The sequence below is a fragment of the Pseudorca crassidens genome, chromosome 13 (assembly GCF_039906515.1).
Source record: "Pseudorca crassidens isolate mPseCra1 chromosome 13, mPseCra1.hap1, whole genome shotgun sequence".
Taxonomy (NCBI): Eukaryota; Metazoa; Chordata; class Mammalia; order Artiodactyla; family Delphinidae; genus Pseudorca; species Pseudorca crassidens.
In genome coordinates this window covers 30,715,157-30,787,245 of record NC_090308.1, presented here as the reverse complement: position 1 = coordinate 30,787,245, position 72,089 = coordinate 30,715,157, and the positions used below count along the sequence as shown (strand labels likewise).

The 72,089-nt window shown below is 38.1% G+C and overlaps 2 protein-coding genes and 1 long non-coding RNA gene across 6 annotated transcripts; 1 reads left to right on the top strand and 2 right to left on the bottom strand.

Annotated features, from left to right (window-relative positions):
- Nucleotides 1-2,328: 2,328 nt before the first annotated feature.
- Nucleotides 2,329-5,740, bottom strand: LOC137204972 (uncharacterized). The gene is made up of 2 exons (XR_010933933.1): nucleotides 5,611-5,740; nucleotides 2,329-2,841 (listed from the first exon to the last, which is right to left on the bottom strand). It is a non-coding gene; the product is annotated as an uncharacterized lncRNA (long non-coding RNA).
- A 10,919-nt stretch (nucleotides 5,741-16,659) lies between these two features.
- Nucleotides 16,660-28,827, top strand: ARG1 (arginase 1). The gene is made up of 8 exons (XM_067702079.1): nucleotides 16,660-16,802; nucleotides 21,343-21,415; nucleotides 23,795-23,969; nucleotides 25,818-25,977; nucleotides 27,204-27,298; nucleotides 27,637-27,741; nucleotides 27,964-28,100; nucleotides 28,346-28,827. Exons 1-8 carry the CDS (start codon nucleotides 16,746-16,748, stop codon nucleotides 28,510-28,512), a joined length of 969 nt encoding a protein of 322 aa, XP_067558180.1. The 5' UTR covers nucleotides 16,660-16,745; the 3' UTR covers nucleotides 28,513-28,827.
- A 184-nt stretch (nucleotides 28,828-29,011) lies between these two features.
- On the bottom strand, nucleotides 29,012-71,854 carry MED23 (mediator complex subunit 23). Of its 4 annotated transcripts, none has more exons than XM_067702075.1 (30): nucleotides 71,598-71,854; nucleotides 71,213-71,244; nucleotides 70,967-71,054; nucleotides 68,077-68,201; nucleotides 65,849-65,960; nucleotides 64,306-64,404; nucleotides 63,635-63,736; nucleotides 63,098-63,167; nucleotides 61,709-61,821; nucleotides 60,300-60,395; nucleotides 59,737-59,754; nucleotides 54,474-54,674; nucleotides 51,516-51,659; nucleotides 49,724-49,869; nucleotides 48,520-48,765; nucleotides 46,745-46,887; nucleotides 45,426-45,600; nucleotides 44,611-44,774; nucleotides 41,985-42,109; nucleotides 40,736-40,941; nucleotides 40,467-40,647; nucleotides 39,341-39,511; nucleotides 38,685-38,901; nucleotides 36,357-36,593; nucleotides 35,213-35,378; nucleotides 34,581-34,653; nucleotides 33,548-33,762; nucleotides 32,765-32,885; nucleotides 31,886-32,017; nucleotides 29,012-30,238 (listed from the first exon to the last, which is right to left on the bottom strand). In XM_067702075.1, exons 1-30 carry the CDS (start codon nucleotides 71,643-71,645, stop codon nucleotides 30,071-30,073), a joined length of 4,134 nt encoding a protein of 1,377 aa, XP_067558176.1. In that variant the 5' UTR covers nucleotides 71,646-71,854; the 3' UTR covers nucleotides 29,012-30,070. The 4 variants fall into 4 exon arrangements, 3 of the variants coding, with proteins under 3 accessions (XP_067558176.1, XP_067558177.1, XP_067558178.1); XR_010933684.1 differs by having other exon boundaries at nucleotides 30,099-30,238; nucleotides 32,776-32,885; XM_067702076.1 differs by lacking the exon at nucleotides 59,737-59,754 and having other exon boundaries at nucleotides 71,598-71,853.
- Between the last annotated feature and the right edge of the window lie 235 nt (nucleotides 71,855-72,089).

Here is a 72,089-nt window from a genome sequence, read left to right as displayed (position 1 = left end):
AGCAAAGGCTCCGGACGCGCAGGCGCAGCGGCCATGGCTCACGGGCCCAGCCGCTCCGCGGCACGTGGGATCTTCCCGGACCGCGGCACGAACCCGTGTCCCCTGCATCGGAAGGCGGACTCTCAACCACTGCGCCACCAGGGAAGACCCAGCCTAGTTTTCTATTTCCACATGGACATTTTGCACAGCCCACATTCAGCGTGACTGGTAGCATCATGGCAGGTAATTTTTTATTCAGCCGGATCTAGACATCCACACAAGCCTAAATCTTGAAAAGAAAGCTGAAGCCCCTCTTGGGAAATTGCTTTGCAGGAAACGTACTGCCTTGTTTGGGTAGTGTGTCCACTCAGATGGATCTCTAAGGACCCTATGACGGGATTCAAGTCAGTAAAATGTGCAGGGGACGTTTTCCTTTTTTTTTTTTTTTTTTTTTTTGCGGTAGGCGGGCCTCTCACTGTTGTGGCCTCTCCTGTTGCGGAGCACAGGCTCCGGACGCGCAGGCTCAGCGGCCATGGCTCACGGGCTCAGCCGCTCCGCGGCATGTCGCATCTTCCCGGACCGGGGCACGAACCCGTATCGCCTGCATCGGCAGGCGGACTCTCAACCACTGCGCCACCAGCGAAGCCCCATTTTCCTGTTTTGAACTTGCTTCTCCTCCACCCAAGGAGGTAAGTTACCTTTGCCTACTATGGAGATTTCAATGAGGACTGGGAATGCCAATGTCAGCTTAGTTCAGTGGTTCTCAAATTTTCATCTGCTTCAAAATCATTTGAGAAGTTTGAGAAAAGTCAGAATCCAGGTCCTATTCACTCACTTCCCCCCTCCACACAGATTCTAATTTGCTAGACCAGGGAGGGGGTCCTAGGAATCTGCTTTTTTAACTCATCCACTGGGTGACTCATTGGCAGGTGGTACACAGACCACAATCTGAGAAACACTGGGAAGGCCCATTTACAGTCTCCCACTTAACAAGCATTTACTGGGTGCACAGGGTAAAACTGGGCATCAGGAGTAAAACTAGGCATGCAGTGTATTCCAAGAGAATACAAAGCACTGATGAAATAGACAGTTTTCAAAGCATGTTCACATCTTTTGTTTCCTCTCCACGTCAACCATGTGAGAGAGGCAGAGTACAGATTGGCTCTTAGATTGAGAGGCTAGTGTCTTTAGTGGCTAATTGATTACTTTTAACAAGATGAAATGCTTTTTGTGCTAGTCAATACTGAAGTTAGTTTTTTTTAAAAACAAAAGACTACTTTTTTTCTTCACTCTACTCATGAAGATATAACATTTAATTCCTATAACAGTGCCTTGTAACATTTCTAGATCACGGAACCCCACCCCCTCTTAAGAATCTGATGAAACTGAGGAACTGGCCTCTGAGTGTACAGAGGCACATGCCCATGAAACACTGCAGAAAATTCCATCCATGGACACCAGTCAATCTACCTTGTCCTAGAAGTTTGCTCTTTTCAAATGGAAATCTAACACTGTTTATTCAGCAAATATTTTTAGGGCACTTACACTAGGCGAAAGCACTGTGTTAGATGTGGGGTAGCAATTTGTGTTTTAACAAGCCCTCCAGGTGATTCCGATGTATGCTAAAGTTTGATATCCATTGGCCTAAACCAAAATGCTCCCCATAGGTTCAGATTTATTTGTGGGGGGCCATCACTGGTGTTTTTAAAACCTCTTCAGGAAATTTTCATACACAGGCAGAGTTGAGACTCACTGGTTTAAACGTTGGAAATGTGGTTTCTGGTCCCTGATAAACGCTCACCGTCTCCAAAGGAAGAAAATCCGATGTCCACACCTATGTATCTATGGCTCCCAGCATGCACGGTGACAGTAGGCTTGGAGTTTTAAAGCCGTCCATTACGACCAGGCAGCCCTTTTGCAGTCATAAGGTCACTTTGGAGGTGATGTTCCAATGCTCCTCCTCCTTCCAACTAATTTATTGTTTAAGAGCAGAAGCCCCAGGTCCTGCTTTCTAGTTAATTACTAAATATTAATTTATCTTTTAGAGTTGTTTTAATGGAAAAGACAAAACACAATCTCTGAGTGGTTTGTATGATACTAGAGGATAGAAAATCCATTCCTGGGGTGGAGGCTTTTAACTTCCAATTGCTGTCCTTAGTGACAAATCAATTTTTGTTACTGATCAGTTGCTCTGCTAACAGTTTCTGTTAAGACATCTATTTCACAACTAATGGAGAAATTGTTTTGGAGAGCTTGTAGGCTTTTGATTCACACGAGAAGAAATTTTTGCAAGTCACTGTCCTCTGGAATATCTGCGTAGGGTCACTAAAGTCGGTAAAAGACATTGCCTTGCCCAATAGAATGATTTTTATTAAATAAGAAAATAAACATATACATGTACATATAATTTTAAAATAATAGCCATTATTATTCATTATAATTAATCTACAATAAATTGAGCATTTATTATAGCTGGACACTGTATTAGACACATTACATACATTAGTTAGTATATTCTTCACCAGAATCATTCAAAGTTATTATTATCCCCATTTTGTAGATGTTGTTCAAGGTCAAATACTCCGGATTCAAAGCCAGACATTTCTGATTCCAAATCTATGAACTTTTCACAATATTGCACTCTCCTATTATGACACATAGAGTCCTAATATTCATATCATGCTTCATCAATTACCATGAGGAAGACTATTACGACAGAATTCCAAACTCCTCGTGTAACTGAACACTTAAAATGTTTGAGGGGAATTCCTTGGCGGTCCGGTGGTTAAGACTCAGTGCTTCCACTGTAGGGAACATGGGTTCAATCCCTGGTCGGGGCACTGAGATCCTGCAAGCGGTGCACTGTGGCCAAAAAAAAAAAAAAAAAAAAAAAAAATTTGAGGAACTAACTGCGCAACGCTCATCGTCACCCTTTCTAGTTCCTATGACAGCTGCCTCTGTTTTAAGCTGGTAAAATACTCTTATTCAGTATTGGGTTTATCTTGGCTGTTGTATGAGAGCCCGTAGAATGGATAACTTTGGAATTTTAACAGTAATTTCAATAGTAGTGAAGAGTGAAAAACAATCTAAATATTCATCATTCAAGTTAATTATGGCAAGATCATTTGATAGAATATTGATATCTCTTTAAAGCATTCTTCAAAAAATTATTCATAACATAGGAACTGTTCAGAAAATAATTCTAAGAGAATAAAACGAGATATAAAATTGTTCCCAATGAACAAAGTTGTTTGCAATGAACAACACATGTAAATACATAAGATATTAGAAAGTAACATAGCAGAATATTAGCAGTATTTATATATGAGAGGTAGGGTTGTGGGTAAACCTACATTTTCTTATTTTTTCAATATTTTACAATGGGCACATATCCATTTTTAATAATAAAAATATTATTTTGGTCTATCATCAGGAAGAAAAATAAAAATTATGAGGAACCTGACAGATTATTCAGTGAATAATTGAGTTGTCTAATTGAAATGATAAATGTCTCCAATCAGTCTCCTTAGAGATATTCATGTTTGGATATAAAACTTTCCTGAAACTGTGTCTGTTTTATAGAAAACCACACGTTACTAACACTTTGCTTGTGAGTTTGGCATTATAAAATATTGGTTTATATATATTCATTGTTTTCATGCTAGAAATAGCGTAGAAGGTGCCTGGTACAAAGTATGTTGTCAATAAGTATTTGCTGAATGAATGAATGAGTAGGAGACAATTTCTCAGGTTGTAATGCACAGAGAGGTCACCTTCTGTCTACTTTCTTTTACCGTTGCAATCTTGGATTCTTTTTTTTTTTAAATCAATCAGCTGGTATGTTTATGAGCATTGTCCTATAAATATTTTAATCATAATTTTCTCTAAGCCTTCTCTTGGAGAATTAGTGTAAATATGCTTAAAACAGAAATATGAATTCAACTAATACTAAAACTACATGTGTCTTAATGAGGGTGTAACTTCTTTTTGTCAATGTAGGAAAGAAAGCATCAAATCTTAAACTTGCATACAATTGTCTGAAATCCTTGAAAACAGTAAAAGCTCTTCCCAATAGCACAAATCTTCCTGGAAGTTCACTTGTAATAGAGTTTGGCAACAAAGTCCATGGACATTACACTGTAAATACCACTTATATCCCTGCTTTCAACAGCCTTGTTGGTAAAAATTTTGAAACTTTGGAAGTACTGTACCAGAAGGTAGACCTCAGTGGGAATGGAAAACAATGGATATTCCTAAATCTGAGAAAAGAGCAGTGACTGGATCCACCCAATTGAGAAACCACTTATCCCTAACTAAAGTTGTATTTTTATACTCTAAGGGCTTTCTGGCTGTTCTCCCAGTCTCTATTTGCCACTGACTCTCACAAACAATTTAGGACCACTTTTTTGAACAGATACAAATAAATCAGCCTATGGCATTTCAAGAAAAAAATTGTGTATCAAAACATTTTAAATTTACTATTTAGTTGCTTATTTATTTTTCCCATGCTTTGAGACTATGAAGAATTGGAGGGTGCTTTTAGGCAACACACATAATCTAATAATCAAAAATATACTAAAAATCAGGATCAGATAAAATGAAAGCGAACACACACACACACACACACACACACACACACACACACAAAATCAGCTTTGAGCTTCCTGGAAAACAGAGCCCCAAAGAAAAGTTCAAAAGAAGAAAACTTAACTTTCTCAGGCCAAGCAACACTTTATAGCATTCAGTTCTGAAAGAAATTACTCAGGGGACTTCGTGTAGGGAACACTTAAAGATATAGCACACAATAACTTCAATAATAACTCCACTGCAAATATAGATATAAGGCTGCTTATATCTAAGACTTATAATATATAAGGCTTCTTCTTATTGTGTCCTTCCAAAAAGATCAATTTCATGATACTAAAAAGCAACCCTGGGAGATCAGTCTGCAGTGAATCAAAACAGTGCACAAGGATATTACTTTCTTAGATTGTGGTTCAAACCCTGAATAAAACCTACATTAAAAAAAATCAGAATGGATGAATTGCTTCACTTGAGAACACTCATCTATTAATAGATGTAGGTATAAAGTGTCATTGATTGAAGGATGTTCCAGCCAAATACTGTAAAATCAACTAAAAGGGGAGTGGCCAAGTTGGCAGCGTAGGAAGACCCTGAGCTCATCTCCTCCATGGGCACACCAAAATTACAACTATTTATAGAGCAACTCTTGATGAGAAGAACTGGAAGACTAGCAGAAAAGATCTTCTACAATTAAAGACATAAAGAAGTAACCATGAGATGGGTAGGAGGGGCAGAGATATGGTATAGTCAAGATCTATACCTCCAGGTAGGCAATTTACAAATGGGAGGATAATTACAATGGCAGAGGTTCTCCTCAAGAAGTGAGTAGTCTGAGTCCTACATTAGGCTCCCAAGCCTGGGGATCCTGCACCGGGAATGTGAGCTTCCAGAATGTTTGGCTTTGAAGGTCAGCATGGCTTACTTTCAGGAGAGCCAGAGGGCTGTGGGAAATAGAGACTCCACTCTTAAAGGGCCTACACACAATCTCACATGCTCTGGAATCCAGAGCAAAAGCAGTAATTTGAAAGGAGCCTGGGTCAGACCTACCTGCAAATCTTGGAGTACCTCCCGAAGAGGCAGGAGGCAATCTGGGGGCATAGACACTGGCAGCAGAGCTCCTCGGTTGCATAGGACATCTCCTACCAAAGGCCACTTCTCCAAGGCCAGGAAACATAACCTACCAACAAGATACATAGAAATAAAATCAGCAAATTAGGCAAAGTAAGGCAACAGAGGAATATGTCCAAAATGAAGGAACAGGATAAAATCTCAGAAGAACTAAGTGAAGCGGAGATAGGCAATCTCCTCTACAGAATTCAAGATAATGATTATAAAGGTGTTCCAAGAACTCAGGAGAAGATTGGATGAACAGAGGGAGAAGTTAGCAGTTTTTAACAAAGGGTTAGGAAATATAAAGAAGAACCAAACAGAGATGAAAAATACATTATAAGGAATCAATAGTAAATTAGATGATACAGAGAAATGGATCAGCAAACTGGAAGACAGAGTAGTAGAAAACACTGAAGCTGAACAGGAAAAAGAAAAAAAAAAAAGAAGTGAGGACAGTTTAAGAGACAACATCAAGCACAGCATTTGCATTATAGGAGTCCCAGAATTAGACGAGGGAGAGAAAGGGGCAGAGAACTTATGTGAAGACATAATAGCTGAAAACTTCTCTAACCTGGGAAAGGAAACAGACATCCAGGTCCAGTAAGCACACAGAGTCCCAAATAGGATCAACTCAAAGAGGACCACAGCAAGACACATGGTAGTTAAAATGGCAAAAATTAAAGATAAAGAGAATATTAAAAGCAGCAAGGGAAAAGCAACAAGTTATACACACAAGGGAACTCCCATAGCACTATCAGCTGACTATTCAGCAGGAAGTCTGCAGGCCAGAGGGGAGTGGCAGCGTATATTTAAAGTGATGAAATGGAAAAATCTACAACTAAGAATATTCTACCCAGCAAGGCTTTTCATTCAGATTTGATGGAGAGATCAAAAGATTTAGAGACAAACAAAAGCTAAAAGAGTTCAGCACCACCAAACCAGCTTTACAAGAAATGTTAAGGCAACTTACCTAAGCAAAAGTGGAAAGGCCACAACTAGAAACATGACAATTATGAAAGGACAATCTCATTGGTAAAGGCAAATATACAATAAAGATAGTAAATCAGCCATGTATAAAGCTAGCAGGAAAGTTAAAATACAAAAGTAGTAAAATCATCTATATCCACAATATGTAGTTAAGAGATACACAAAACAAAAAGATGTAAAATATAATTTCAAAAACAGTAAACATTGGTGGGGGGGTTAGTAAAAATGCAGGGTTTTAAAAATGTATCTACTTAAGAGATCAGCAACTTTAAATAATCACATATATAATAATCATATATATAATATATATAATAATATATATATACTGCTATGTACAGTGTGGGGAACATAGTCAATAACTATGTAGTATGGTGACATATTGTAACTAGACGTATCATGGTGATCATTTTGAAACATATATAAATACCAAATCACTATGTTGTGTAACAGGAACTAACATAGTGTTGTAGGTCAATTATACTTCAAAAACAAACTCATAGAAAAAGAGATCAGATTTGTGGTTACCAGAGGTAGGGGGTAAGGGAAGGGGGAATGGCATGAAGGTGGTCAAAAGGTAGACTTCCAGTTATAAGATAAATAAGTACTAGGGATGCAATATACAACATGATAAGTATAATTAATAGTGCTGTATGTTATATATGAAAATTGTTAAGAGAGTAGATCTTAATAGCTCTCATCACAAGAAAAATATTTTTTTCTATTTCTTTAATTTTATATCTATATGAGATGATGGATATTCACTAAACTTATTGTGAGAATCATTTCATGATATTTGTAAGTCAAATCATCATGCTGTACACCTTAACCTTATATAGTGCTGTATGTCAATTACATCTCAATCAAACTGGAAAAAAACACCAACAGTGGACTGGGACCAATGAGCTCAAAAGCCTGCTAGCACCAAATTCAAGTTTTTACACATCTAGTGACTTCCCTGGTGGCGCAGTGGTTAAGAATCTGCCTGCCAATGCAGGGGACACGGGTTCGAAGGTCTGGGGTCTGGGAAGATCCCACATGCCACAGAGCAACTAAGACCATGCGCCACAACTACTGAGTCTGTGCTCTAGAGCCTGAGCCACAACTACTGAGCCTATATGCCACAACTACTGAAGCCTATGCACCTAGAACCTGTGCTCGACGACAAGAGAAGCCACCGCAATGAGAAGCCCACACACAGCAACAAAGAGTAACTCCCGCTCTCCACAACTAGAGAAAGCCTGCACACAGCAATGACGGCCCAACGCAGCCAAAAAAAATTAATAAATAAATAAATTAATTAAAAAAATTTTTTTACACATCTAGTTGTTTTAAGCATTGCCCAAATAAACAAAATTTTAGCCATTTAGAGCTGCCTGTCTGCTTTGCATACTTCACCAAATAGCGCCCAACATCTGCTGGTCATAGATAAGATAAACCCTGTGATTATATAGGTGCCAAGCTGCTGCTGCCCTTCAGAGCTTTCTGCCCCAGAGGCTTCCTGGGAGACTGCTGAGAAACAGCACATAAACATTTAAGTACCCTCTTTTCTGGGAATTTCCTTGCCCTTCTCTCCTTCTGGATGTCCCCCTCCCCCAAATAATCTCTGGATTGTTTGGTTCTGGTTCTGTTATAGGAATAGAGGTGTGTGTGTGTGTGTGTGTGTGTGTGTGTGTGTGTGTGTGTGTGTGTGTGTGTGTGTGTGTGTGTGTGTGTGTATTTCCTAGCTCTGCCTGCTGAAAGAGCACAGAGGCAATGATTTCCCAGGAGCGATGGGCATTCCTGGCACCCGGATCTTAGTTTCCACATACCGTTCTCAAATGAAAGGAACTGGGGCTCCTTGGACAAATGGCTAGCCCCAGGGCTGTCATAGGGAAAGAACAAGATGAAAGTACAAGACGAGCCTGGAATATCTCGTGGTTCCAGAAAGTAAGGAAGTGCTCAATAAAGATGGTGTCATTAAAACAAGATATACAAGTCAGCTTGAAACATTGGCCAAATCTGGGGTAATCTGAGAACAAAATAATAAACGGTAATGTTTTACGTCAGGCAGCTATAACAAAATACTATAGACTGTGGCTTAAACAATAGAAATTTCTCACAGTTCTAGAGTTCAAAATCAAGATGCCAGTAAGGTAGGTTTCTTTCTTTTGGCTTGTAGGCAGCCGTCATCTCTCTGTGTGCTCACAGGACCTCTTCTTTGTGCAATCATGGAGAGAGAGAGCAAATTTTTGGTGTACCTTCTTATAAGGGCAATAATCCCGTCATGAGGGCCCCACCTTCATGACCTCATCTAACCCTAGTTACCTCCCAAAGCCTCCTATTTTCAAATACCATTGAGGGTGCAGGGTTCAGCCTATCCACTGGATGTGGGGGACACCAACATTTGTAATAGAATATGATGGATCAATACCCATAGAGTAGAAACCACGAACACATGGTGATATGAATAACTGAATAAATAAATAAATGGGGAAGGAATAAAAGCTCTTTGTTAGAGTAGAATTCCAACTAACAAATGTAAAAAGTGATGGAAATAAATGATCACCATTTGGCAAATGTCACAGTAATAACTCTTTTAGTCAAGAATCATCAATGAAGGCTAAACTTAGTGGGTTGAAGTATAATGAGAAACAGGATAATTACATAAAACTGATTAACCTCACAAGATATGTATTAATCACAAGAGAAAAATAGTAACTCTACAGTGGAGAAACCTGGCAAATCCTACTTTAACTGAGAGATCAAAGTCAACCTCAACAGTAATGGGAGAAATCAACATCACATGCCCTCTAACGTGATACACTGAGAGTATACAGTATTACTTTTGTGGTATTCTTGCAAAAATGTAAAACCTGAATTTAATCAGAGGAAACCTCAGACAAACCTAAGTTGAGCGACTCTTTAAAAGTCTGAAGTTTATGAAAGACAAAGAAAAACTGAGGAACTGTGGTTAAAGGAGATTAAAGGTGATTAAAGGAGTCTAAGGGGACATAACAAGTTCATGCAATCTGTGATCCTAGCTTCATCCTGAGTTAAGGGCTCTGTCTATATATTATACCTCTGGTCCCACATAACGAAAAGTACAGAAGCAAGCAGTAAATGAAATGGTTTTTAGTAAAAACTTATTGATTGATTACTTACCAAGGAATCTAGGTAGGTAGAGCCCTCTGCTTTCATCAGCCTCCCTCTCTTTGAGTAGCAATGTGTTTTGAACCACCCACAGAATGTAAGTGTGCACGTACACAGGTCAGAGGAGCTCTGTCCTTCACCAGAGAATTGATAGCATATAAGCTAAAAAACTGAGTGGCTGCCTTCAAAGTGCTGGACTCTGCCAGGTAAAGCTGTTTCATGATCTCAGAGGTGACTCTCATTCGTCCTTAACTCTGGAAAGCCAGAGAGCCAAGCCTCCTTGCTGATGTGTCCTGAGGACACATCTTCAAACGGTTTACCCAAAGAGTGGATATCTTGTCGATTCCCCCTTTTGGGAAATGTCACTGGAAAGACCATAAGTTCAACTTTCTACTGTATTTTGCCAGAATGCTCTCAAAAATTCACCTGTAAACTTCCAGTTTCCAAGAAAGTAGGCTAGGTTATTGAGATCATCTCTCTTGATGACAACAACTAAAAATAATGGGCAAAACTCACTTAAAAGCAGTGATGACCTAACATGACAGTAAAGAATTGTGAGGTTAAAATTAAAAGGGAAAATGGGAGCCTCAGGAAGTAAGCTAGAACAGAAGCTGCTTTTGCTCTGGGGCATTTGAAAATTCAGGTAAATTTTAACTTTTATTTTGACAGCCTTGTGGAGTGAAATGGACATAAATCAAAGCTCAGGGCATATAAAAAGTTCAGAATTAAAGAAGAAACCTTAAAAAAAAAAAGCTGTGACCCTTTAGAGGGACTATCCTCAGAGTAAGGTGGACAAGAAGTTAACCAGTTTTTACAAAGATTTGCATCCAAGTTGCAATTCACCTGGGTGGCACTGAGACCCTGGGCCCTGAATTGGATTTAAGGTAGTTTTAGACTTGTTGTGCCCCAGGTACCTGGAAACTACACAGATTTTATCGGAGGAAGATACTTTTATCATCTCCTCACATTATTCCTGAAAGTATTTTCATTAACAATGACCAGCACAAAGGTGACCTAGCGTTAAAAAACAAATCACCATAAGAAAGAAACAATAAGAATAGAAGCAGGCCTAAAAAGATTTCAAACACTAATTACCAGCTACAGACTACAAGCTGACTCTATTTACTATGTTTAAAGAAATGAAAGACAAACTTGGAAATAGCTACAGGGAGAAGAAACCCATATCAAAAAAATGGATAATAATTGAGAATTCATTAAAGAGATTTAGCTGATGGACAAATTATTGAACCAGGGAATAGATCAGAAGATGTTCCCTAAAATGCAACATGGAAAGATAAAAAGACAAAAAGAGCAAGAGATAAGAGAATAGACTTAGAAGGCCTAACATACTTTTCACTTTAATCCCAGAAGGAGCGGAGAAAGAAGGTGAGGTGGAGAATATGACACTTGCACATATAAAAATGGCTGGGAATTAAAAACAACCTGATAAACAATATTTATCCACAGATTCAAGAAGCCAAAAAAATCCAAGAAAGATATATAGAAATGCACAGCTAGACCCAGCACACCAAAACTACAGAAAGCCAAAGGCAAAGAGAAAAATCTTGAAAACAACTAGACAAAACCCCACTTTCCTCCAGAAATGCCTCATTGGAAGCTTAGATAATGTAATTCCCAGAGCATGAACCAAGATAACCTTAAAACAAAATCCTGCCATCTCTTAAATTAACACACTTCTGGTTTCCATGAATAATTACAAGAAATTGATATCCAGTGCTGATTAATACACAGACACACTAAAACTCCTCAGCAAAAAAGGAAATTTTGTTTTTAATTTTAGTTTAATTTTCCAGAGAAGTCAGACTTTGAGGGCATCCACCATTTAGTAGGACAAATCAAAAGAAAGTAACCACTGAAACATAATATATAATGATTTGACTCTCAGGGTCTAGGTAGAGAACCTGATGAATTTTCTACAGATTCTTTGTCAACTTTTTCAGAGTATATGGTTCACTACTCACCAGGTTTCATTTCTGAAAGATTCCGAAAATCCTTTTAATTTTTTAAAAGCTAAAGTTTGACTGTCTCATTTATAAGAATGAAGAAGTCTTGCAGGTGAAGAGAGGTGGCATGAGAAGTGGGAGTGGCATTAGAGCGATCCAAGAAACGTGGATCCCGTTCTCAGCTCTAGACTCAATTCGTTGTGTGAGTTGAACAAGCTGCTCTACCTCGGGGGACACGGTTTTTCCATATGCCTGACTTCTTACATTCCCAGCCACATTACCTTGGAGTAAATCTAGATCGCAATAACAGGCATACACAGTAGTTCTCTGGCTCCAATCTTTGCCTGTTAGTGCAGGACCTTAAGTCCCTACACTATTTCTAGGGTACTCTCAGCTGACTCACATGTGCTCATGAAACCAGAGATGATCATTTTCTGTGATTTATACCTTCTTCCTTCTCTCTTAGATTCTGTCTGGGAGTCTGCCACTGCAGCTTCCGAAATGAAACTTAAATACCTTCCCCATCCCAAGGCTGCAGTTCAGGGTCCCCTTGGGAACTGAGGGATAGCCCTGGAGACTTCGGGGCACCAGGTGGGTGGGTCTTCCACTTTGGGGTTACTCACTGTCTCCTGGTGCAGTGCTGCCCCGAGCTCCTATGCTCATAGAGAGATCAGTGACATCCCGACATTTTGTTTCCTATAGCCCCCACACCCTCAGGAGGACTGCCTCAAGTCTGACTGGGTAAAGAGAGGAAGGCAAAGAAAGAGGAGGAGGCTATAAATACATCGTCATGAAGTGACATGAGCCAGATGCTCAGAGTGAGGCTTCTTTCATGGCCGCCCACTCTGCTTAAGCTTCTAGCATGCCTCAAAGGGTTAGAAGAGTTCCTTCCTAGAGACATGACTAGGTAACGTACCAGCGATCATTAGTTTGAACATTTCTATAAAATCAAAGTGTTCCAGGAGCGGGCCCCTTCTTATTGTATTGGGTTTAAAGAGTTCGGGCAAAAAAGAGTGGATATATGTATATGTATAGCTGAATCAGTTTGCTGTACAGCAGAAACTAACACAACATTATAAATCAACTATACTCTAATAAAAATTAAAAAAGAAAAAAGAACACTCAGTAATTCAAGAAAACTTAAGAACCACCTGGAAACACTGGTGCTGACCGCGAACGTCCCATCTGTAGCACATACATCGTAGACCCACTCCCCTGCTGTCGTACCCACACCCCTGACACCCACCCTGACCCAGACCGAGATAAAACAGGCTCCAATGCCAGCCTTTCAGGTCACTTCCTGAGTAAGAGATGGCTTAAAGAAAAAGAAAATCTTTAATGGAATCTCTTCTCAAATAATATGTTACAACAAAATATAAAGAATGTACACAATACAAAAATATTTAGAAGAAAAAAAAAGTTTGGGCAATGCATCAGACAAAAGGGTTCCCTGAAATCACTTCATTAGAGATTTAGTCCTTTGGATTTTTTGTACTTTCTAGTTCTTTATAAAAGTGCTAAGACTCCTGGGCTTCATTGGAAGACAGTCTTGTTTGTTAGTTGGCTGATGAAAGGACAATGCAGAGATGGGCCACAGTTTGAAGCCTTAGAAAGAGAAAGAGGTAGAGAGTAAGAGCTCTATGATTTTTTGGTTTCTCTCATCATGTAACTTATTTATTCATCCTTTCTTTTTATTGCAAAACCATTAGCGGAGGGCTCTTAAGGGTTGCACTGTGTTCCCCTAAAGATATGGTGAAGTCCTTATCTCCAGTTCCTCAGAATGTGGTCGTATTTGGAAATAGCGTCATTGCATACATATATAACTAGTCAAATGAGGTCATACTGAAGTAGGGTGGGCCCTAATCCAATATGACCTGTGACCTTATAAGAAGATGGCCATGGGAAAACACAGAGACACAGGGAGAAGACCATGTGAAGATGGAGGATTAGAGTGATGTATCTACAAGCCAAGGAATGCCAAAGGTCGCTGGAGAACCACCAGAAGCTAGGAAGAGGCGAGAAATGATTCTCCTATCGGTTTCAGGAGGAGCATCGCTCTGTGACACCTTGATTTCAAACTTCCAGCCTCCAGAATTATGACATAACAGATTTCTGCTCTTTTAAGTCATCCAGTTTGTGATATTTTGTTATGGTAGCTCTAGGCAACTAATACAAGGGCCTATGTGTCAAACCTCATTCTAGTGGCTTTGGATCAAAGTCAAATAAGATGTGGTCCCATCTTCAGGAAAGTGCTAGATAGGATTTCAGAGAGAGAGAGAGACAGAGACAGAGACAGAGAGACAGAGAGAGAGAGTGAAAGACGGAGGGAGAGAAGGAGAGATATTAGATAAGAGGTTTGTACTACTAGAAGGGCTTTAAAAACTTAATATATACACTCTAAAATAAAGGAAAGGATTGAGCTGGAAAAACTGGAGCTCTGATAGGATGATATAGGTAAGATGCCCTCTGTCCTCTTCCTTTTGAAGTCCTGAGATGACAGCTTTGGAGATCAAAAAGATGGTTTATGTTCACAACAAAAAGGAAACAGTGATCACTAGAAGTCAGCATGGGTTTACCAAGAAGAGAGTGTCTCTCAGGGTCAGTTCATCACCTTTGACAGGGAAGTCAGACTGGTAAGTGACAAAATGTAGCAGGCAAAGTGTAGCAAGAATTTATTGACATACCTGGAAGTTTTCCTTATGATATCCTCACAGCCAAGATAGAGTGGTTGAGCTGGGAATTGAGGGAACAGCTGTACCTATGGATCCATGACTAATGAATGGAACTATGACAATCTGGGCTGAGGTTTCCATCGGAATGCCAAGGAGCTCTTTCATAGGTGCTGCCCTGTTCAGTATTTTTATCAGTGAATTGGAAAGTCAAGCATTACCAAATTTGTCTTTGATGGGCTAGATGCCTCCATCTACACCTGGATGTGTGCACTTGGTTCTGGATAGGATCACATAGTTAAGGAGGCCATAGGGAAGCCAGAAGATGTTTTGAAGGGAATGACCAAGTTGATGACCTGAAGGAGAGTAGCCATCATGTAATATAAGAAACTGGTGAGGTATTTGGGGATATACAGGCTAAACAATAGAGAATGCAAGAAGTACATGAAGCCGAGGGATAGTGTGTTTTACTTGGATTGAAGGGTTGTAATCACCGGGTCAAGTAATAGGAAGGCAAACTCAGCTTGATATAGAAGGAACTTTCAGACGTTAGAGTAAAAATAATACACCCACAATGAAACCTGAAAGATATCAAATCTCTATGGACTCATCTACAAATTTAGTAAAAATCCTAGCAGGATTCTTTTTAAGGAACCCATCAACTTATTCTGAATATGTAGATGAACAGAGGCTCATGAATAGCTACATCAGTTTTGAAAAAGAAGAGCAAAATGTTACTATTAACCGAAGAATGGTAAGATATACCGTGAAGCCAGGATAATCAAAGAGTGTGGACCTGGTACAGCCACAGGTAAATAAGCCAATGGATCAGAAGAGCCCATGTGTCTAGGGGAACTTGGTACACGAGGGAAATAACACTCGAATCCATGAGGCAAAATGGAAGGACGGCTCAGTGGGTGTTGTTGAGGAAACGGATGGACTCTACAAGGGAAAATAGAGTTGGAAAACTTACACAATGTACAAAGATGGGTATAGATGGATTAAAGAACTAAATGTGAAACATAAACTCTAAAGCAAATAGGAGAAAATACAGACATATATATTTGTGATCTTGGAGTAGAAAGGACTTAATGAAACTTCCAAAGTGCAAAGCATAAGGAAAAAATTATTCAACTGTCCATTTCAAAAAATAAGAATCTTGAGTGATGACATATAAAGTTATCAGGTTACTGACAGATTAGAAAAAAGTTATTTGCAATGTGAAACCATAAGAGGTTAATACTTAGCTATACAAAATACCCCAAGTAAATATCTAGGATATATTGGGTTGGCCAAAAAGTTCGTTTGGGTTTTTCTATAAGATCTTACACACTGGTCTGCCAGGCACACATGGCTGACACTTCCTCTGCGTTTAGAATGTAAAGTCCAGTGGTTAGGTGGATCTAGAATGCCCACGACTGTGTCATGGCTCTTCCTCTTTGTGACATTTGGCAACCCCTCTGAACTTTAGTTGCTTCATCAGTACAATAACACAAATAATGAGGCTGGTCATAAAATTCACATAAGGATTAAATGAGATAATATAAAACAGAACAGCATCTGGCACATGATAAAAACTCAGTCGTGGCTGTTTTTGCATCTCTATTTCATTTTGATATTATGAGTCCAATAACTGTTACTTTCCCGCATATCATATTTCAAAATTAGTATGGTAACGCTTCTGGGTTATTAATCAGGCAATTAATTTTTTCTTTAATTAATAATCAGAAAAGGAAGTCATATGCCTTCCCTGAGACTGTGCTCTGGTGATGTATGAGGTGTGCCTCGTGGATTAACTATTAATCCCAGAGTGAAAACTGAATTCAGCGTTGTAGAGCTGGAAAGGATGTGGGAGACCATCTTGCTAGTCCCAGCCCTTTCGACACAGGAGGATGCAAAGACCTGGAGGAGGTAAGTACCATGCCCTGAGTTTGCACCGCAAGAACCATAGCACTTCTTCTGTGGTTTTGATTAATTAATTATGACTAGAAAAGATAATTAGGAAATCAAAGTGGTGATTAGGAAAGATTAATGTCACCAGCTGGCTTTGTCAAATGGGTGTGAACTGTCTACATGAATGATCTCACTTAATTAGAGACCTAGACCCAGAGGACTCATAGTTATTCCAAGTATGAACTTGCTGGACTTCCACTTGACTGTTGCTTTGTTTCAGTAGGTGGAGCCACTCTCCCTCATTAGAATAAAGTAAACAGATTTAACTCAATTATAAATAGAAAAAAAATATGTGCTCTCCGTCACTGAGAGTTGCACAGAGTGACGACTGCCTCGAAACCCTGGGTGCAGCGGTGAGCAGTGCTGGAGCATGAGTTCCAAGCCAAAATCCATAGGGATCATCGGAGCTCCTTTCTCAAAGGGCCAGGTGAGTAAAAACCCTGGCTTTGAAGAACCAGAATTTATGACAAAGTTTCGAGCTTCAAAATTACTAAGGTGTTAATGTCTAGTTAGTTAAATTCCCTGATACAACCTGACCTGAAATCTATTAAAGTCCTCTCACCATTTTGCATCATTGTATAATTATGGTCACAAATCCATTTATTCTTATGGCTCCTAATCTCAGCCACAGCTAATTTTATTTAAATCTGCTGAATTTTTCCTCATAATTTTTTAAGAGAAAATATTTTTATTTGTATGGAAATAGACTATTTCTGCATTGTAGATACTCATTTAGATTTCTGTGCTCTCGATGCTTTTGGTGTTACTGTGTATGTAGAAGGAGATAGAATTTTAAGAAAACACATTTGTTTAGTTATGTAATTAACACCTAGAAAAATTTCATAGACGGGCAGCAACCTTTAGAATTTAAAAATGTGGATAACCTAAACATTATTGATTTATCAACTTTGTGAGTGATTTATATTATTTTAGGGCTTTCATGATTCTATAAAATACTGATTTCATGGACTCGGTAGAGTCCCTTGTACACCTCTCTTTGAGGGAGGAAGAAAGAAAAACAAAAAAGGAAACCCACCTGCAAGTTGACCACATTGAAAGGACAAATGAATTTATCAAACTCCCAGATTCCAAAACATGCCAGCCACACGTAAATGTAGAGTCTTTTTTTTTTCTGCCCAGGCACACTCATTCTGGTAAATCTAATGAGATTACAGATATCTTCGATTCCTGTAAGTGTCTGTGCTAAAAGAGGGGGGATGGGGAAGTACAAAAACAAAAACAAACAGGATAGAGTGTGAATTGACACCTTCCCAGGCTGATTTTTTGTGGTTGTGGTTGTTTTAAATGGGGTTTCTCAGGTGTCTTAGAACTTTTTCTTTGCCCGTCTGAGCAATGTATTTCTTCTCTTAGTTTTGAACTCTTGCTTTGCTCTCTGGCTTTTTTATTACAAAACAAATTGGGACAGGTCGGAGGTTAGAGATGCAAACTGCATTTGGACTGTCAGTCAATACTGCTTCACTTTCCCTGGAAATCTTCCAAAGGTCTCTCCTGAAACACAGGGACATTTTGCTGACAAAGAAGTGTTTCTTTTAATGCTGGGGGTAATTGCAAAATCCACAATGTGCTCACCTATTCTTGGGACAGGTTCTAACAAAGATAGCCCTGAAATAACTGATAAAAAAAGAAGGAAGGAAAGAAGAGAGGAGGGAGGAAGGAAGGAAGGAAGGAAGGAAGGGAGGAAACGGCTTGAATATGCTCTGACCCCTGGACCTCAGCAGAAGGCCAAATACTGATAATAACAGCCACTCCAGGGGATAATATTTTGAAATATAGCCAGATGCATTTTCCATTCTCCATAATTTTTCCTTCCTGACTTCTACAGCTCTTCCTTATTAAAACATGGCCCGGGGCTTCCCTGGTGGCGCAGTGGTTGAGAGTCCGCCTGCCGATGCAGGGGACACGGGTTCGTGCCCCGGTCCGGGAAGATCCCACATGCCGCGGAGCGGCTGGGCCCGTGAGCCATGGCCGCTGAGCCTGAGCGTCCGGAGCCTGTGCTCCGCAACGGGAGAGGCCACAACAGTGAGAGGCCCGCGTACCGCAAAAAAAACAACGACGACAAAAAAAAAAAAACATGGCCCCATGAGAATGAAGCTTATTGTCTCGTGATAGTAAGGACTCAGAGAGAGATATTTTTCTACACTAAGCCATAGCATTGAAGGGAAAAAAATGGCCAACATATAAATTTCTGTCCTCACTTAAAGGAGGTAAAATTGGATAAATAGGCAAAAGAGAGGATTAAAGGGCTAGAAGGTTGAGTCTGAAAAAGGACTCCATTCCCTTGCAGGGCAGTGGTTAAGGGGAGGGGGTGGTGGCAAAGAATGAAGTAGGTATTGTATTGATTTTACTGTTGAGTTAACTAAGGCTCAGAGAGATTTGAGAACTTGCTCAAGGTCACACAGCTTCGACTGTGTAATTCCAGACAGGACTGTCTGATACCAGAGCCTGTGCTCCCGACCTGCACTGGTGCATCTTTAGATCTATAGCGGATCTTAGAGTTGCAGTCAGTTAGGGAATGGAGCCCAGCTTCAAAGTCAGTAGAGCTAACAAAGAACAATGAGAAAAGACCAATCATTAGAAGCAGTTTGAATCAGACAAAAAAAAAAAAAAAAAAAAGCTAAAAAGTGTCCCTCTGTGAAATTGATCGACTGTGATATTGTAATAAATATACAGCTGGGCCTCCATATCTGCGGGTTCTGTATCTGGAATATCTTTATGTCATTTTATGTAAGGGACTTGAGCATCCGTGCAGGGGGCAGGGGGTAGGGGGAGTAGGGGTGGGGGGATGGGGAGGTGGTGGGGTAGGGTGGGTGTCCTGGAACCAATCCTCTACAGATACTGAGGGAGGACTTTTGTATCAACTAAGGGGTGTATAAGATTTGTTGTGGTTTTTTTTTTTTTATAAATCTTAAAGTTCAGAATGGTGTTATTTTTATTTTTATTTTTATTTTTTTGGCGGTAGGCAGGCCTCTCACTGTTGTGACCTCTCCCGTTGCGGAGCACAGTCGCTGGACGTGCAGGCTCAGCGGCCATGGCTCACGGGCCCAGCCGCTCCACGGCACGTGGGATCTTCCCGGACCGGGGCATGAACCCGTGTCCCCTGCATCGGCAGGCGGACTCTCAACCATTCGCCACCAGGGAAGCCCCAGAATGGTGTTATTTTTAAAATTTTTATTGAAATATAGTTGATTTATAATGTTGTGTTAGTTTTGAGTGTACAGCAAAGTGATTCAGTTTTATATATGAACGTAAATTTTAAATTCTTTTCCATTATAGGTTATTACAAGATGTTGAGTATAGTTTTCTATGCTATACAGTAGGTGCTTGTTGGTTATCTATTTTATATATAGTAGTGTGTATATTTTAATCCCGAACTCCTAATTTATCCCCTCCTCCGTCTCCCCTTTGGTAATCATAAGTTTGTTTTGTATGTCTGTGAGTCTATTTCTGTTTTGTAAATAAGTTCACTTGTAAGGGGTGTATGAGATTTGTTCTAAAGTTTGAAAGGGAGAGGGAAAAAGGGCAGGGAGTTTTATCAAATTGACAATTTTTGAGCATCTACTAAGTGTCAGCTCCGTACTACAAAATACAGTGCTGGAAGTGTAGAAAAAATTGGACTGAAATCTAATAATGGAGAAAAGACAAAACAAACACAAAACCAAGGCAAAATCTGAGCCAAGCAGCACGCTGTTGGAGTTTAAAGAAGGAGAAATTGTATCTACTTGAGAGGGGGTGGGAGTCATACAAAAAAGGAGTGGAGTGAAGGAGCAAATGTGTCCATCTGAGCGTGGGGCGTCCCTGGCTGCCAGGGACAGGAATTTGACATGGAGGATTTGCCCAGCAGCCAGGGCAAGTCATCCGGTAATTTGAGTTGGGAAGAAATATCTACTTAGTTTGGTGCCGCAGCACAATCCTGGGGATAGATCCACCTGTCTTTTGGCACACCTTCTCCCCTGGGAACACAAAGTAACCTCCTGTATTGAAAAGGCTTGTTGGAAATTAGAATCAGAGAGACACATGCAAGAACCGGTTCTTTAGATGGCTAATCTGCCAGGAAGCTGGAGAAGATTTACAGCCAGGAGGAAGCGTGTTAGCTTCCCTGATGTAAAATGAGCAAAGGTAGAATTGTGCCAACTGTGCTTAACCAGGTCAAAATACCTGAAATACCGGGTTAGTTTTGTGGTTTCGGCTCCCGGGTGATGATTTTCCCTGCTGCCTGCTTTCTCCCCAAGAGCCCTAACTTACCACCGTGAGGACCTGCAAGTAGGTCTTTCTCATGCCACGCTCTTTTTTTTTTTCTTCCTTATGTTTTTACTCAAGCTGTTCCCCTGGTTTGCAAAGTTTCTCTATCACCCTATCTGTTTTCCTGAACACCTACTCACGTTGCAGAACTCAGCAGAAATATCAGCCTACTCCACGCAGACTTCTCTGACACACTCTGCTCCTGGCAGAGTTAGGATCATCCTGTTTTTGTGGTTATGAATCTTGTATCCGCGTTGAAGCAAGTCTCTAAGCACTGTAATTGGGATTAAATATCCAAATCCCCTATTAGCTTGTTAGTTACTCAAAGACAGAAGCCTTCTCCTTTTAATCACTGTATCTCCATCTCTCAGAGTGCTTTTGCACAAAATATGTGTTCACTGTGCTGGTAACGCGGTGCGATGGAGAAGAGGAGATGCAAGTTTTGGAATCTAAAGAATGCGGATGTGAACTAAGGCTCTCCCACTTGTTAGGAAAGTTAGGAAACCTTTCTGATTCTGGATCTTCATATTTGACATAGGGGTAATTCAATCTACCTTGCTGTGATGATTAAATGAGATCATGTAAATTCCTGACTCTGTAGGTATTCAAAAATTGATACTCTTCAATTGATTAATGAAAAGGGTTCCTATTGTGGGCATCAGATGGTCATGATAATGTCTGAATTACTCTATTTTTTAATTGTTCAGCCACGAGGTGGGGTGGAAGAAGGCCCTACAGTATTGAGGAAGGCTGGTCTGCTTGAGAAACTTAAAGAACTAGGTAATTTGAAAAAATTAATTACTTTTTATTGAAGTATAGTTAATGTACAATATTATATGTTACATATATGTACAATATAATACTTCACATTTTTAAAGGTTATACTCCATTTACAGTTATTATAAAATGTTGGCTTATATTTCCTGTGTTGTACAATATATCCTTGTAGCTTATTTTGTACATAGTAGTTTGTACCTCTTAATCCCTTACCCCTATATTGCCCCTCCCCACTGGTAACCACTAGTTTGAGCAGGGTAATTTTTAACTTGAAAGATCAGCCTGATTTTCTTCTCACTCTGAAGGAAGGACCGGGCTCCTGCTAAAAGAGAGTGTGTCTGGAGTGACATTTATACTACAGAATTGCAGCATTGGCTATAACCTTAGAAGTACAGCCCATAAAAAAAGCAGTGATGGGGAGCATGCTCAGTCAATACTGTTGGATGAATATCCTCACTCAGATCTTTTGTCTTTCCAGCCAGACTCTTGCATAAGAGAATGTGTGTGTGCAAGAACTGGGGGTGGGTGGTAGGCGAGTCAGAGGAATTGAAAATGAAAAGCCAGGGGCAGCAAGAAGTACACTACTAGCAAGAGGACCCCTATTTGTGAAAGGAAAGAAAATAAAACAGTAATATAATAACAATAATAGTACCTAGTGTTTGCATGGTGTGTATATGTGTACACATATACATACATGTATACGAGCATGCAAATGCAGAGTGATATAATTTTAAAAGTATGGGCTAAAGTCAAGGTCATCTTTATATTTAGAACTCTGATGAAGTGTTGGGGAGGATATGGAGCAGCTCGAACCCTCGTGTATTTCTGGCGGGAATGCATAATGATACAGCCACTTTGGAAAGCACTTCAGCAGTTTCTTAAATAAACATACATTTACCTCTCGACCCAGCAAATCTTCTCCTAGATAGTTACCCAAGAGATGTCAAAACATATACTATAAACACTACTACCCGAATGTTTGTAGCAGTATTATTTATAAAAGCCAAGAAATGGAAACGAAATGCCTATTAACCGGTGAATGGATAAACAAAAAGTGGTACATCCATACTACGGGATAGTACTCAACAGTAAAAAGGAACAGACTGCTGACATAGGCAAGAACATGGATGAATGGCAAAGATGTCATGCTGAGTGAAAGAAGCCAGACACAAAAGACTACCAACTGTGTGAAATTTTAGAAAAGACCAAAGCATAACAGGACAAAGATCAGTAGTTGCCTGAGGGTGGGGCAGGGATTGACCATAAAGGGGCACTAGGGAATTTAGGGGGTGATGAAAATATTCTAAATCTTGATTATGGTGATGGTTGCAAGACTGTAGATATTTCTAAGACTGGTTGACCTGTACGTTTAAAGTGAGTGAATTTTAGTGAATAACAATTATACCTCATAAAGCAAAAAAAAAAAAAAAAAAAAAAAAAAAAAAAAGACCCCAAGAGAGAACAGAAGGCTTGGGGAAATGGACTAGACTAGTCCCTCTGTTAACAAGCATAATTTGGTCATATTTTATATCAGGTTGAATCTCTTGAAGGTGTTAGTGAATCATGGATACACATGGACATTTAATGACTACAGCGTACAATGACTGGTTAGTTCAGAACACTGTACTTATATCACATGAAGTTCTGTACATTGAAGCCTAAACAGGGCCTTTTAGGGAGTGACCTAGGTCCTTAGAAACTTTGGGCTAGCTGCAATTTCTTTTTTAAAGAAGTATAATAATAGAGCTTTTATTTCCTGACCTCACAAAAGCTTTAAGGCTCGTTGCTAATCATACGTTCTTATTTAATTCAGACCGTCCCACTATGAGGCAGGTACAATGGACAGAGCAGGGAGCTGAGCTGCTTCAGCTGGTGACAGATTGGACTGAAACCATGGGCTGTTAATATAGTGTGAGAAAATTTAGAAAATATTGGTGTATTTTCTTCTGGGCATAAATATATATGTATACATATTCTTTTAAAAACAATTTCTTCATTACATATACAAAACACGCTTATTGTAGTAAAGTAGACGGCACAAAAACCGAGACAGAGACCAAGACAGTGATGCCACCCATTAAGAGCAAACCAGCTTATCACTGTTACCCTTTCGTGTCTAGCCTAACTGGCTCGATTCAAGCATTATCGATATTTGCAGAGAATCCAGTATACAGCAGGCACAGGTGTACAGCAAGGGTGGGATGATGCTGTCAGGCAACAGTGGACAAGGTTTTTTACCTTCACAAGTTTTTACAGCCATTCCAGACTTTTTTTTTTTTTTTTTGCAAATACACCTATTTGGTAAAATTGGAATCATCCTACAGGCTGTTTTGTAATCTCTTTTTTTACTTAGTAACCTGAAACTTTTAATTTTAATTATAGAGTGTGATGTGAAAGATTATGGGGCCCTGACCTTTGCTGATGTCCCTAATGACAGTCCCTTTCAAATCGTGAAGAATCCAAGGTCTGTGGGAAAAGCAAGTGAACAGCTGGCTGATGTGGTGGCAGAAATCAAGAGGAACGGAAGGACCAGTCTTGTACTGGGCGGAGACCACAGGTCTTTTTTAATGATTTTCTCTATGGAAGTCTGGCACAAATACTGTAAAGGAAGTATCACCAAAACCATGAGAAGAGAGAAAATAAGGGAGAGCATTGATCAATATTTTATACCAAATTATCTGTCTTTTTTCTTTTAATTTTATTGGTTACTACTTTATTTTGGAAATATAAATTTAGCTCTGTTTGAAGGCTTGCATTATCTGTGTAACAGCAGAAAATACATGACATGTGAATGGATTTAGGCAAAATATTCAGGCTTACATTTCTAAATAAATGAGCACTGAGGAAATTCATAGTCAGTTTACTGTGCTTGATTACTGATAATAGAAACAACTCATTTAGGTCAACAACTAAAGCATGCGTTTTCCCATTATAAAAGTTAATAATTGTAAAAATTTTGAAATACACACACATATATAAAAGGGAAAAAACAATGGCAGTTGTAATTCTCTAACAACCGTTTCTACTGGAATTTTGAAAATCTGGCATACTTCCTTCCTGCCATAATTTTTTCCTTGTGTCTGATTTTAACAATTGTGTATTATCCTGTTTTGTTCTTAATCTACACTACAAATTTCCTTAGGGTACTTCATGATATATACAAGCATAATTGTTTATTGTTGCTTAATTTTTCATCAAGGTATGATATCACTATATATATCCATATTTTCAGATATTCAGATTATTTTCAAATTTTCACCACTATAAATAATGTGGCAAAGATAATTTTTGCGTGCAAGTCTTTCCATGTTTACTCTCAAGGTCCCACAATATGTCATCAGAAGAAGTATAATTAGATAAAGAGTACAAACATTACAATAGCTCTTGATGCAAGAGTCAGTTACCTCATCCCCCTCCGTTTTCTCCCCTAAAGCCAAAGAGTTACCAGGGCTTCTGTGACAAAACTGCCATTGAGAAACTGGAGCTCACTTTCTTTTCTAAGTGGAAAAATTTGTAAGTGGAAATTTTAAGAGTGGCAAATGGCCAAAGGAAAAGACACCTGTAGGGAAAGACAAACATCAAGCTGAATCAATACCTGAACATCAAGAAACGACTGCTTCCACTTTGAGAATCTGAAAGTTCACGATTCTCTGGAGGATTCCTGAACATTCACAAGTGGGAGAATGCAAGCACCACATGGCAAATCCTGATCTTTTAACTTTTGTGTAAGATATTACTTAGCGTTTTCATTCCGGCAAGTTTTCTGGAGCTTGGAATGTTTGAGATGAACTTTGAGGGTTCTGGATCTGGCTAAGAGCGGGTCCTTAAATACGTAGCAGGAGACTAGAAAGTTCCAGCAGAGGATCTGAGTGAGTGAGCTCCCAGGATACACTGGCTGAAGTGGCTGTAAGGACTTCCGAGTGATGCTCCCCAATTGTAAAAGAATTGGATTTTAAGAAAAATGGAAGGACTCTGTCATAATTCACTTGGGAGAATTAGTATTTACCAAGAGAGATAAGAGTACAGAAAACGAGCCTGATTTAACCCTGAGAGTTGAGTGGTGTCTCATGCTAAAAAATTTCTTGTGTGGCTACTGTCTTTTCACAGTTAATTTTTAGTTAAACTATAATTTGCAATTTTATTAGAAGGTGGTTTTGAAAAAAATTACAAATTTATTAGTAATGCCATTGAAGTGAATAAATATAACTTGTTAGTAAATATTAAGTATAAGCTATACTTTCTCTATTGTTATCATTGTTTAATTGGCATCTCCAGTTTAAAACCTCTCAGAAATATTAGCCACTTTGACTTAAAGGAAAATCAGGTGGGGATGTTGCATTTATGATATGATGTACGTAATGATACTGCAAACCTGATGTCCATACAAACTTCTTTTCCTCTCAAGTTTGGCAATTGGCAGCATCTCTGGCCATGCCAGGGTCCACCCAGATCTCTGTGTCATTTGGGTGGATGCTCACACCGACATCAACACTCCACTGACAACCACAACTGGGAACTTACATGGACAACCTGTATCTTTCCTCCTGAAGGAACTAAAGGGAAAGGTAAACAGCTGGTTGGTATTTTGTTACAAAAGAATTATCTTTAGCAGAAGTTCAGGAGGCGGAAGGGAAGTAAGAACCCCTGGGCCATCTTCTTGATTAACTTCTCAAACTTTTTTTCTGGGCAGCCAATAAGCAATGGGTGGGCGGATAGAGGTGGTGAGGCTCTGTACCTCTACCTTACTTGACAGTTTGCAAACTGACTTCGTATGTAGCTTCCCTTCTGATTCTTAAACTACCCTTTTTAGTAGGTGGGGCAGAGAGGAATCCTCTATAAACAAGTTAACAGAGGTTCAGAGGTTAACAGACATACCAGATGTGCAGCAAGGACCAGAACTGGTCTCCTGGCACCTCCTCCTTCTACTACAAACCCCATAGCCTCTCATTCTTACCAAGCGTCCCCTCCACATCATAGGGCCTTTTCAAACATGGAGTTTTAAAATGAGGATTATGGTGGTTTATTATTTAACATCTTTACTGTGAGAAACATATATCTAAACCACAAGAGGAAGAACTACCTCCTCCTTGGAAACTTCTTTTCTAAAAGACGTTAAGATGAAATTGCAGAATGAGATTTAACATTGTAGTTCATAATTTTATTGATATGCTGTAGCATATCAATAAAACAATTTTTATTGATTCAACCGTAGCAAATTGGCCGTTGTGATGATACTTGGGGATCAAAACCTCCTTCATGTTAAATGTCGGCAGCAGTGTTTTCCGCACAGATGACCAAAGTGACAGGCTTGCAAAATGCATAGCCAGCTCATGGGAAGAGCCAAGCTTGGCTCCAGGCCATCTGAAGACACGGTCAAACCAAAGGTCTGATCGAAAATTTCCCTTAGCCACTCTCAACCACCCTCTGGATTAAGTCTTTACTGAGAAAGAGAAGAAAAGAAGGAAGCTATGAAAGTAATGGAAGCACACTGATTTCTTTACAGAAGAGTTCCAGGAGAGCAGGGCAGAGTGGAAATGGGGCGCAGGGCAGGTAAACGCTGACAAGTGATTCAGGTTAGGTGTGGGCCACAGGGTGAAGCTGGGTAAGGCCAAAGCAAACAAGGGTAGCACAGGCGGGCCGGAACTTCTTCATTTTGTATTATATTTTAATGATTTCCCTGAGATTTATGTTCTAAACCAGACACACGCAATCTAACAAGTGTCCTTAACTTTCAATGTAAGATTTGCTCAAGAGAAGCATATATAACCCAATGGAACCATTGCAATTCTAGATTCCCGATGTCCCAGGATTCTCCTGGGTGACTCCCTGCCTATCTGCCAAAGATATTGTGTATATTGGCCTGAGAGACGTGGACCCTGGGGAACAGTAAGTTTATTCCTTGATGTGACTTATCTTCCTTTTTGTCCTTTCTCTTGCTAGGTGTGCTGGTCGAGCCGATGAGAAAAAATTATTTTCAGCACCAAGTCTATATATCTATATCTACACATATTTATATGTATACACGTACATACACATACGTGTATGTATTCAGGTGATTTTTACGTTGACTTGCTATTTAGAAATATATTGATATATACATACAGTTCACCAAACTTAATATTTTTTTTAATCTCACCACACTGATCTTTTCTTTAAAAGGAAACAAGAGGGCATAGGGTCAGTCTCCTTATAAATTGTAGATTAATATATATCCTCTTTCATAGCTACATTTTGAAAATTCTGGGAATTAAATACTTTTCAATGACTGAAGTGGATAAACTGGGAATTGGCAAGGTGATGGAAGAAGCATTCAGCTATCTACTAGGAAGGTATGATACTTTGTGTGTGTGTATGTGTTTGTATGTGTGTAACATAAATATTATGAAAAGGACTTGCTACTGACACTGGTCAGTGTAAGTTATTAATAAAGCAAGGAAGTACAATCATGGAACTTCACTGGGTTGTTACTTTTTATAAAGTAAGAACTGTATTTTTCTACGAAATATTAAACCACCAATTTTAAACTGAATTCCTTTCCCACCTCTTAAAAGAAAGAAAAGGCCAATTCATTTGAGCTTTGATGTTGATGGACTGGACCCGTCTTTCACACCAGCTACTGGCACACCAGTCCAGGGAGGTCTGTCTTACAGAGAAGGTCTCTACATCACAGAAGAAATTTACAAAACAGGTATGTAAAAATCTGAGTGAATAAAGAAGGAAGTGTACACCCGGCCAATATATATTGATACCTCCCAAATCTGAAGATGGAGCCCCAACAGACACTTCCTAAATGTCCACTGCATGATGCAATGACTGAAATGTTTTCAGTTATTACACCTCTTTCTATTCCCAGATAATATTTCAAGTCAGTCTGTACTAAATTAAAAATGTCAACTGTTTAATAAATTACATTATTTCCATTTGTTGTTGTAGGGCTACTGTCAGGATTAGATATAATGGAAGTGAATCCATCTCTGGGGAAGACACCAGAAGAAGTAACTCGGACAGTGAACACAGCAGTAGCAATAACCTTGGCTTGCTTTGGAGCTGCTCGGGAGGGTAACCATAAGCCTACTGATTACCTTAACCCGCCTAAGTAAACATGGAAGCGTCATATAAAAATCTCACAGTTAATGACATAATTAGCAAATCGACTAGTTTAAACTTCTAGTTATCCTCCCAAAGGTTTGGTCTTTCAGAAAAATGTTTTGCCTTGGTAAAAGTTAGTACAATTAGTATAAACTGTATCAATTCCCTCTTGGCATGAAATTCAAGATATGGAAATGCTAACTTTTGTGAAATTAAAAAGCTTATATTCCCATTTTGGCAAAAGCCTTATCGTTAGAGAAATACACATTCATTTCCAAATAAAAATATGCTGGCATTAAAAATAAACACCTATATCAGCCCCCGTACATAGACTGGAACTCTTGATTTCAGGAGATAAAGCTACCCAACCTGAAAAGGGACCATATTTCCATGTTGTTCAAAGCTGTAATCCCTAGAAACTTCTTTTCTCTTTATCTGTCTCTTTGTAAGATTCTGTCAGTCACTGCTACACAGGTTTCTAAATACATGCAAAACACACACACACACAGGTGAGAGTGTCAACCTGGAAAAGCAACTGATTTATTTTTAAAAACAGAGATTAAAGAATCACCACTTAAGGATGATTTTATTAAGCTTATGCATTTCTAGCTATGTTCTTTTCTTTTTTTTTTTAAAGAAGATGTTGGGGGTAGGAGTTTAGTAATTTATTTATTTATTTTTGCTGTGTTGGGTCTTCGTTTCTGTGCGAGGGCTTTCTCTAGTTGTGGCAAGCGGGGGCCACTCTTCATCGCGGTGTGCGGGCCTCTCACTATCGCGGCCTCTCGTTGTGGAGCACGGGCTCCAGACGCACAGGCTCAGTAGTTGTGGCTCACGGGCCTAGTTGTTCCGCGGCATGTGGGATCCTCCCAGACCAGGGCTCGAACCCGTGTCCCCTGCATTAGCAGGCAGTTTCTCAACCACTGCGCCACTAGGGAAGCCCTAGCTATGTTATTTTCTTACATGACTTCCAACTCATTTCATATAGTAAGTTCAAGTCCATGGCAAAGGCAAAAACTTGCCAATCTACACTAGAAATATTAGCCCATTTACTTGGAAATCTATGATAAAAAATTTAAGCCATTTAAAAAAGAATATGAACCTATTTGCTCCAGTAATGCAATGAAACCTAGAGTCCTTTACTTGACAAAAATCTCTTATCCCAGATACACCAGAAGAGATTTATGTATAAAAGGATTTGTAATAACTATTTTACATGTGTGGTGCCTTTAAAACAGTGTATTTGAAGACTGAATAAGTCATTAATACTAAAAAATAAAAACAATGGTCAAGATAGGAAAGATTGAGAGTGCCTAGTAAAAGTCATTTAATCAGATATGTCCCCATTCCTAGGTAGCTCTAGTACATTGTTGTGGATATGAACAACATGTAGCTTACTTTATCTCTTAGAGACAAAAACATAGGGAGATGGGAGTTGGAAGTCAACAGATTCACCATTTGAATCAGAATAAAACAATCTGAACATCACTGCCTCTACTCCACCACTATGTAGCACGATCATGTTCAGATTTAATAGACTGAAGTCCGTTTTCACCACAGCACACCCTGACTTCACTGAGTCACTGGTAGAGACACTGGCACCTGATTAGACTGAGGTGCTGGAGACCCACTATTGATGGCTTGTGGAGGCACTGCAGCCGGTTCCATCTTGCTAATGTGAGTGATGAATCGAAGACGAAGTTTTAAAGCTGGTTTTAAATTACAGATAATCTTCTCTACCTAAAAAATGAAAACACATTAGAAAGTATTTTAACCAGAGAACTTCAATTTCCAACCTTTAAAGAAGCAATTTACACATATCCTGAGACAATAAACTAGGGAGTGGAACAGGTGGATGAGATGTTTCTCTGAATGTTTTGTGTTTTAACAAAAGCAGATAAAACTTTCTCTCTTACATGAGAAAAAACATGTGTTGTCCCTCACACACACATTATATATATATGTATATATGTGCATGTGCGTCTATCTATCTATGCATACACTTACAAAAACATACTCATTTACCTAGCTAGCCAGTCGTCCCACTGACGATAGCTAGTAGAGTTTACACTGGGAATTCTACATACCCACCAAGGGGATCATCCTTTTAAGATACCGTCTTCACGTAAGGTATCACATAAGGGAAGCATAAAGCACGATTATATGTCGAAGTTCTCTGAATAACTTACGTTCATAACATTTATCTATAAAGCGAACTTTCTGGTTTTGATTTACACTTGAAATTCAAACTAAATAATATAAGATCTACTCTTACTTAAAAAACTTTAAAGAAATAAATACATCAAGCAGTTCCAGAGCTTTCTTAGCTTTACTCAGATGTTTTTGGATCTTATTAGGAAAGATCAGCCCATTGATAATGCTTCCTTTTTGTATTCCCCTTGTGTCAAAGTTCCTTAGGCCCAAATATAGGGAATATGCTAACGAGAACATTTCTGACTTGGTTCCCACGTGACCATCCTGCTGAGGCATGAAGGAGGCGACACCCTCCCCACCCCATGTCGCCAGCTCCAAGGAACGAATCCCTCAGACTAGGAGTCATATGTTTACGTCTATCAATTTATGTTCCCCTCCCATTTTAGAGAGAAATAACATTGAATTATGGAGGGGAGGTCACTTAATTCCACCTATCTGCCCTCTCTCCACCCTTCTAAAACAGCTGAGATCCTGGTTCCCACAGACAGGAAACTCAGTTATGATTTAAGGAGGACCCTTCCACTTTGAGACAGCTCTCCCAGGGAATGGCTCTTTATATGCTGAGTTACAACGTGCCTCCCTTTAACTTCACCAGTTTGAATACCTTTTAAAGTGACACAGAACAAATTTAATACCTATTCCAAATGGCAACGCCCAAACAGTAAGAATACAATGAATTCCCCAGGACTTTAAAAATTCAAGTTAAGCACCCCCAGTTCCTTCAAACACCCTTCATTAGTTATTCTCCTGACCCTCCCGGTTTTAGTCTTCTTGTCATGCTGCGATTTGTCTCACATCCTCACAGTGTACCCTAATCACTGTGGGGAAAACTAGGCCCTGCTTCACTTATGACACAAGGCCTCTCTGATCTTTTCAGTAACCATACCGTACTGTTTCTTCCTAATGAGTTTACTGTTAATAAACCCCCAGGTCTTTTTCAGATGTTTTGCTGCAAATATCAAGGGGAAAAGTGTGAGAAATTATAATAGGTATTTACTTTAACATTATGTCCAGAGTAATATGCCACATAGCCTAAAAAGGTCTATTAACCTTGTCCCCTTAAAAGAAAAAAATTAACCAAAAACCCCACTCACCCAAACAAAAAAGTCTATCCGCCATATATTTAAGTTTTCTAAACTAAATGTCATTAAAAAATAATTAAAGTGAACTTACTTGCTCTTTTACACTGTCACCAGTAAACATGTACTTCATATGATACAGGAAGTCACAGATGGGATCCATGTAGTTTAAGTGGGTGCTACACTGGTCTACGTTCAGCAACATGTCATAAAATGCCACACCAATCTATTTAACAAATAATATAAAATTATTTAAATGGTAAGAAAATGGTTCAATAATTCAGCTTGATGCAGCTAGACTCCATTACAAGACTAGCACAGAGGATAACATGTTTGTTGAGGAACTGTCACTATCAGACAGACCTCTGCACATGGGTGATATGATACTGCCTGCATTTATAATGGAATCCAGAGTGCTACAAACTGCCTCCTAATAGAGCTTACATGGAACTTCTCTTTCTAATAGTATTCACTTAAACTTAAGAGCTAGACAATCCCTTTTCTAGAAACGACCTCTCAATTGCTGGGATATCTGCAACCTCAGGGAGCCTTTATACTGGACCTTCTTAGTTCCATTTGGTGGCTCATACTTTAAGGGTCTACCCCTGGCTCATTTTCTTTTATCTATACTCTTGTTATAGGTGATTGACTTCAACCATTCCCATCATTTTAATGAATTCCTCTGTACTACAGAGAATGTTCTCAAATGCACTTCTCCGTCCTTAACTTTCTTCTCAACCTTGATGACAGATATTTTCCCCTGCATCTCCAGTTCAACACATCACACATCAAACTCGTTTATAGGCATACTAAGTTATGGGGACACTAAGGCCTCAAAAATTGCTCTTAGATCCCACTAAAATGGTTTTCCTACTAATGGTAATGATATGCAGTTTGAAAAACCCTGGGAAAGAAATCTTCATATATCTTTTAGAACTTAATCTTATCACGGAAAACCCAGATTTTATTCTACCTCTATCATACATCGAGTTCTCTCTTGCTGAAATCTTTGTAAAAATGGTCCCACGAGATGGTACACATAAAGCAACTGGAACTCAGTCTTCACTATAGGAAGAAGTACTTCAGTGAGAAACCTAAAATTTAAAAATAAAAATTTATTGTTACTTGAAATCAGTTGAATTGTTTGAACTTTGTTAATACAGCCTACCCGAGTATTTGCAAAATTTGTAATCTTCTTAAAAAAGTTTCCTTTAATTTTGGTAACATTTTAAATTAATCTCACATCTCTCACTGGCTCTTATTTTCATTTGATTATTGAAATAAATTACTTCAGATTTAGAAGTCATTCCTAATAGTAAAATTACTGAATGACAGAATGAGAATTATTTGAAATAAAAAGAGAATGACAAACCTAATATAAAGGCCATTCTCAAGAAACATGAATCTAATTAATACCAATTATACAGTCAAAAAAAAAAAAATCAGAAGATAGCCTAATATTAGTTATGCAGTTCCAAAGCCAAGTTTGGGGATATGTTTTGGAAAAAGAATGCATTTGACTAAGCCTCCCAAAATGGTAATGGAAAACAAGATACCAGATTGTTACTTGTACATACAAATTAATTTCATTCAAACAATTCCGAAATAAAGGAGGCTTCCTGATACCTAGAATTTACTTAAGACTTTTACTTCTAAGTTGTTCTATTGAATGAGATATATACCTCATGCACAAATGAGATTAAAAAACAAAAACAAAATGATAAATCAAATGTCTTTAAGAAATCATAATACCTACTTGGGAATGAGAGAAAGTTGCCCGATGCTAGAATGGTGCCACACCGCATGTGCCAGAGCTAGCGTGTAGCTGCAGCTCATCTCAGAGTAGGACTGATGACAAGCAGTGAAATCAAAGAGGCGGAAAGGATAGCCGACCCACTCCGTCTCAGACGTCAGGCTGGGACTGCTGATAACACTCACAATTCGATCATGAAGGACGATCCAATACGGCTCCTTTAAAACCAGGAGAAAGCCTCGTGAAAAATAGCATTTACCCAGTATTCCACCCCATATCCAGTATTCTACTCCAAAGCTTAAAATAATAGCACTTTCTCATGTCCAGTTCATTTAGTATCTGATATTTACTACATGGTAAATTGACTTTGCCTATGTTTATTATACGGATAACACCGGTACACATTTGTAATTCATAACTATGTGTGTGTGTATATATATTTTGGAGGAGTGTAAGGAAAAAGTGATTCATAAAGGTGCATAAAAAACAAGTGTGGAAAAAAAAAAACAAGTGTGGAAAGCTCAGGTTTAGACAATATTACTGACATTCAAAGATGTCAGACAACTGTGTGGTGCTGACTAGACACGTGTGGAGGTCACAGAAGGGAGACTTCACATGGGCGGAGAAGTCATGGAAGACTTCACTGAAGAAGCAAGCCCTAAGCCAGCAGAGAATGAGTAAGCTTTAGAGAAGGTGACGGAAGGAATAAGGTTCTGATATATTCTCTTACATGGCAGAAGTACCTGAAACATGTCTCAACAAGCATTATTGCAGGAGCAAAGGCTCTAGATACATAACATGTTCTGGGGGTTGAAAGTAGATCAGATTTTAATGGGAAAACTAAGGCTGGATAGGTAAGGTGGGACCAGAGATGCAGGGACCCATAAGTCAGGTAGATTTATTTAGATCTGATGCAAAATGCAAACAAAATAGTCACTGTAGATTTCTGAAGCAATAACAACGTGAAAGCTTAAAAAATATGAAACATTTCATTAACTGCATGACAAGCTTATACAAATCACAATGATTAACTCACTGGCAGGGCAGTGATGATCAATCCAATTGCATTCATCCATGCTGTAATGTTCTCTCTTGGCACTAAAGGCTGACTATTAGTGGGGAAGAAAGAATAAAAGAGTGAAATTGTAAAAGTGACAATGGATCTTATTTTGAGAACATATATCATTTGGGGGGTGACAACTGACCTATTTCAATAAAACTACAATGGATTTTTAGCGAGTAAAAATATAAACAAAAGCTAAATAAGGCTTTTCTTCTTTTTTTGGTCGTCTCCTTTAACAATGGTTGCTGAGCTAAAAGACTATTTCACTTATGTATACTTCTTCTCCAATCATTATCCCCTACTTTACGTTGGTCTTTAAGAAGGGAATCTTGAAAGACTATCTTTAGTGAGAAGTTAACATTATTCCTAAATTAAATGTCAAACAGCTAATAAAGAGTAGAAGTGGGAACAAACCCAGGTCTTCTGACCCTGTTCAGGGCTCATTCCATTTCATCTGTATTACAAAGCCAAGATCTGGACCCAAAAGACAGCCACTATTCAACGTGCATTGGCCTTGGGACAACAGGTTTGTCACACAGCTCCAAATAAAATATCATTCTCTACAAATAAACAATGAATCTTACTGCAGGAAACAGGATACACACCTTTTCAGGACAACATTTAGAAGAGCATTTCCAACATCTTGGCCTGAAACAGCCAAGGCCATGAGCTCCACACAAGTAACATGCAGTGCGTGGGCAGCGGGGTTGGGAAACTCATTGAATCTCCAGTCACAGTTTGGGAATGGACCAGGAGATTTGCCAGCCATTGGTGCAGATGATTAAAGCAATAACTATTTGATTATTTTGAGATTAAAGGCTCACATTTGTATAATGCTTTACAGTTTTCAAATGTTTCACATGTAAACATCTCATTCGATTACCAATTCACCTGATTATGAGGCCTCAAGAAGTGATTTATTGGAGAGCTTAAGAGGCAAACAATACAAACCAAATACAAATAAATACGACATGACCGAAGTGTACTGATAGCAACCATGTGGTCAACCACAGGTATAAACAATTGGTCTTATATAAGTGGGCTCTTGTAATTGTGACATGATAGCTATAGATGCAACCAAGGTATCTGTAGGCTTTATCAACCTATTTTCTTTTAATAGTTATAGGAAAGTTAATAAGAACATTACTTTCTCATGAGTAATTCTTTTACTTCAGGAAATAATTCCTTGCATACGAAAAGAAATCATGCCCATTTATGTAAAATTGCTCTATCTAGTAAATAGTGGCATGATGTATAGACATATTAAGCACAGTGTGCTAATAATTTAAAACAACATAAAAGTGAAGAAATAAAAATACCAATATAGAATCTCTTTCACTAAAAAAAAAAAAAATAAGGTTTTATTGTTATCTATTAATGTTTTAAAAAACATTCAGGGATTTATTTAAAGCAACAAAATTCTATGTTCTCCAGTGGCAAACAAGATGTATGTTCTATAACACATAGTACATTTATTTAGGAATAGGATTTTTTTTCTTTAAAACAGATTTTTTCTCTAAAGTCTTTTTTGAAATATAAATTTTAATGGAGTAAATTTCTGCCTATCTGGCATAATGCTGCTAATTTAAGATTTCAAAACCTTCAAAACATTTCAAATAAAATGATCTTAAAAAATTGAAATCCTAGAATATATCAAAATCTTGGAATATTTAAAGACAATATATGTTCACACAAATCAACATATAGTTATTTCTGAAGTGTCTGGAAAAATCACAGTAAAAAGGATATTATCTACTAGTCTGCCAATCAATTTGCAATAGTAGGAGTCATCTGGGACCCAGGGATTGTCTTCTCGTGCATTCATAGCGCATTTCAGGTAAGTGTCACTTAGACACCAGCCCTGTGGTCGATTATCCTTGAGCGACCCAATGATTGCATGGACAAGTTTTCGTTTGAGACTTTCGCGATTTCTCAGGTGCATTTCATAATAGTGCAGAGTGTTATACAAATAGGTCACTGGACGATCTGCCAAATAGAAAACAGATCATTACAATGTTACCTGGTTACTGACAACTGTGAAAAACTAATCCTCAATTTCAAGATTACCAAAAAACAGCTCAGAAGGTTATAAAACGATTTCACATGTTGGGCAATTGCATACAATGAATTTTTTTTTCTTTTTTTTGTGTACGCGGGCCTCTCACTGTTGTGGCCTCTCCCGTTGCGGAGCACAGGCTCCGGACATGCAGGCTCAGCAGCCATGGCTCAGGGGCCCAGCCGCTCCGCGGCATGTGGGATCTTCCTGGACCGGGGCACGAACCCGTGTCCCCTGCATCGGCAGGCGGACTCTCAACCACTGCGCCACCAGGGAAGCCTACAATGAATATTTTTATTCTAGGACAACGCAGAAGGCTTCTAACAATATACACAGCTTATACTGAAGGATATTCATCACATTCTGACATAGCAATTCCAGTCCTGGAAATTTATCCTGCAAAAATGACTTATGTGTAAGCAATGTTGCTGCAGCCCTGTTTATACTAGCAAAAGATTAGAACAGTGTAAATGGTGAAAAACAGGGGACTGGTTAGGTCAATTATGGCATGTATGAAGCAGCTTTGTACGTACTGATACAAAATAATCAACCCTAATACATTATAAAGGTTAAAAAAAATAAGGTGCAGAACAATGTGTATATTACATAATATTTGTGAAAAAAAATAAACTACCAACTCCAGAGTATTTAAGGTAGGATACACAGGAAACTGGTAATAGTGATTGCCAACAGGGAAAGAAACTGCCTAGTTGGAGGACAGGGATGGGACTAACTACTTTTCACTGCATCATGTGCATACATTACCCAATACAGAAGAAAAGCATTTTTTTTTTTTTGGTGGTACGCGGGCCTCTCACCGTTGTGGCCTCTCCCGTTGTGGAGCACAGGCTCCGGACGCGCAGGCTCAGCGGCCATGGCTCACGGGCCCAGCCGCTCCGCGGCATGTGGGAACTTCCCGGACTGGGGCACGAACCCGTGTCCCCTGCATTGGCAAGCGGACTCTCAACCACTGCACCACCAGGGAAGCCCCAAGAAAAGCATTTTTAAAGGAATGCTCCCTTGAACTTCATACCTACTCTGCAGTGCTAAAACGCAATTCAGACTTCTGCTTTGAAGGGAGACATCTCAGATCAAGGACTAAGAAAAACTGCCCCCAGATAAATATGCCCTGTCCCCACAGTGGCTGCTCCAGGACTTCTGTGCTCTGTCACTGACCTCACCATGCTCCAGTTACCAGGCTCAAAGCTTTAGAGTTGTCCTCGATTTCTTTCTTTTGATATTTTCCCCATAACTGGTCAATCAAGCCCAATTCCTACTTCCTTGACTATCTGTCCCTTCTTTCTCATTTTCAATGCCACCATACTTGTTTAGATGCTAATCATACACCTGAACGTCTTGACATAAGTCTTTGAAATGGCTTCCTCCTTCCAAGACATGCTGCGGCTAGAACTGGACCTACCTTTCTAAAAGAATGCTTTCCACACCATGACTTTACTCAGTAACTTCTAGTTACCTCTTGAATATCTGCAGGTTATAAAATCCTAACTTCTCAGCCTGGCATTTACGGTGATCTACCACCAGGTACAATTTAGCCCACTGTTTTCAAAATGCCTTGTTTTTTAACACCTCCATGATTTTTCCAAAGGATTCTTTCTGCTTATCATGCTCTCTTCTCCTTTCTCTTTATACAAATCACATACATCATAGTTCAAACACTAACCATCCAAGAAGCCTGCCAAGATCTGTTTAGCTCATAGTAACATTAGTCTGTTCTGAACTCATACTTCCCTCCTATACTGATTTGGTAATTAATCACACAATATATAAAATAAGGGATCTCTAGTAAATTACTTTTTTTTTGGCTATGATTTAACTATTGATATTTTTATGTTTTCTATTTTATACTTCATGGCATCATCACATAGCACTGCCCCTCAAAAACATTTTTATTAAAAATTATTAAAATAAAACCTTTAGAACTACTATTACCCAAATGGTCATGCCCAGCTTAGTTTTGTCTACAGAGCTATTAGATGGAATTAAAATTTGAAAAAGCTCACCATGAAATTTATATAAGCCTCCCAGGTGATCTAGTAGAGTCTCCAATGACTTGGATACTGGGAGCAGCTCTAAAAATCTGTGGATTACTATATCAAATACTGGGAGGAAACGGAGACACACATTTCCAAAATAGATGGGTAGATACGGAGACTGGATCGGCACAGGAGGATCGACCTGCTCTGCCAGGCCCTCAAAATAGAGCTTCTCCGGGTATTTCTGTGGAAGTGAGGAAATGGTAAATGTTTATGGGATCTTTTGTAATTTTCTTAAAAAAGGAGCTAAATAAACCTGTCATTTTTCGAAGAGTATGAAACTGTGTTTGTTCCTGCAATGCAATGAAATCTAGAGTCCTTTACTCACCAAAAATCTCTATTATCCCAAAGATATACCAAAAGAGATTTACATATGAAAGGATTGGTAATAACGCTTTTCATTTTGTATTGTAAGTACCCATGTCTACTAAAACTGTAGTTTCAATTTATTCTTAACATTAGAGATACTCTAGAACCTTGAGAAAGTTTAGGGAGCTAATTCACTTCTATACAGACCAGAGAGAAAAGAGCAGAGCTGCAGAGAAAACAGCCAAGTCAATTAGCCAAATACCTAAAGTTTGGCCTTAAAAGGGATTAACTGAAGCACTAATTTTAATTAGTACCTTGTGATAATTCATGTGCTTGGTGTGCCAGTCATTCTGTAGCCAGTGTTCTGGGGAATTTTCCTTCACAAAGTCACTTACTCGATTTCTAAAATCATTTGGTTTGAGCAACAGCAACTGAATTATGAAATAACAAACCTGGGCTTCATTCCCTTCATGACTACGCATGGCCTTTGGAGAAGAACAGAAAAATTAAATGAAAATGCCCAACCTGTGCGAAAGCATGGCTCTAAAGAGTCTAAATTTGAAAACAGTAAAACTCACGATTATTAGAATTTCATTGTATGTCTAGTCTACCCCAAAACAACTGTTCAGCATTCCTCCAACATATCTGACCCTTTCTTGCCTATTTTTGGCTCTCACCTAGAATGTCCATCTTTATTTTTTGAAATTTAACCTACCTTTTAAGATCCACCACCTAGGTAGATGTAATCTCTCATTGTTGTCTGGCAATATTTTCCCTACACCTCTAACTTATCCTTTTATTTTACTGATTTATAAACTTACCTTATGTCCCTTACTAGACTATAACCATCTTTATATCTATGCTCTACAGCTAAGAGGTAAATGTTAACCACTTAAGCTCCCTAAATATCACCACTATAGTATTAAAAAAAAATGTAGCATTGTCCAGCCTGGTTCAGTGATTTTTCTTAAAATTTGGCCTGAAATAGACATCAAAATCAGGAGAAAAAACTGCTTGGGGAACACTGGGTGGCTATAAGAAACACTCAGTTATGACTATGGCTACCAAAGTGTACAGAAATGGTTATAAGTACTGAAAAAAGATTCAGTGACCTTTTACTACTTCCTGCCTCTAGTAGGAGCCTTTGAGAATCAACTCAGGGCATTACAAGGCCAGGACCACATCTGTCTTATTTACTTCTATACCTTCTGTGCATACGACACAGTAGATATTCAGTACATGCTTACTGAATGAATGAAGAAATTGGGGAATCTCTAGTTCCTTAGGGAATTGATAGCAATACTTGTTTTACAGTATAAATTTATTAAATCCTTAGAAACAACACAGAACAGATCAGCACAAGATCCATTAGCCATACACATCGATCCAAAAGAGAATGGGACTGCTTAGAAATCTGTTCTTAAGTAAATGTATTCTTACCAGGCAGAGAATTAATCTGTCCAATGTAACAATGTTGTACTTCCATACCATGTCATTGAGAATTTCAATGCATTTGTTGAGTTGCTGACCCCCAGCTGATGTAGAGAACTCATATACCAGGAAATCTGCAAATGTTCTCACATGGACTACCAAGGCCCTAGCTCCAATTCTCTCTAACACTCTGGAAAGCAGAGAGTAAAAAATAAATTGCATTGCTGTAGGGTATAATGGATTGCCAAATGGAATGCAGATCTAGGTTTCTGGCTTACCTATAGCCAATCTGATTAATATGATCTGTTTCCAGGAGCATTTTCCAGAGAAGACAAAGGAAGAGAGGAGGAGAGCGTTGTGCAGAAAAGTGGGTAATGATGTCATTTTCATTCGTCATTGACTTCCACTTCCTATACTCCTCCTCCACGTTTTTTTTCAGATTAAAACGGCTTTCCTGAGGTACATTATTTTGTTTAAAGAATGCCTACAAGGAAGAACAGAAGTTTATTTCAATGGTTGTAGTAAAAAGGGCTATGGCTACAGAGTCAAGAAACCAGCTCCAGGCTTGACTCTAACACTAATAAATTCCAGGTCACCTCAAGCAGCTCAGTAATCAAGGCCTGAATTTCTATACTGGGAAAATACAAAGGCTTGATTGGATTATCTGTAAGATTTCTTTCCTAGATTTTCTAAACAGAAATTCCAAGCAAGCCTGAATTTCAAACTTTCTTCAATCATCTGTTGATACTTCTGCTCATCTTTGGGAAAAAAAAAGGAAAAGAAAAAGAAATTTAAGTACTCTTTGGTTACATATCTTAGTATATCTATAAGGAAAATCCATTACACTAGCCGAGTGATTCTCAGAGTATGGTCCCCAGACCATCCGTATCAGTGTTACCTGGGACCTGTAAGAAACGCAAATTCTCAGGCCTTATCCCAGACCTACTGAATCAGGAGCTCCGCAGCTGGGGTCCAGCAATCTTTAGCTAAACAAGCCCTCCAGGTGATTCTGATAAGTTTGAAAAGACCTACTGTTCCAGCCCTATTAAAAGTTACAGAAAACAGATGTTCATTATGCCTAAAATTTTCTCTGCGAAGTGGAAGACAGATGAGGTTTTCCTTTCTCCATATTATAAAAGCCAAGTTTATAGTTTTCTCTTTGTGTGATTTTAAAAAATCAGTCAAGTGTACATGATGTGTATTCTGTGAAGCTCCATTACACTGTATTTCTCCCCATTGCTGTTCTATGAGAATTTTTCAGTTAATGTGTTAAATCTCACAAGATTCTAAAACTGTTCACTAGTAAGATGAAGCCATAACAATTAAATTTTTAGAAACATATCCAGTCCTATAATAAGACAAGGAAAAAACTCAAGAGATTTTGGAAGTAATAGCAAGGATTTACAAAAAAAAGAAATAAAAGCTAATTTTCTCTGGGTATCATCAAAACTCTCTAGAATAACACAGTAAATGGGAAGAATGATTTCATATACTGTAGACTCAATATATAATTCAAGATGAAATTACCTGCAGTGGGCCTGGAAAACAACTAAGGGTGTGTGAAGCCCAATTATGAGGAGTAAAACTCATGATGGTCTGAAGGATGTCTTTACACCAAGTTCCCTGAATTGAATCAGAGCCTGTAAAAAAATCTAAACACAAGCAAACAAATGTAACCCAGATATAAAAGATCATGGCCACAATTCATAAAGGATTTCACAGAAAATTCACAAGTATGTACACTCAGAGAATTTCACTGCAGTGCATTCACTACTTAACTAGTAATCACATCGGTAAATGTGAACATAACTAGTGAAAAGAAGACAAAAGACATTTGGTATCTTTTTTTTTTTTTAATTACAGAGCACCACTGATAAAAGACTGGTACAGGCCCATCACGACTGCTCATTTAGTTCACTCTGACAATGAGGTATTAGCACTTTACTGAGCCAAGGAAATAGAATTAATAAAGTACCACATATCTTTTCTGGTGGTTGAAACAGCTATAGACTATAACTCTCTAAACCAAAGAGGTTTATTTATGTAAAATAAGACAGTTTACACAAAGGTATTTGAGGTTGCTAAATTCAATAACTATTTCTTTAAAATAGCCATTCTCGAAGTGTGGTCTGTAGACTCTGTGGGTCCCCAGTATCCTTTCAAGGATTCGATGAGGTCAATGCTATTGAAATAATAATAATACTAAGATATCATTGGCCATTTTACTGTGTTGAAATGTGCACCGATGGCACAAAAGCAATGGTGGGTAACACTGCTGGCCCTCAGAACAAATCAAACAGTGGCACCAAACAATACTAACAGCCACTGTAATCTTCACCACAAAACACTCTTAGCAGGAAAAAAAAAGTGCCGTTTCACTTAAGAATATCCTTGATAAAGTAGTAAAAAAGATTGTATCTCAGCCCTTAAGTACATCTATTTGTAATATTGTGTGTGATAAAATGGAAGTACGCATAAGGTGTTCCACCTACACACCAAAGTATGATGGGTATCTTGAGGAAAAATACTTGTGCGATTGAGTACTGGGTCAAATTAGTTCTTTTTTTCAATGGAATTCCAATTTTACTTGAAAGAACATATAGTTTTCTGGATTTGGGCATTAGGCAGACATTTTCTTGAAAATTAACAAAGGGAGTCTGTCACTTCAAGAAGAACAAATGACTGCATCTTTTACCAATGATAAAATTTGACCTTTCAAGTGAAAATTAGAATTTTGGAAAACTTATATACACTACCACAAGCCTAATAGTTTTCCAAAACTTAAAGAATTTTTCTAATGAAATCTGTAGTGAGATTCAAAAATGTAATTTTCTTATACTACATAATGAAATGTGTCAACATTTACAAGCTCTATCTACAGAACTCAGCAAACCAATGTTTTCTAAAAAAACAATTCATGAATTTACAAAATATGCATGAACACAAAATCCATTAAATGTACAAAATAGACCAGTGGGTTATAAGGTAACAGAGTACGAAGAGTTCACTGATAGGACTTTGTATTCCATTTAAGAAACTATCAATTTTTCAATTTTGTGTGACATCAAACAATATTCATAATTAGCTGAAAATGCTATTAAAATACTCTTCCCCTTTCCATCTCCTACCTGTGTGAGGCCATTTCCTTTTTACTTACTTCTACTAAAATAACACTTGCAATAGATGAGATGTAGAAGCAAATAAAAGAATCCAGCAATGTTCCTTTACATCAGACATTAAAGAAAGATGCAAAGGGCTTCCCTGGTGGCACACTGGTTAAGCATCTGCCTGCCAATGCAGGGGACACGGGTTTGAGCCCTGGTCTGGAAGGATCCCACATGCCACAGAGCAACTAAGCCCGTGTGCCACAACTACTGAGCCTGTGCTCTAGAACCCACGAGCCACAACTACTGAGCCCACATGCCACAACTACTGAAGCCCAGTGCGCCTGGAGTCTGCTCCGCAACGGGAAGCCACCGCAATGAGGGCCGTGCACTGCAACGAAGAGTAGCCCCTGCTCACCACAACTAGAGAAAGCCCGCACACAGCAACAAAGACCCAATGCAGCCAAAAATAAACAAACAAACAAATAAATAAAAGCAGCTCTATAAAAAAAAAAGAAAGATGCAAAACATGTAAAACAATGGTACTTCTCACTAAAGTTTTGTTTTGGAGACAACAGGGTTTATTTTTCATAAAAATTATATCATGTATGTTAACATGCAATAGGTTTATTACTGTTATTTTAAAATAAATCAAATATTTAAAAAACTCCTACTTTAATATCTGACAAAGTAAATATCATATATGTAATCCATATAACAGAAAATCTTTGGGAATTTCAATTATTATTATTATTTTTTAAGAGTATAAAGTGGTCCTGAGACCAAAAAGCTCAGGAACCATGACTTTAAAATGATGTTAGATGACCAAAAACTGATGTTCAACCTAGTTAAAATGGTAGTACACAGAGAAGAATTTACATTAATTACTGAAATGGTGAAGATATCAAAACAACAACTGGTTTTTTGGAAACAAGTGAGAAGAATCTTTTCAGTAGGTTACCCTCCCCCCTGCCCCTTAGTAGTCAGGAGGGACACAGCACACTCTGACTCATCTGTGTCTGTTGGTAGTGGCTGCATATTCACTGTACCTGTTACGTGAGTTGCTCTAGCTAAGGTCAATATCAAGGCGCGGTTCAGTTCTTCAGATTCCGCTGAAAGCACCGTTTTGGGATCGCTAAGGAAGCGTGTAAACTGTGGCTGTACCTCCGAGCTACCTAATGCTGTTATAAGCCTGAGTGCAGTGCTCTCAACACTGAAAAGTGGGAGAACAAAAACAATCATTAAAAGATTAAGCTACAGATAACATCTCAGAACTACAGAATTAAATCTAATTCTACGTTAATCACAACGGGAAAACATGCAAACTATAAATTTCCCTTCTTTGGTTAAAAACAAACAGACAAATGAACTCGTCTTTTGTGTGGGAATGAGCTTTGCTTAATTTGTTTTAAAAGCCCGACGTGCCAAATTTTACAGCAAAAGATAGCTTGTAGCCTGCAGGACTAAAAAATTTCACCCGGATGCACAGCATTTCAAAAAGTACATCCTTTAAAATTTGAAATGTATTTTCACTTAGAGAAAATCAAAATGATGTGATACTTTAACCATAATCTGAAGTATATTTGAATCCAGTATTCTAAAGGGCTAAGTTAGAATACAATGTCAAAGGTCTTGGAAGTACTTGTTCTCAGTCCGAAGATCCCTAGGCAATAATTCAACTATCTTACTAGGTTTCTATTTAAAAACACTGGACTCTACTTCTTCTATACTGGAAATAAAACACTCCAGAAGCCCTGGAGTTTTATGACAGTGAATAAAAATACTGTGAGGTAATGGATTAAGTTCCCCATCTCCAACAAAGTTTCTAATAAATCCAAGCAAAGACAGTCTCCAATGAGCTCACCAGAGATGGAGCTGGTTCTGGTTGGTTTGTGCAACTGCAGCCAAAGTATGAAGATGACTCAGGAGCTGAACTCTGTAATGAGGCTGAATGTGGTGCATCCGGTAGCTGAACATCTCAAGAAGCGTGTGCAAGATCCCCCAGGCATGAGACTTGAAAACAGTTGGCAAAAGCTGACCTTGAGGAACAAGACAGTTTAAGGCACCAATCAGTAACAGCTATGTATTAAAAGATACCTGAAGAAAAGTCACACTGAATAAAATCTATGCAAAGACTCTGATCATGAACACACACACATACAAACATACAGATACACATGCACACATATATACTCATATATTTTCCAAATCTTCTCCATAATTTGTACTTTAATTTTAAGGAAGAAAATCCAGATCCTAATTTTTGGGTTGGCCAAAAAGTTCGTTCGAGTTTTTCTGTTACAAAACGAACTTTCTGGCCAACCCAACAATACCAACTTTGCTTTTTTTTTTCTGGAATTTGACAAATGATACTCAAGTTCATCTGGAAAGGTAAAATAAGAGCGACGATATGGAAAAAAATTACTCTAACCTTCCTCACTTCTTTATTTTTATTTAGTTATCTTTTAAATTACTTTCATAACGTTACTGTTCCCAACCTTTTGAAGCATGAGGATCACTTTCTAATACACAAATTGCATCACACCCCCTCCTCCCTGCTAATAAAGTTTAATTTGACTTTCAATTATCTGGAAAAAAGAGTAACCATGGTTAAAATGATACTGTATTAATAAAAAGTTAAAATTACCTCAAATCAGAAAAACACTTCCATATTAGAAAATATCTATTATTTAGAACTGCATAACAACCAACAGACGTCGTACAATGTCTTCTGCAATGCAGGAACACCCCCTGCCTATTGCCAGTCAGACTTGGTACTCATTGCTGCCCCGGGCAAACCAGAAAGAGAGGCAAATGGGACCGCTGGTTTTTATATGAGTACAGGCATCATGTCTGTCCTGCTCACTGCATCCCAAGCACCTAGCACAATTACACGCCCCCCCTTTCTTAACCATAACTTTACTTTAAAGCATGCATCCCACTCCCTTGACCCTCTGTGAGGGTCTATCCCTCTTTTTTGTTTTATTTTTCTCTGTAAGGTTCATCACCTGACATATTCCATATTTCGATTATTTACATTTTTTGTCTGTCTTCCTCATTTAGCAGGTAATCTCTACGATGGCAGTGATTTCTGTACACTGCTATATCCCTAGCAACTAGAAAAGTATACGTTGAATGAATGGAAGCGTTAATGGTTAAAAACACCAGAAAGTCCTGTCTTACTGATAAATCCTTTGATGCCCAAAGACTCTATTTCCATATAGACCAATAAACGGCTGTACGTTTCCACTAGGGCTGGAGCCAAGGCCACACTGGACTTTGCATGAGCAAGTTTTATCACTCTGGTAGCAATGCTGTGGATAAGGCTGAGGAGAAACAACATATTAAAATAAAAGAAAATAAAAATTCATTACTTTTGACATAAACACAGGAATTATTCTACTTATTGAGAACTTGGTATAAATCTGAACTTAAATATATGAAATGAATCAGCTCTGTTTTAATCATTTAGGTTGTACAGGACACATGGTAGTGATGCACTGTACAACCTGAGACTAATTCTGGTTTCCACACTGCTTTCAATGTGCCTCAGGATCTCTCTGCTCACAGAAAAGCAAAATTTGGGTACAACTCATGTACCCAACTCAAAATTTGGGTACATGCTCGAATGGTTTTAGGCTGTTTCTTTTTCAAATATGTAACTAAAGCCATTTAAGAAATTAACTTTTGTTACAGAATTACTTAACAAATCACTGGTAAGACCCAAATATTAGGTACTAAAGGGACTTTCCTCAATTTTGTCACATATGCCAGTAAAGCGCTTGTATAATTCTAGCACAATGTTAACCATTTGAAAAAGAGCATGTTTTTTCTAGAATCAATGACCCCCCACCTGGAGGTCCACACATACATTCTCTTTGACCTAGGCAGTGTTTGAAGTTTGAGCCAACACTTAATGGTTGAGAGTCTAGAAATAAAAGCCCTTTCCAAAAAAAACAAGAACTAGATACACTAATGTTCATTCTTACATTGCAGAAATTAGCACAAGTGGCAGCACCATTAAGTTGAGCCCCTCCCGCTCCAGTCAGCCTCAACCCCTCTATACACGCAGGCTTCCGTGCACACTATTACCTGACTCGCCTTCACGCAGCCCCAGGCAGGTGTCACTCACTTACATTATCAGCTTGGCTCCTATGGGCACTTGAGGTTCTAGAATCACACCCAACACAGCCCTTTCTGTCTTTTAGAAACCATAAATGTCAATTCTAAAAGCACTCTTATGTACAGTCAACATAGGAAAGATATTACAGTTTTTGCATCCCTGGACTCAGCAATTCTACTTCCAGCAAATTATTTGATAAAAATGGAATTATGGATAGGTGCAAAGACAGCCAGAAAGGTGCAAAGACAGCCAGAAAGGTGCAAAGACAGCCAGAAAGATAATCTTCATAGCCATCTTTATAACACTGAGACACTGCAATCTCAGTATCCAACTATGTGGAACTGACTAAAGAATCATACATAGACACACAAAAGACTTCTTTGTAGCAATTAAAACATGTTCCTGAAGAGCACTAGATCTAAAAACATGTTTAATTAAAAAAAACCAAAAAACAGGTGTGTAATAGATTATGTGAGAAAAAGGTGGTTATAAAATAGTACTGTAGTTAAGAACACATTTTGAAAAAACAAAAATACCCCCTATAAATTCATATATTTATACATAGAAAAAAGACTCAAAACATATATATAAATATAATTTTACAATGCTTATTTCTTATGGAGGGATTATAGCAATTATTTTCATTTTCTTTGGGTTTATTTGTATATTCTAGAATTCCTATAATAAACAATAACATTTTTGTAATAAAATAAACCTAAAGGTTTTTAAAAATATACCTGGCCATAAAATATACACACATAATCATGAAATCAAGTCTTTGCTGCGCTGATATCAATTCCCTGGCATAGGACGAAATAAATAAGAAAGAACATACCTCATTTTGGCATGAACTGTCAGTGAATCCAGGAGGTTCATTGGTAAGGGAGTAATAGATCCTGAAGCCAAACAGCTCGTTCCAGGAAGAGGTATCCTCATAATTCCATTTCCATAAATAGTTTCTACCAGAGCTCCCATGGGTAATGTAAAACATTCTGAATTTGTAGAGTATGCATTACACAGCAGGGCGATCTTATAGTCATTCATCTGTAAACTTTTATTTCTAAGACTCTGCTGTAGGAACCTAAAATTTCAAGTTCCATTCAACAGAAAAAAAATGCAAATAATTTCTAGAAAGGTAATTTGCATTTCTAAAAAAGTTTAATTTCATGCAACTATATATTTATTTCTATAGGTATTATAGTTTCTGCCCAAAACATAGTGTTAACACATATAAAAGACTGAGAAGCATTTCAGAAAGAATGTAATGATAAGTGAACACTGAATGGTTGTTAAGTATGTACTATATATACTGTACAAAGATTCAGATAATGAAGAAATAACTCACAGATTCATGAACTAGTCTTCTACTTATCTATTTGCTTAAGTACAATAATATACCTTCATTACAGATGTCACTAAGAAAAAATGGTTAAGGGTTACCTCATAAAATGAAAGCCAAACGAAATGTGAAGTCTGACTACCCTACAGTCTCCTATGAAGAGACCTGACAGTCCTTTTCAGAAGTTCAGCTATTCCTAACACCCTTGACGGAAGCCCAGTCCTATCTAAAAGAGGGCATCTTCTTTGAGTAATCGCAGCTTTGGAAATGATGTAAGGGAGCATGCCAGCCAGATCAGCTCAAGCAATCCTGGCAGCCCAGGGAGTGAAAGATATCCCAGTCAGATCATGCTCAAGTTCCAAGTACTTAAACAATTTTGAAACATTTTCACATAGTTTTGGAAATTAAGTATTTTAACTAAGGTAAAACATGTAAAAGCGTAGACCTGAAAATTAAAAAAAATATATATAAATATATATCTCCACATACATATAAACAGGCTTGGTTAATCTTCTAGTTGCTTTCTGCTGCAACTGATCAGGTTCCCTTAGTTATAACGTACACATTAAATATTTACCCTTACCTCTAGTGGATGTGGGAAGATTTCCATACTTCACATAAATACTGAGACCAATATTAGTCTACAACCCACTATTTATTAAATTAAAAGAAATGAACTGTCAAGTTACAAACAACTTACTCATGGTGAAGCTTTAGGGAATGAGGTATTGGAATCTGTAGCTTGGAGTTGTCATTTTGGGCTTTTCTATTGAGGTGAATCCAAATGCAGGTCATTGCAAAGGCATGAGTTGACTGGGGTTTGTTAATGTCAGGAACTGGGATAAACTAGAAAAGAACAATTTAAATATAAGAAAGAGTAGAATTAACTAATTATATATATTTTAGTAATCCATTTCTGCTGTATCTCATAATTTAGCTCCAACTGTCCTTTGACTGTTCAATAACACAAATCAGAAGATCTAACAGCTATCAAATATTGAAACTACTACAAGATTGTTTTTACTTGCCAAGAAAATAACTGAAATCCACAGGTGCTTAGTCAAGCTTTTCCTACTGCCACAAAGCATTCATAATCATTAAATTTTTATTCTTGGACTCCCCTGGTGGCACAGTGGTTAAGAATCTGCCTGCCAGTGCAGGAGACCCGGGTTCGAGCCCTGGTCCAGCAAGAACCCACATGCCACGGAGCAACTAAGCCCGTGTGCCACAACTACTGAGCCTGCACTCTAGAGACCGCGAGCCACAACTACTGAAGCCCGCACGCCTAGAGCCCGTGCTCCACAGCAAGAGAAGCCACCGCAACGAGAAGCCTGCGCACTGCAACGAAGTGGAGCCCCCGCTCGCCGCAACTAGAGAAAGCCCGCGTGCAGCAATGAAGACCCAATGAAGCCGAAAATAAATAATCAAATAAATTTATTAAAAAAAGTTTTATTCTTTAAAAATTAAACACATCATTATGAAAAAAATTAATCACATCATTATCTTACTGAGTGTGATAAATATGAATACAGAGTTTCTAAAAGTCACATATATGCTTTCCAAGAACATATAAGAGACATGCAATCTAAATGAGTAACATAAAACATATTGTTTATTGATGGGTGAAATGACACGGATGTCTGGAATTTGCTTTAAAATCATCGGCATTAATCAAAAAGATGAGGAAAGAAGATGAAATAAGAATATTTCTTGGACTTCCCTGGTGGCACAGTGGTTAAGAATCCACCTGCCATTGCAGAGGACACGGGTTCGATCCCTGGTCTGGGAAGATCCCACATGCTGCAGAGCAAATAAGCTCGCGTGCTGCAACTACTGAAGCCTGTGCACCTAGAGCCTGTGCTCTGCAGCAAAGAGAAGCCACTGCAATAAGAAGTCCACACACAGCAATGAAGACCCAACGCAGCCAAAAAAAAAAAAAAAATTCTTGGTGATGGGACAGGAGTGTCTTTTTCTATTTACTCTACATTTTTTTGTGCATTTAAAAATTTCCATAATAAAATGTTTCTAAAAAATGACAATCATCAATATATACCATATTTTACTCAAATACCTTATATAATAAAACACTAGTGTGACACACTCAATTGGCAAACAACCAAAAAAACCATATTAACAGATACTGATATTATGTCGTCATTCAACTGTGTATAGATTAAAACAGTTTCATGCTTTTAAAAATTGTAACCCTGTTTAGAAGGTAGAGAAAGAGCTTGTCATACTAGATGTTCAACTGTGATTTAAGATAAACTTCAAAAATAATCTAGTTCAATTTCGTCACTTTATACAGGAGTAAACTAATGTCAAGAAAAACCGAATGTCTATCCCATGATCACAGCAATCACAAAAACTGGGAAAAGAACCGTGTTTCCAGCTTTCAAGTCCAGTGCTCTTTTCACAAAATCACACTAAAATCCTTAAACATAAATTAGACATAATTCTAATCACATTGTTAACTATTTAGTAAAACTTACTTCTTTTTCTGGGTACAGAAGGTCAAAGAGCTTCATGACAGGGAGAAAATCAGCTAGTGCATTTTTCTGAATACTTCCAGAAATGAATTGCAAGAGAACCCACATCAGATGATCTCTGCCTTTAATCAGTCCTCGCCCTGCTAACTGTAAAAAATGTTTAAATACAAATCTACACAGCCAGTTAAAGAAACAGATACAGTAAAGTTTAAAGAAAAAAGAAAGAGAGAGAAACCTTGTTCTCAGAAAGTTAGCATCTTTTTTTTTAAACATCTTTATTGGAGTATAATTGCTTTACAATGGTGTGTTAGTTTCTGCTTTATAACCAAGTGAATCAGTTATACATATACATATGTTCCCATATCTCTTCCCTCTTGCGCCTCCCTCCCTCCCACCCTCCCTATCCCACCCCTCCAGGCGGTCACAAAGCACCGAGCTGATTTCCCTGAGCTGATCTCCCTGTGCTATGCGGATGCTTCCCACTAGCCATCTACCTTACGTTTGGTAGTGTATATATGTCCATGCCTCTCTCTCGCTTTGTCACAGCTTACCCTTCCCCCTACCTATATCCTCAAGTCCATTCTCTAGTAGGTCTGCGGCTTTATTCCTGTCTTACCCCTAGGCTCTTCATGACATTTTTTTTTCTTAAATTCCATATATATGTGTTAGCATACGGTATTTGTCTTTCTCTTTCTGACTTACTTCACTCTGTATGACAGACTCTAGGTCTATCCACCTCATTACAAATAGCTCAATTTCATTCTTTTTATGGCTGAGTAATATTCCATTGTATATATGCGCCACATCTTTATCCATTCATCCGATGATGGACACTTAGGTTGTTTCCATCTCTGGGCTATTGTAAATAGAGCTGCAATGAACATTTTGGTACATGACTCTTTTTGAATTATGGTTTTCTTAGGGTACATGCCCAGTAGTGGGATTGCTGGGTCATATGGTAGTTCTATTTGTAGTTTTTTAAGGAACCTCCATACTGTTCTCCATAGTGGCTGTATCAATTTACATTCCCACCAACAGTGCAAGAGGGTTCTCTTTTTCCACACCCTCTCCAGCATTTATTGTTTCTAGATTTTTTGATGATGGCCATTCTGACTGGTGTGAGATGATATCTCATTGTAGTTTTGATTTGCATTTCTCTAATGATTAATGATGTTGAGCATCCTTTCATGTGTTTGTTGGCAGTCTGTATATCTTCTTTGGAGAAATGTCTATTTAGGTCTTCTGCCCATTTTTGGATTGGGTTGTTTTTTTGTTATTGAGCTGCATGAGCTGCTTATAAATTTTGGAGATTAATCCTTTGTCAGTTGCTTCATTTGCAAATATTTTCTCCCATTCTGAGGGTTGTCTTTTGGTCTTGTTTATGGTTCCCTTTGCTGTGCAAAAGCTTTGAAGTTTCATTAGGTCCCATTTGTCTATTTTTGTTTTTATTTCCATTTCTCTAGGAGGTGGGTCAGAAAGGACCTTGCTGTGATTTATAGCATCTAAGTTTTACATTTACTAATTACTTTTTCTCCACTCAAGGCACACCCAGCAAAGCCTTTTAAATTATTTTAATATTATATGTTTTCTCCCTGATCTCCAAAACAACTATGCATATCAAAAATTAAATGTTTTAAAACATGATTAAGTTGATAATGTATGCATGAGAATCAAGTTTAATTTTGGAATATTACGAAAAATATTTCATCAAAACACGAGTACTTTATTATACCAAAAGGATGAAATTTATTGTTTTTACTCCTCAAGGACTGGTTATCCAACACAACTGGTTTCCTGGTTTCCTGTAGATTATAACAGAAACCAGTGGTGGTGATCGGGGTGGTGGGTAAGTGGTGGTTGAAAGGATTTTAACAACTCTTATGAAAATATTTCCCCCAAATAATCTAGACTATCAAGATGTTATAGATACAACAACACTATTTTATTCCCATTCAATGTGTCCAAAGCCTTATGCCTAAAACCACCCTTTCCACAACTTACTCTTCCACTTGTATTCCCTGTTTCGGATTCATTGTTCTACTCTTTCATTCACCTGTCTAAGCAGAAACCAGTGGGTGATCCTAGATTCCTGTTACTCCCTGTCACCTATTGTCACCAAGTCGTATTCACCTCCCAGCATACCGGGTTTCTGGCTCCTCCTCTCTGTCCTGGTTTAGGTCTTCAGCATCTCTCACCCGGACCACTGCAACAGCTCCCTTACTAATTTCTTTGCTTCTGATTTTGGCTCCATCCATCTCTACATCACTGTCTTCCTACATGTGGTCATTAGCAGTAATTTTTCCAACTTGTATATGATGATGTCATTCCCTTCCTCATTTGCTTCCCAAAGTAAATTTAACTCAGAACAAACACAGGGTCATATAAAGTTCTCCATGTCTGGCCTTACCTTCCTGCTTTCTTCATCTCACCAACACTTTCCCTTTTACATTTTTCTTTCCAGCTATCACACACTTTTGTCCCTTTCCAAATGACCATCTTATTGTTATGGAAACACTTTCCTATCTTTTCCTCTTGGCAAATTTCTACTTGCCTTTCAAGTAATAGTTTCAAGATCCCTTTGAGAAAGCCATTCCTGATGTCTTTAATAAGGACTATTCTCTCATTCCTATCACAAGGAAACATGCTTCCATTATGTGAACTATAATATTATAATCAAATTGTTTATACCTATATCTTCCCACCGGTAAAGAGCTCTTTGAGGGTACTATACTAGTGCCTTTTCATTTTGTATCTCCTGGTCCTTGCACTGTGAACATGTGGAATGAATAAGTGAATGCAGTTTTTATGGTGACAAGAAAATGAGAAGTTAAGAAATCATAAAGGCACTGAACAAAACAGAAATCAGAGCTCGGAACTTCTGTTCACTAGGTAACATCCACACCAGTCTAAAACATACTAATCAACAGGTAAAGTGGCTCTGGCAAAGGGTGTGGTACTTACCTTCTGATGAAGAGAAAGGACCATATGTGGAAAACTTGCAAACTGGAAAAGCACAAAGAAAATGAGCTGACTCGAGAGATGCTGCCAGAGGAGTTGGCTTGTTCCCCCGTCATCAAACTTCTCCTCGGTCTCCGATCGCTCCATGGCATAAACCACCAGATCCACCAACTGGTCCTCCAGCACAGGGCAGCGCTGCTTGTGCTGTAGGGCAGAGATTAAATACAGTATTCCAAAAGCCTCCCGGTTAGTTTCAGAAGTTACCAGTTAATGGGCATTAATCGTAACAAGAGGCTGAGAAGCATGGAATGAAGTTGAACTTAGAAAGTTAAGGTTAGATTTAGTCTGTTAAAGCTGCATCATGTTACATTATCATAGAGGACGAGTATCATAAAAAATTATTTTTCAGGTCTCACACAAAACAGCCTTCCCATTAACTTTTGACTTTCACTATAGACATCATTGTTCCAATATGACAAAGGGCACTACACAGTAGAAAATTTTGTTATTTATTTTTTGAACAAAGATCATTTAAAAGACAAACGAAATGGGGATAACAGTATTAAGTTTGCAATCTAGCTCAAAATATGAAAACCCTGGATTTCCAGGAATTAAATACTATGACAGGAGAGCAAACAAAGCAGTGTGTGATCTATTTATTTAAAAGTAATCACCACATGTTTACACTAACTTTATATACAGAGGTATATCTAAATAGCTTCCAGATTACTCAATGTCTATTTTTCAACGTGTGGTATTGATCTGATACTGAAAGGAAAACTTCCTCTACAAAAAAAACAAACCTTGATCTCAAAGTTAAATCTCTGCTCTTCCCTCTTAGAAGCCAAACATAATGCAGCTTTAATTTTAAATTAGACTATTTTAAAAATCTAAAACAAGAAAAAGAATTGAGTTTAAACACTAAAAATGAAAATGCAACTTCCCTTTCTAGAGGCAAAAAGATTTATGCTTTTTTAAAGTGATTTTAAAAAATGTACTTTTACCAAAAGAAATATGTTAAGCCATATTTTAAGCCATTTTTATACTTTTAATAAAATGTTATATGACTCAATAGCCAGGCAGTTGGAAGCCTTTCTAATGAATACAATACTAACATAGATGCTTTCCCTATAAACTTTAGATGTGATTATTAGTCTTTTGCCATGAAAAAGGGATATGATTTCCTTAAATTTAGGGGAAAAATGCAAAATGGGGACAAATTTGGAAAAAAACAAAACATAATGAAGAGCATCCCCTCTTTTGCATGCTTTCTGCCAGCTCCAAACTTGTAAAGCTCCAATATAGCTGCACTTTCTTAAAGCATGCAAATAAAACAAACATCTATCCAAAACAGTAAGCATCAATGGTTGTTTCATATTTTTTCCAAAAACACAATGCCATGATCACAGTTCAATCACATTACAGGTTTACGAAGAGCAATATTAACACCACCAGCTGGGACTACAGTACTTTTCCTCCAAATGTAATTATCATTATGAAGCAGAGCAAAGTGCAACAGACAACACTACAAACTATTTCTTAAATCAGCATGCACAACTACTGTGTACAGGGCTTGAAATTCACTAGTTCTGCCAACCACCAACAACCTAAGAAATGTGTCAGACAACACAAATTTAGAGCGAGATCATTCAAAGTATACAAGAGTCAGAAAAATTTGTGAAAAGAAGTAAAGCCAGAATTTCCAGTAGGAATTTTTCTTCAGTGATGGGAATGTGCTGCTAGTTGGAAACTAACCAATTTGTCATCTATTCCTCCATCCATGATGGTCTTCCATCAGTCTGCTTCAGGAAAAAAGAATAAACTAAACAAAATTGGTGTTTAGCACCTGGGTCATTTTTGAGTTTCCCTTATTAGTATTAGCTATTTGTTTCAGAGAACTGGATTTTTACTTACATATTTTTAGGACTGCAGTGATTGATGGTCATATAGTTAATGACTTAGAGGAAAACCAAAAATATTAAGATTTCGGCAAAGTAAGAACAACTAGGAAATTTACAGTCAAAGCTGATAAGCTTTCAGTATATACCATGACTCAAGACTACCCCCAGATTTTCTGTTAACAATTAAATCAGTCAGGAATCTCTACGGCACCAAATGCACTGGTTGGTCTGAGGGTAGCAGAACATCTATTAGAATGAACTCTATATTTCCCGGATGTTTTTGGTTAAATCCAAGGATAGTTCTCACACCAAGTTTAGGGATAGCTTACACATGTTCCTTTTTTTACTCGCCAATTTTAATAATACCAAAAAAAAAAAAAAAAAGAGGGAAAAATCTGGAATATAAAATGATCTGTGCTAACTACTTTAGAATAAGTTTTGCTTTAGTTTTCAACTGCTAAAAGATAATTACATTAAAATTAAGATTCTCCACCACGTAAGTTTTATAAAGTGGAAGAAATGAAAATTCGTAAATCAGTTTAATGATCTGTGAATAAAGGCTAATTATCAGTCACAGGGTGTGATAATTCTGGTAGCCAATGGATGCTATGTCTATGGCTATTCACAACTTGCTGAAAGCTTTCATAAATTTAAGTCTTAAGATATAGGCATACAAATTGAATTAGTTTACATCATATGTATATGTATGTTTAGTTAAAGCCTGTGTTAACAATAAGAATCTAAATTCAGTATTTTAACAATGCAATTTCTGCATAACAGCTCAAACTGTATCGGAAATTTGTATTAAATTTTCAGTTTTGGTAAATGCTGAAAATCAGGCACAAGGAATTAACAGAAACATTAACATTAAGCCCCACCCATGCCCCTGATTTTTTCCCACCACTATTTAAAATGGCAAATGATAATGCTTTCCGTCTTAGTAAGCATATCCTATATTAAGTGGCCCCTGACATTTTCATATAAGTTTTGGTACTGCTTCTGTGGTGCAATTTTAACATATTGTACTTAGGTGGGCGTAAGTTAACTTAAAATCATTATTTCAGTGCCAGAAATCAATTTTAAAGCAGTATCTATTTAGGACAGGTTGGGAAGAAAAATCCCATTGTATGTCATTTATCATATTCTCTACCAATCAGAACTGGAGTCCCATGCCAGTTAGTACCACGTTCAATGGTGCCTTTTAAGGATAAACTGAGCGATCAGTCTAGTACTTCACTGTTTCAGGGTAGCCAGAGTTCATATACCACCACAAAAGAGCTTGAGGAGTGAATCTGTTTTGTGATGCTCTTATTCAGTACAAAGAATACAAACTCTTGTGCAAATACACAAAACAGGATTCTTACACTGTGAACACTACCTTGCTGGTCACAGAACTGGGCTATTTATGACCTTCTGAATGCAACCAATTTTAGGATAAAATACCATAGCCCAATTCCTACTGGAAAATGCAATATGGACAGCTCTTAAAAGGTTTCAAAGCTTTAAGTAAATTATTGCATTGCTAGAGAGAGGACAAGAAAGTATAGTGCAGGATATAGTTCTGTAATGATAAAAGATGTGATGAGATAACTTGTTTATTTTTAATCATATGCTTCTTATACAGTGTGCTCTCATTTTCTATCCTACTCTCCAGGTGGTAAAAATAATATATCAAGTCAATGCAGCATATTATCTTACAAGTGCGCTCACTACAGTTTTCTCCCAAAACAATTAATGATGAATTGTGAACTTTTGACAATGTTTACACTACAGTGAGATCAATATTAATAATGTTCTGTCAGCATTTCCATTATAAACTTTATTTTTTACGGATTTATGTCTTAGTCATAAACTTTTTTTAGGTTGAAACTTGTTACTGAAAGGATCAGATCAGAAACACCCTTCTCTAAATTTTGTCAATTTCTAGTTTGAGACGAGCTGCCCCCAAAAGCAAAAAGCTAAGGATGGCTAAGGATATCTGGGGGAAGGTACTTGCAGCTCAAATGACCATGGGTACATTTATTCATCAAACTGCAAAAAGAAACTGAGTCAAGTATGCCTTAAAGTGCACTGCAAAAATTAGTTTTAAGACATAGCATGAAGCATTCTTTCAAGGTTCACTGAATACTTACCTCTAACTCAAGTGAAAGCTGATCAGAGTTAAAGACTTGGTGTTTAAGATGTTACATTGACAGGTTATGTGAGGTTAACTGTCAGATACTGTGGGGTGAAGCAGTTTCAGTTTCACATGAACAAAGGCTTGTCCAAACAAGGAGACTTGGTAAATTTTTCAGAAGAAAAAACTTAAAATAATAAAAGAGATACTGCTACTAGGGTGAGGTTTGGCATGCAAAGTTTCAACACTGAGCAAGTTTTATGGCCAAGCTATATGTCCTTAAAAATAGGGCTTTATAAATGGAAGCACTGGCACAACCTTCACTATAGTATTGCAAACAGCAACGCTATTTTATATAACCTAGACAAGAATGTCTTTTTAAAATCAAAAAGCTGGTCTATTTTAATATGTTGGGCTCAAAAATTTTTAACAAAAATAATGAGAACCACTATTTCGCTTAAAATCTCAAAGGTGAAAAGTCCTGGAACAGACTTGGGACTGTATAAGAGTTTGGTTTATAAAGTTTGGCCATTTCGTGTTCCTCCTGCCACAGGTGGACTTCAGCTGCGAGGCGCTCACTGCAGGAGGAGGACACTTCTGGCAAAGACTGACAAAGAAGGGTGTTTGTCAAGCAGGTGTGGGGTCACCTAAGAGTGCGACATTTCTTAGTCAATCTCCATGTTTCCAAAAAAACTTCCCCATGTAAAGCGTACCACTCCAACTTTTAAAAGTAACATATCTCTGTTAAAGTGCTTTTGTTCTCTTTTTTGTTTTGTTTTTAATTTGTTTTTGTTTTTAGGCAAAGCAACGTAAGTATTTTTATTGATGTTGTTGTTTGTTTATGTTTTAATAGTCTGGAAAGATAAAGGCCACCACAAATCTTTCCATCTCTGAAAATTCCACCAGGCTAGCTTTAGCCCTAAAGTATGAAAAACAGTAAAATGGAGTGGGAAGGAAAAACAACCCATCAAAAAAGTGACAGGCTTTATCATGTGCCAGGTGTTGTCTCTTGATTTGATTAAAAAAAAGAATATTAAAAAAAAACAAACACCAAAAACCAAAAACAAAAACAATCCACCAAAAACAACTCTCATATCCCAAGAAGAAATTCATTTTAGTGGCCTTGGTCTCAGCATGGTCCTGCCAATTTCAAGCCCCGACCATACATGTATTCTCTAAATGGAATCAGTGGCTACAAAGCGGCCAGCGTATCGTTAGTCACAATACAACAGTAAGGTTGTGAACATACCTGAGCAATGTTCAAGGTCTAGAGCATTGGAGGATGGGCAGGACAAGACAGGACAGAACAAAAATAAAGGAAGAAAAAAAGAAAAGACAAAACAGTGACTATGAGGCCAGTCTCAAGGAACCCAGAGTCAGCACAAACCCTCCCACATGTTAAACCACCAAAAACAAACACACACCAAAAAGAAAAAAAAAAAATCAGCAATTGAGGCCATGCTGAAAATACCAAGGGTTATAAAAATAGACACCCAAACAACAAAAAAAGTCAAAAATTATGGTTAAGTCATGTGTAGGTTTCTCTGGCAAAAGGTATACTTGAAACTGGCCTTATAGAAAAAAAAGCAATGCAAAATAAACCAATTTTTAAAATATCTCCTTCTTAATTTAAATATTCTTAAAGCAATATATAAATGATAAGAATACATTGTTTAATAAACCATATATTAAAAAAAAAAAATCACCGAATAGTTCTTAACTGTTTTGCTCAGTTAGCTATAGCAAAGAAAAGAGAAAAGAATAGTGCAGATTCTATGCAGAATTTACTAGGTTTCCAGCACAGTACAGTACCTGCTTATTTAAACCTAGCATATTGCAGACCATATCCCTGGAATAAGGCTGCTCCAAAACATATCTCAACAAAGCAGTCTGTGGTTCAAACAGATCCTTTAAAGAAAATAAAGAAAATTATTGCTTCAAGATCAAAGTTAATGTTAATTCAAATAATTTGAAATTGGGATCAAAAAATCCTCTAAAGGCACTTGTTACCTTCACAGAGTAGGCAGTATCTAGTGGAAAAAAATCATAGGATTTTAGTGCTTACAATTAATCTGTTCCCACCCCTCATTTGATAAATGATGTAACTGAGGTGAAGGGACTTGCCCAAGGTCATAGAGGAAAAGTTAGAAATGGCTTCAGCTACAGTCACGTGGAAGTCTTAAGCATCACTGTAGGGAAAGGATTTTTTCCCCCAGAAATCTAATCAAAGAGGCAGTTTCTATTCATTCTCCTACAAGTGTAAACATAGACATCATTTCCAAATTTGGAGAGGACTTGATAGCACACGGGTTAAGAGTTCAAGTCCTGACTATACTATTTCCTAAATGTGGGGCCTTTTAGTCAAGTTACTACCCCACTCAATGTCTCAGTTTCATCATCTGGATAATGGAAATATTAAGATGATAGTTAAGAATAAAAGTTGTTGCAAAGTAAGCTCTTAAAACAGTGCCTGGCACATAGTAAGTTCACAATAAGTTCCTCTGTTTTCATTATTACTGCTATCATGATTGCAAATTCCATTTAGTTTTCCACTTTTTCATCTTCTAAGGTTTTGCTGACTAATATGCCAAGAACCCAGCATTGTCACTTTAGTTGCACTATTTTACAATCCTCACTTTTGGAAGTTTCCTAATCACTGTCTATGTCATTTCTGACATGAAAACATTTACATGATAACTATCTTGCCCTTCCCATACCCTGCTCTGTCACTACTCCAAACCCCAAGATAATAAAATAAATGTCATATTTCATTATAGCTTTATGTCTATATCACACATTTCATTTTATGGATATCTGTGGATTTTTTTCCTTTGAGAAATTTCTACTCTACTTTTGTCCTCCCCTTCTGAAAAAAATCTAACAAACAGGAGGCTCACTCCTCAAATTTTAGGGATGCTGCAAACTCATTTTTGGTCCCTGCTTTGTAAAGGAAAAGTGAAAACAAGGAATCAATTAAAAACTTCAATTTTCTAACACCAAGTGCTTTGCCAGAAGTGGACCATTGGAACATAGACACCTGCAATATCATAAACCACAGGCGGTACTTGGATATTGAAATCATATGATAAACCATAAACTATCTTTCATTAAATATTTACTTCTTCAGTCTATGAAGAGACAGTTTAGCATTACACATCGAATACTCCAGGATGAAGACTCTTAGACGGATGGAGAAAGTTCCATCGTATTTAGTAACATACCTTATCATATGGCAAGAGGCCTTTCAAAGGAAAACGGAGAGTTGCAGGGTCCAATTTCCATGAATTACAAATGGCGCCTGAGTTATTTACAACTGGCAGAAGGCTGCAACGGCCTGTATGCATTACAAAAAAATGTTTCTAAATAAATGTGAACATAGCAATGCCTGGTCCTTCATTCACTCTACAACTATTTAATGAACATCTATGCTGAACCAGGCACTGGTTAAAAATATGTTTTAATTAGATATAAGTTTGGGAATTTTCTTTGATTATTTTTAGCCCAGATGGTTAAAGACCAATTTGTACAGGCCTTCTAAACTCACAAATGTTGCATTTGTCCAGGGACAGAGGTCGGCAAGCTACAATCCATGGACAAAATCCGCCTGTTTTTGTAAAGCTGTACTGGAACACTGTTGCTTTTGCGCTGTAATGGCAGAGTTGAGTAGTTGCAGCAGACTGTATAGCCCACAGAGCCTAAAATATTTGTTATATCACCATTTATAGAAAAAGTTTACAGACGCTTAATCTAGGGTCAACCTGAGTAACTTTAAAAATGATGCTCCGAGAAGCCTTAGACGTAGTGTATGACCATCAGTCAGTTCACGTACCCAAATGCCTGGTGACTACTGGCACTGCGATGCCCCACAGGCACCTCAAGCTCAACATAAACTGAATTCGTCATCGTCCTTCCCAACCCTTCCATAATTCATTAAATGATGTCAATATCTACTCAGTTACAAAAACTAAAAGCCTAAGAATTATCTGTCTAGTGTCTGTTTAGTTTTTGTATTTCCAGTGTCCAGAATAGCACCTGACTCACAGAAAGTGCTAAAAACTTCCTCATTGACTAAATAACGTCTATATTCCAGGCTGTTCTGAGGCCACCATGATTTCTAGAAATTATTCAGGAATATATATGAGCACTGCAAAAACTGCAAATCACGTGCTTATTTTTAAAAGAAAATTCTGAGAATCTAACAAACATGAAAAAATGGAAAACAAAATAAATGAAATACAGAGCAAAGGCGTAAATTGGAATGGGCTGAGAGAGTCAGATAATCGAGGGGCAGATCTACTGCGACTTCCAGTTGCCTAGAGATTCCATGGTGCTTTACTAGCTCTATTAAAAGTTCCCTCTAATCACCAGGAAACACATCTTCTAGAATGGTTCTATCTGAAGCTTAGACCAGTCCAGACAGTTGCTTTTCCTTCCCTGTACTTAACACACAAAGTACCTGAAGCAAGTAAAAGGACATTATTAAGCTCCTAAAGTTATACTAAAATAACAAGTCACCAAGACATGTATAAGATACCATCCATCAACTTTGTTCAATAGTCAGATCACTAAAGACCAGGTACTATTTAGTATATTTTGAATTATAATCCTACCGCAAATGGAGTTGATCCTTGCTGTGGGCCTGAAGGTGTCCACAAAGTCTGATACCAGGTTTCCAAGTAACTGACACAAAACAAAACAAAAAAGTATAAACATAAAATCAAGATTGCTCTGAATACAAGAATCATTTACATAAAATGAGATAATATGTAAAGATTTAGTACAATTCCTGGCACATAAAATTACTCAAAGGTTAGTTCTCTTTTGCTTCCTTCCAAACAATTACTGACCAGTTCATTTCTTCCTGAATTAAGCCAGGTCATACCACCATGTTCTTAGCTATTTGATGAAGCTATGTATATTTCATCACATAATATATAAATTGTCTCAGCAGGATGGCAGAGAAATGAAAGAAATACGTATTACGTATTATCTAAGGATAAAGTGTTAAAAGAATAAGCACACAAAAATTCACATTATTATCTAAGAATAAAGTGATCATTAAAAGAATAAGCACACAAAAAATCAGATTAATATAACAATTTTTAATAAAACTTTCTATTAAAAATTTTAGAAAATATCAAATTTACCCAGTGTGGAAGTTTTCCCTCAGGATATAATTTCCTGATCTCTGTGACTGCAAAATATGCTGGTAATAAACAAGCATTTCTTTCCAAGATATATGCTATAACCTAAGAAAAATAAGAGGGTGATGTTATTATTCTGACTAGTCCCACAGATAAGCCCCTTAAATGCAACAACAACAAGAACTATGGTATTAAAAAGTAGAGATATTACTTCATGGATTCACTGGGCTTAAACTGTAGCATAAAAAATTTGTTTATATGTGAATATCTAAAAATGAAGATTAATAAATACTAAAATGACTGCTGATAGTAAGAAACATTGAAAATGCATCAATTATTGGTAGACTCTAATAGGAAGGCAACAGACCAACAATTCTTGCAACATTAGTTACAAAGCACAAAGGTCTTTTAAGTTGTCCAGGCTGATGTTTTAAAATGGTTGAAAATACTTTAATATCAATATTGTTGCTTTCATAGTTAAAAACCATGAATTAATTAAAATATAAAATTTCCCTCTGAAATACAATGGAAGTGAAATAGAACCTTTAAAACACGATTTTTGTAGAAGTAAAGAAATGGAACGTTTTACAAGCTACCATAAGTTTTAAAAGCACAGAACTATGTAAAACTAGACTTTTTTAAGGATATGATCAATGAATTGCAGACATGGTTACCTCTCTTGCTGCTAGAAGCTGCTGCACTACAGCTGAGCTCACTGTATTGGGAATTGTTAAGGTTTTCTCCAAAATCACTTTTAAGAGATCTCGAACACCCTGATAGAACAAAAAAGTCATAGGTTAAAATATAAAAACACCCCCGGTGCTACTTAAAACATCTAAAGTTTTCAAGGTTATACACTTGGAAAAAAAAATGTTACCCTCAAGGTCACACTTTTGATTTTTTCTGAACCAGAGCTAACATTCCACCTCCTAACATTAACCCAAGACAAGTGTCATGTTCCAAAGCAGAATTCTAAAGGATGGCTTGCAATGTGAATGAACAAAGAAAGTCACTTATAAATAAAAATTAAACTTCCCACACTCTGCTAAGCTTTTTTGACCATCACAACATTAGAAGAGTTTCTATTACTATGAGGGGCCAAAAAGTTTAATTTGAGCTTAACGGACAGAAATATATTTGAATATAACTTGAAAATACTCTGAAAACATGGACAATAATACAAACTTTCTGGCAGATGACCTTTTCTACTCCTTCCCATTGCATATTCTAACTTTATTCCCCCTTCTCATCATCCATCACATACTTTAATCCCTCAAACTTATCGAATAAGGCCATTCTGTTAACTGGTCATCCATATCTATCACCAGTTGCATTATTTCAGAGCAGAATCTGATACATAGAGAAGAAATTTCATTCCATAGTATAAACAATGTGATCAATCTTGTAAAAAAGACAGACAAAACATATATATGAAAGAAATTAGAAACAATTATAAAGCACCATACAAATAAGTACGGAGGTAAAAACTACATATTAATGCTAAGAAAAGTGAAGTACAAGTACAGAGAAAATAATCAGAAAAAGCTTCTTAGAATTAATTCTGTATTAAATCACGATTCAAGCCAATACTTATCAGTTAAGTCATTTTAGATTAGCAAAAATACAGACATAAAGCACAGGGTCAGGTATTGGCAAGTCTTTCAAAAAGGACAATAACAAAAGTGGCTTGAATGAAGGAGAAGCTTCTGCAGCTATGGAGCTCCTGAGATGTATTATGAGACACAATTAGAGACTGTATGCTGTTGTTTTTGGTCAAGAGCAGAGTGCTGAAGACACCAGTTAAGGAAGGAAATGTGTCCAAGGGAGGTCAAGGTGAAGCAGGACTTGCTCCCTTCATCAGCTGATGCCTGCATCTCTTCTCAGTTCCATACACACCTGCTCTGTGCTTTCATTGGAAAGGGGCCCCAACATCCTAAGATCTGTGGCATGAAGGGACCCAGAGTCTGCTTGGTGACTTCCCTACTTGTCACAGAAATTTACCAGCCACCCGCATTTTTAAGAATGTTGGGAGGGGAGCAGAGAAGCTGTGAGAAACACTGAGCAATTTTAAATCCCTTCAGTAGACACAACAAAAAAGGAGATTTTGTAAATGGTTCCACTTCATTTCTCCCATGTGAAATTATGACATGTACACTGAAAAAGTAATCACACCTAACAACGATTACTTTTTATATTGAATAATCAGGAAAAAAATACCTTGTAATCCACTCCTCCAATTATTTTCCGAACCAGTTTAAATGTTAAGGCCCAAAGCTGTGTTCTTTCCCATTCAAGTGTGTCAGAGTTTATCAGGGATTCACAAACCATCCTAGAAAAAAGGAATACCCATTCCAATTACAAGACAGAATTTTTGCAAGTTCTCTAATAGCCAAGGTCTGCATACTTTGGATATTATATTTGCCACAGTAAGGTTTTTTTTTTTTTTTTTGGCCGCGTTGGGTCTTCATTGCTGTGCGTGGGTTTTCTCTAGTTGTGATGAGCAGGCTTCTCATTGCGGTGGCTTCTCTTCTTGCAGAGCACGGGCTCTAAGGCACATGGGCTCAGTAGTTGTGGCGCAGGGGCTTAGATCTCCGTGGCATGTGGGATCTTCCCAGACCAGGGATTGAACCCACGTCCCCTGTATTGGCAGGCGGATTCTTAACCACTGTGCCACCAGGGAAGCCCCAGTAAGTATTTTTCATAAAGGTACATATTACTCAAGCACACTTTCAAAAAATTACGTATAGTATTTTACATTTTTTACTTATATGAAAGACTAAACACAAAGTAGAACTAAATTATATTAATTACATTATATTTTTACTAGAAAGATACGTACCAAAAGCTATTGGTTAAATATTTACCATTTACCAGTTTGTGGCAAACTGTATTTTTCCAAGATGGCTGCAAGAAGACTTTCGATCCCACATGCTCTTCTAAAATGTGACATTGATACTCCTCCCATGAAAAGTATCAGTGTCATTCTCTACCCCTCAACCTGGGCAGGCCTAATACTGGCAAATGGGATGCTGTATGACTTTCAAGGCAAGGTGATAAAGCTTCTGCCTAGCCCTCTTATGAATGCTTGCTCTTGGACTCCACTACGCTGTGAGAAAGTCCAGGTTACATGGAGAAGGCACATGTAGGTTCTGGCCAACAGTGCCAGCTGATGTCTCAGATGACAGCCAGGTATCATCCACCAGATATGAATGGGGAAACCTTTGTCATGACTCCAGTCATAGCCACTATCTGATTGCAATCACGAGACCTGAGAAAAAACTACATACTACTTGCCTAGTCAAGCACTATAATCGTGAATGTTAATAATAAAAGGATTATTATTGTTTTAAGCCACAGAGTATTGAAGTAATTCATCACACAGCAAAAGTAAACTGGAACCGACTGAGCAATTCCATTTCTGGGTATATAGCCAAAAAAACCAAAAACACTAAACTGAAAAGATACATGCACCCCAATGTTCACAGCAGGATTATTTACAATTGCCAAGATATGGAAGCAACCTAAGTGTCCCTCAACAGATGAATGGATAAAAAAGACATGCCATACATACACACACACACACACACACACACACACACACACACACACACAGTGGAATACTACTCATCAATAAAAAAAGAATAAAACTGTGTCATCTGCAACAACATGGATGGACTTGAAGGGTATTGTGCTAAGTGAAATAAGTCAGACAGAGAAAGACAAATACTGTATGATATCACTTATATGTAGAATCTAAAAAATATAATAAACAAACTAGTGAATATAATAACAAAAACAACAAAAGTTAACTGGAACAAGCTCATGAACGTGAGTGATTTTAGTCTCTGGACTGAAGAGCAAAGTCTGCCTGGTTTTGAGCACCGTAAGTATACAATTCTAAGAATACTGCATCCTAGAAATTAAAAATGAGATATTACAAAGGATTACTTGTTGAGCCCAACTTCCTTCTTCATTCCCTCAACCAATTTCTAAACATTAATATAAAAGAAAATTCTGGGCTTCCCTGGTGGCGCAGTGGTTAAGAATCCTCCTGCCAATACAGGGGACACGGGTTCGAGCCCTGGTCCGGGAAGATCCCACATGCTGCGGAGCAACTAAGTCCGTGCGCCACAACTACTGAGCCTGTGCTCCAGAGCCCATGAGCCACAACTATGGAGCCCGTGAACCACAACTACTGAGCCCATGCGCCACAACTACTGAAGCCTGGGCGCCCTAGAGCCTGTGCTCCGCAGCAAGAGAAGCAACCACAATGAGAAGCCCACGCACAGCAATGAAGAGCAGCCCCCACTCACCGCAACTAGAGGAAGCCCATGCACAGTAACAAAGACCCAATGCAGCCAAAATTAAAATAAATAAAATAAAATAAATACATTTATAAAAGAAAGAAAATTCTTTAGATTGCTCATATTCACCATTAAACGTACCTGGGTGGAAGGAGACCAGTCTCGACCGCCATTGCTAAGCAGTCATAAAGAAAAGAAATTCTTTTAGGACTATGCTGGCCATGAATGAATTTAACAATCCACTGGATGCATTGCTCGTGAGATTCCTGGAAAATCAGAAAATGATTATGCTTTAGGTCTAAACTTACATTTTGTAACTAACAAATAGCTAACAGTACCTGGGAGTATATCAAGACTATGAATGATATACTCCATTATAAATTCATGGATGAAAACAAATTCTAAAAAAAAAAACTGAAAAAATTCAGATTTAGTACTTGAGTTATAGTAAGCTTAAAATCATACAATTATATAAACTTCCACCATTTTTACTACATGGCACCTCCAAAAAGAGTACGATTTTATTAACATATTCATGATCAATAGAAAACTCTAGCAAAGATTGTGTACGGCATTGTAAGCAGTGCCCTTACTGGCAGATATAAATATTCCTGTCACTGGGGGAAAAATCCACTATGAATTAGTACATCAGCCTCATGAGAATTTCGTGAGTCTAATCCCTAAGAGCCCAATGAGTTATGAATCTAATGACATATCCAATTTCTAGACTTGCAAAACTTTAAATCTGATACCAAAATGTAGTACCCAAATCACAGATTATCTTCTAGGATATCCTCAAGATGTCCTGCTCCTCTGTGCTACCACTGTCCCTGATACACACTTCTACTGTTGAACATATAATGCTGATTTAGAAATACTTATTTTCTTCCCAGCTCCTCCATTAGAATATAAAATTTTCGAAGACAAGGGCTGTGTCTTAACTCATAAAATGTTTAACGAATTATTAAAATATTAAAGTATGTCATAAAGATGTTCAACATCACTCAGAGAAATGCAAAAATAAAACCACACTGAAATAAAATTTCTCCTGTTTTTAGATTGGCAAAGATCAAAAAGTTCAAAGATCAAAAAGTAGATTAACATTCTATTACGAGGCTCTAGGGAACAGATACTCTTACACATTGCTATCGGGAGTATAAATTGGTAAAACCCTTATGGAAAGCTATTAGGCAATTTCTATAAAAACTACACATAGACATACCCTCTGACCCAGCAATACTATAAATTTATTCTGTGTCCCACGCATAAAACTGTTCATTATAGTATTATTTAAAGTGAAAAAAGGTAAGAAGCAACCTGTCAGTTGGTAGGAGACTGGTTAAATAAAGGAAGGTGCAGTCATATAATAGAATATTATGTTGCTATAAGAAAGTAAGAAAGGAAGGCAGAAGTAACTCTTAATGGATTGATGTAGAATTACTTTGAGAATTTAATATTAAGAGGAAAAAAGCAAGGTGTTAGTGAACAGTGTACACGGCATATGAACATTCTATAAAAATGATTCTATGCATAAAACACTTCTAGGGGCTTCCCTGGTGGTGCAGTGGTTAAGAATCCACCTGCCAATGCAGAAGACACGGGTTCAAGCCCTGGTCGGGGAAGATCCCACATGCTGCAGAGCAATTAAGCCCCTGCACCACAACTACTAAGCCTGTGCTCTAGAGCCCGCATACCACAAATACTGAAGCCTGTGCACCTAGAGCTCGTGCTCTGCAACAAGAGGAGCAACTGCAATAAGAAGCCCATGCACCGCAACGAAAAGTAGCCCCTGCTCACTGCAACTAGAAAAACCCTGCACGCAGCAATGAAGACCCAATGCAGCCAAAAATAAATAAATAAAATAAATGTATTAAAAAAAAACGCTTCTAGAAGGAAACATGAACTGGGAATGCTGTTTGCAGACAGAAAAAGAAACAAGCAATTAAGCTAAGAAAGATGGAAGGCAGATTCATCATTGGGTCCAACCCTTTGCATTTTGTACCGTATGAATATATTATCTATTAAAAGATAATTAGGGTGCTTCCCTGGTGGCGCAGTGGCTAAGAATCTGCCTGCCAAAGCAGGGGACACGGGTTCGAGCCCTGGTCCAGGAAGATCCCACAAGCCGTGGAGCAAATAAGTGCGTGCGCCACAACTACTGGGCCTGCACTCTAGAGCTCACGAGCCAGAACTACTGAGTGTGTGTGCCACAACTCCTGAAGGCTGCGTGCCTAGAGCCCGTGCTCTGCAACAAGAGAAGCCACCACAATAAGAAGCCCGCACACCGCGACTAAGAGTAGCCCCCGCTCGCCGCAACTACAGAAAGTCCGCGCGCAGCAATGAAGACCCAACGCAGCCAAAAAATAAATAAATAAAAAAATAATTAAAAGTAAAAGAAATTTAAAAAAACGAATGCATTGAAACTCTGTGATTCATGTCTGAGTAGCAAGTCGTAACCACCAGCAGCTCAAGTGCAAACAGTTCTCATTTTCCTACCAAAATGCACCACGAGAAGATAAGGTACTACTGGACTATGAGCTCTTTAAGGATCACACACTTTGTCTTTTTCAAGGCTGCATTTTCTGGTGAATGTTCTCTGTTACTAAGTTTTACTGCTCCTTTCCTCAATTTTATTATATCTTTGTACCCTTATTGTGGCATCTTTGTATCAATGCTGGGCCAGTTTCCAGTTCCTAAAAATGGAAAATTTTATCCATTACACTCCCTAACACAGCTGTTTAGAAGTACACCAAATAAATCAGCATAGGATCAAAATGGTTTTATATAATCTAACTTGGGAGAGATTTATAAAAACAACTCACTGTGCTGTCGTCAACCTGATTTTTCAATACAGATTCTCTACTGGAAGAATACAAATTGAAACAAATGGAAATCAGAATTGACAAATAAAAGATGATGACAATTTTATTTCTCCTTTTCCAGAAAGACCTTAACAGCAACATCAAAGAAAATGTGAAAAAAGAAAGGGTCAAAATTCATCAGCTGAGTGTATTAAAAATGCAGAGCTCACCTGAGAAAGACCACCCCAAAACTGTCTGAAGGCCCCCAGACAGCTAATTAGTTTTGTTTTTTCATCTTCAGGGGTGTCCATAAACATGCTAAAAAACAAAAATAGCATTATTTGCCACTAGTTTTAAAAAGGTAATTCAACATAATCAGAATAGTGGATCTTAAAAACCTCCAAAACAGACCTAAATAAAATCTTACAAAGATACACTCAGGTAAAAACAGAAAAATCTGCCATGCATATACTCACCCAGGGAAAGCCTCTTCTATAATTTCCGTTTTCTGTTAAAAAAAAAAAAAGTAAACGACGTGAATTCTGTTTTTTTAAAAAGGGAGGGGGAGGGGCGTGCCCGAGCAAAATAATACAATGCAACAAGGGCAAGTCACCTTAATCAACAACGCGCAGAAACAAACAATACCTGCCTGCTTGGCCTGTAACAAAGGGTGTTGTGGATTTCAAAGGAGACTTGGAATTGGACAGCAGTATGAGAACTGCTCAACCGTTGCACACATACACGGTTTCACAACAAAGAAGAGATGGAGGAGAGGTTGCCCGGGCCAGGTTTCTTGAGTCGTTGCCCGCGAGCCACCCCCTCTCCCAGCCATCGTCCTGGATCCCTGGCCGTTCCACTCACCACCACCTCCTCAAAAATGCTCTGCAGTTGCGTTTCCATCTGGACCATCTCCCCCGCCTTCCTTGGACACCAGGCGCGCTGCCCGGGTCAGATCCGAGCTCCGGCAATGGAGGGGCAGAGGGCCGCAGACGCCTGTAGGAAACCTCAGCTCGCCGGGGTCAGTTTCTTCCCCAAGCGCCCAGCTGAGTCCGTCCCCTGTTTGTTGCAGGGCCCAGCAAACAACCGGAAGCTGCACGGCCCAGCAAACAAACGGAAGCTGCACGGAAGCCGGATCGCTGGGTGTCCGCTGATTACGAAACCCACAGAAACTAGGAACACAGTCAGATGGTTCCGCCTGTGGAGAAGTGCGGCGCGCGAGCCAGACGAGAGCGCCCCTAAGTGGAACCTCGAGCCTAAGTCACCCCGAGGCCCGATCGGCTGCAGACCGCCACTTCGCGGCTGAAGCGGGAATTGCTTCCTGCTTGGTGCTGATGCTTTTGCACGGCGGGAAGA

Excerpts from the sequence above, each read along its gene's own strand:
- ARG1 (XM_067702079.1), top strand. The coding sequence starts at position 16,746 with ATGAGTTCCAAGCCAAAATCCATAGGGATCATCGGAGCTCCTTTCTCA. Across the intron at positions 16,803-21,342 it reads CTCCTTTCTCAAAGGGCCAG|CCACGAGGTGGGGTGGAAGA; the intron begins GTGAGTAAAAAC and ends TTAATTGTTCAG. Across the intron at positions 25,978-27,203 it reads TGAAGGAACTAAAGGGAAAG|ATTCCCGATGTCCCAGGATT; the intron begins GTAAACAGCTGG and ends TTGCAATTCTAG.
- MED23 (XM_067702075.1), bottom strand. The coding sequence starts at position 71,645 with ATGGTCCAGATGGAAACGCAACTGCAGAGCATTTTTGAGGAGGTGGTG. Across the intron at positions 71,245-71,597 it reads GCATTTTTGAGGAGGTGGTG|AAAACGGAAATTATAGAAGA; the intron begins GTGAGTGGAACG and ends TTTTTTTAACAG. Across the intron at positions 51,660-54,473 it reads TCCTTTCTCTTCATCAGAAG|TTAGCAGGGCGAGGACTGAT; the intron begins GTAAGTACCACA and ends CATTTTTTACAG.